The 72,089-nt window shown below is 43.1% G+C and overlaps 1 long non-coding RNA gene across 2 annotated transcripts; it reads left to right on the forward strand.

Annotated features, from left to right (window-relative positions):
- Positions 1-2,792: 2,792 nt before the first annotated feature.
- LOC142029481 (uncharacterized) lies at positions 2,793-51,632 on the forward strand. Of its 2 annotated transcripts, none has more exons than XR_012649939.1 (3): positions 2,793-2,927; positions 18,557-18,653; positions 51,471-51,632. It is a non-coding gene; the product is annotated as an uncharacterized LOC142029481 (long non-coding RNA). The 2 variants fall into 2 exon arrangements; XR_012649938.1 differs by lacking the exon at positions 2,793-2,927 and adding an exon at positions 16,401-16,709.
- Positions 51,633-72,089: the final 20,457 nt, after the last annotated feature.

Below are 72,089 nucleotides of genomic sequence, written 5' to 3' on the forward strand. Positions count from 1 at the left end.
GGGCTGGGACTTTGAGAATTTTCGCCTGGGAGGAAGCGCGCAGTCACTGCGTTTTCCTGTTATTATTCATCTCGGAGGATTTATGCATTTTATGAATCAAAATACTGGGCAGTTTTGCAGCCCGGCCAGCGCCGTCCCCCAGCCCAGTTTCTAGCCTTGTGCTCCACCTACCGGCTACCGGCCCGGCGCGGCTGCCGCGGGGCTGCCGCCTCCCCTCCTGCCGGCTTTGGGGCACGGGGACCGAGGGGGGGGCACACGGACACCCCTTTTTTCTCCCCCCCTCCCCGGCTCCGCGGGGTCGCGCTGCCGCTGGACCCGGGGACGCCGCCACCGCCGCCGCCGCTCCGCGGGCGCTGAGCGCCTGCCCCGGCCGCGGGGCCTCCGCGAAGCACACGGCAGCCAAAAGCAGCCACAGCAGAGTCTGTATACACACATATATATATATATATGTATATGTACACAAATGTATGTGTGTGTGTGTTTATACATCTCGGGCCTGACAGGGATCCAGCCACTTTTGTTGTGTTTCCGCAGCACCCATTCTTCTTTATTAAACCCCAAATGATTTAATCAAAATGATGTTTACCCAACATAGCCGGGAAGCGATACTTTCATTACCAGATGCCAATCTTTCTTGTGTGCATTTCAGTTGTGAGCAAGCCAGTTAGTGTTTAGAGGCAGATGCTGGTGATTTGGAAAGGCCTCTCTGTGATAGCACCCACTAATGCTGCTGTTTATTTTGAGTTTTGTTCCAGAAGAGATAAATATATAGGATTTTGATAGAATAATCTCTATAGTTTGGACAAATCTGGTGAGTGATTGAATCTATAGATTAGTTTAATCTGCATCTGCCATAAACATGTATATGTTTCAGTAAATAAAAAATAACCTCTAATTTACAATGTTTAGTTTCAGATCCCCATTTAACATACAGTGTTACTGTAACTGTGTACTTGATTTTCATGTTTCCTGCCTGCATAGACATTACCTTCTGCAAGATTTGGTAGACTCCATAGATTCTTAGGCCAGAAGGGCCATTATGCTCATCTGGTCTGACCTCCTGCATAGCACCAGGCATACGATTTCACACTGTGATTTCTTCACCTACGCAAGCAATTTGCAGCTGAGCAAAGTCGTGGCTTATAGAAAGATAGTCAAAATGCACACAGCCCTATGTAGCACTCCTAACTACCTATCTGGACTTTAAATTTTCTTGGAACATGGCACTCCGTTAGATGTTTCCATCCATGCTCCCCCTTACCCATACCAGAAGAGTTCCTTATCCCCCCCTTGCCAGAACTAAGCTATTTTAGATGTAACATTTATGCACAAATATGTTTCAGGAGAGCTCTAATTTATCAGCTATCTCCTCTTCTTTCACCCTCTTATGCAAGCATTTCAACAGAGCAACAGATGGTCCTTGCGGGCCATTTGCTGTGATTGGAATTGTAGTGTCCCAAAGAAGGGCCACTTTCTTATAGCTAAAAGTGAGTCTAAGTTTCCTTACCCAGTGAGAATTTCAAATGATGCCTCGATTTGCCTTGCTACAAAAGAAAACCTGTTTCCCAACAGTTGAAGGGTGAAATCTGCAAACTTTAAAAATCATCTCTCACCATATGGACTATCATACCCTTACAATCAGAGAGAATGGAGATTTTGAAGACAGAGCATAGAAAAGTCCTCATTTTTGTCTCTGTATCTTTGGATCTTGAACTTGGGATGACTGAAATAGTAATTTATTTGAAAGTAACCCCTTTCTCATTATTTATTGATGTCATTGGCACATTGAAACATTTGTAGGGACTAGTTCCAATTGTGTACACTATTGATGCACCTTAGGAGCACAGGCATTACACAAGTTGAAAGTTTTGTCTTAATACAAGAAAGAAAGGATTAAAATAAAAACATTCTCTAAAAGATTTTGGTTTAATTATCTCCCTGAATTTTGCAAAAAGCTCCATTTTATAGACTAACACAAAATATTTCTAAAGGTCTAAATAAAGTTTATAATTGTTATATGAAGTTCTTTGGATCAGCTCTTGCAGACGGGATATAGTTCTATGTGGCTACAGAGTATTGTTACAGGTCTGTAAAACTAAAGCTATGTGGTTTACTTTGCTTATCATCTGCTTCCAGGGACCTCCGTGCCCAAAGGTACTTTGAAGCTTAGGACCTAATTCACATCGTGGGCATTCATAAGCCTTAGGGAAATGAGAGTCAGGCACCTTGATCCTTCATGGTACTGGTTTTGTATTTTTCACTAGCTGACCAGCTAAAGTGAATCCTAGGGTATGGGCACCTTCCTAGGGGACACTTTGGCCAGATGAGGTCTGTGACTTGGGCACGCAGCAATGTTTGGAGCTTGATGCGTGGGTGACATTCAGGATTGTTAAGGCTCCTTGTACAGCACGTGAGGTCTTCCACTGAGTTTATTCTATTCCTGTTTTATGAAAAACAGGTTTCAAATTCTTGGTAAAAGAGAATGTAATAGGTATTACATTACTCCCTGCTAATGTCCCTATGGCTAGGTATTCAGGGCACTTTCTGTCGGTATGGAAGATATAAATTTGAACCCTGTGTGGACGTACAGGACTCTGAATCCCATCTGTAGCTTTCAGTCTCAGCTGGTCTGAGAAGAGGTTTTATTCAACACTTTTTTAGGTGTCTCAGGTCTTTCCTTATGTACAGCTTTACAGCCTATAGACTTGAACTGATCCAGCCTCTTGACTCTGGGGGTTGACTTTGTGCCACAGCCTGTTCACGTCTGTCTTGTATGAGACATACAAGTTCACAGACCAAGCAAAGGGATGATTAAAGCCTGTGATCTGAACCCTTAGACCAGGACTTATGTGTAAAGAGTCACATGATGTAACAATGCCAGGTTCTGAGACAGCTACAAAGTTTTCTCTCCCTCTACAAGAAACAAGGTAAGAGAAGGATGTTAGAATATTAACTATAGCTCAGTAGCACTTCTTTCATTCCTCAGCAGATTTTATGCAGAGCTCAACATAGACAGGTCCATGGATAAGGTAAAATAAACTGGGAGATTTCAGATGGAAAAGACATTGTGGCAGGAGGGGAGATTACCGAAGGAAATATGTTGATTTAGCCAGACAGGAAAAGCGTATGTGCTAATTGAGGTAGTCTGGATTATGGAGGTAGACCCTGTAATTTTGAACTACATTCACAAGGTGAACTCATACAGTAAACCTTTACTCTTTTACGTCCTATCATCTTGGGGAATTCATAACCCAGATGATTAGACGACAGACTCCCTTATCTAATGCAGAAGAATTAGATGCCTGAGAATAGGAAATACAGAAAGCAGCATGCTGAACAGGAAGCTGTAGGGGTGAAACGATGCAAAATGACAGTAGATTTTGCCTATCCTTAATCTGGAAGCCTTCTGATTTCCCCATGTGCTCAGAAGTGTTTGTTCTGTGGAGATGATCACCTTTCTACAGCACAAAGCTTCAGCCCGGTCCAGATTTAGGGCACATGGGTCTGTGAACTCCATTTTGGAGCCTTTGGAGAATCATGAAAAGCTAGGTGTGCCTAAGACTATGACTAGCTTTGGTGGTGCCTGTCTTTTACATAATTTCCTACCACAAGGGCATGGCAAGAAAGTTCTCATCAGCTTTATGAGGACTGCACTCAGGCTTAGAAGGGCATAATAAACACCAGACCATGGGGTACCTGGTGTGACAGCACTTTCCAGTTTTCTATTTTTTTTTCTTTCAAAGTTGAGTCACTGCGCAGCTGTGTCTGCAACACTGGTGGGAACACAACACACAAAGTAGTTATAGCACTCAACTGTATTGGATGGTCCGGCTCAGAAGGTAGAGGCTAATGGATTGTACATTACCTGGAGGCTGGTAACGAGTGAAGAACTGCAGGGGACTGTACGGGGACTGGTCTTATCTAACATCTTTATCAATGAGGAGATGACAGAGTGCACTTGTCATATTTGCAAATGACACCAAAATGGTGGGCAAGGGAGGGAACGGGGATGCACTGATATGCTTGAGGGCAGGGTCACCATCCCGAGGGACAAAGACAGGCTGGAGGAATGGGCCAACAGGAGCCTTATGAAATTCCATAAGGGCAAACAGCAAGTCCTGCACCTGGGATCACCTTGCAGTGATACAGGCTGAGGACACTCCAGCTGGGGAACAGCTCTGCTGAGAAGGACTTGAGGGCCATGGCAGACAGCAAGCTGAACGTGTGCCTGCACTGTGCTCCAGCAGCAAAGGTGGCCAGCAGTATCCTGGGCTGTATTAACAGCAGCATGGCCAGTACAGGGAAGGGAGTGATTATCCCCCTTTGCTAAGCACTCCTTAGATGGCACCTAGAATACCACATCCAGTTTCAGGCCCCTCAGTGCAAAAGACACATCAACCAAATAGAGCAAGTTCAGATGAAGGCTACCAAGATGGTTGGGGTTTGGAGCCCTTACTTTGAGGAGACAGACTGAAGGATCTGGGGTTGCTTCAGAGGAACCTGACTGCTGTAGACTATGTCTGGACGTAAGGAGCAAACCACTGTCTTTCCTAGCAGCCTGCCAGTACCTGTGAGGATGTTATTGAGAAGACACAGCCAGGCTCTTCATAGAGGGGCATGTCAGGAGGGTGAGAGATGATGGGTGTATGTTGAGGTAAGAGAGATTCAGGTGGGTATAAGGAAAACCTTTTCCCCCATGAAGACAGTCAAGCAGTGAAACAGGTCACCCAGAGGCTGTAATCTCCACCCTTGGAGGTTTTCAAAACTAGACCCGACAAGGCCCTGGTCAACCTATTCTGATCTCATTTCTGAGCTGAGCTTGAACCAGAGACTTCCCTGAGGTCCCTTCTTGAGGTATCCTCTGATCCTGTGAATACATAACTGGAGTTTCTTTCTGGAAAAATAACTCCTGTCTGGATGCAAGGAGAAAACCTAGCCATTCCTATGCTGTAGGCTTGAGGTAGACTCTTTGTCTTGTAACAGCCTGGTGGTTAGGGCTTGCCCTGGTTTCAGCTGGGATAGAGTTAATTTTCTTCCTAGTAGCTGGTATAGTGCTGTGGTTTGGGATTTAGCATGAGAAGAATGTTGATAACACACTGATGTTTTCAGTTGTTGCTCAGTAGTGTTTAGTCTAAAGTCAAGGATTTTTCAGCTTCTCCTGCCCAGCCAGCGAGAAAGCTGGAGGGGCACCAGAAGTTGGCACAGGACACAACCAGGGCAGCTGACCCAAACTGGCCAACGGGGTATTCCATACCATGGGACGTCCCATCTAGTATAGGAACTGGGGGGTGGGGGCGGGGAATCGCCGCTCGGGGACTGGCTGGGTGCTGGTTGGCGGGTGGTGAGCAATTGCCCCGCGCATCATTTGTACATTCCAATCCTTTTATTATTGCTGTTGTCATTTTATTAGTGTTACCATTATCAATATTAGTTTCTTCTTTTCTGTTCTATTAAACCATTCTTATCTCAACCCACAGGTTTTGCTTCTTTTTCCCGATTTTCTCCCCCATCCCACTGGGTGGGGGTGGGGAGTGAGTGAGTGGCTGCACAGTGCTTAGTTGCTGGCTGGGGTTAAACCATGACAGGCTTTTTCTTGGGATGTGGGTTTAATGCCTCTCAGGCTGAAAAGAGCTAGAACCCAAATTTATTACTCCCTGAGTGGTGTAAGTACTCACCAAAGGGCAGATGGCAGCCGTGTTGCATTGTGGTAATATAGCTACATATAATATAGCTGTAATATGTTCTAAGATAGGCCCACTCTTGTACATCCCTAAGGCAGATCCTAAATAGCTACTGGCTGTGCTTACATGGGGAGAGGCCACCTCTCACTACACAGAACTCATGGCTGCAGGTCCTCTCTGGGCTTAGTGCCTGCCCTTTTCTTGCAAAAACTGAAACTGCTGCCTCACTTGCACCTTGGATGTCATGGATTGGAACAGTCATTTGGCCTAAAGGTATGCCAGAAGGATTATGTAGCCCCTAGTAAGGATGTAGCCCTGGCTTCAGGGCTTACATTCAGGCTTCAGCCCTGAATGTAAGCAAGTGAAATGCAGTCTCTGACAGGACTAGCTGCAGTGAGGGGGATCATAACTTGGGGCTTCATCTGGGGAAATGGGAGGCGAGAATGTAATTCTTCAAAACAGCGTGAAAAAATAGTTATACTTTTCTGAATGATGATTAGGGTACTAAATGTGAAGCCTAGAGATGGCAAGGAACTGTGCCATTTTCTCTTCTACCTTTGCTGCACAAAGCCCTCTTGTGATCACGCTCTGGGCCTTGCAGACCACTTAGGGAGGCGGAACAGGGGCTTTTCCTGTGGCTGTGTAGCCCCCTTGCAAGAAAGGGTGTACCTTAGTTGACTTGTCTCTAAGTGAATCAGGGTGGAAACTTATAAATGCGAAGGCCATGTAGGTGGTGGACTTCAGTGCTGAGCTAGGTCATTGTGTCCTCTGAGTGAATCTGGGCTCATGCTCTTTTTTATTCAAAACAATTTGCCAGTAGATTCAAATTGCTGAAAGTCAATACACTGGAATACATGGATGTAGCTACCTCATTTCCCTTCTTTCAATGTCCTTATATGTGCTGCTTGAGTGATATGGGAGGGATTAAACATTTTTCCAGGCAAGAGATCTATAGAACAAAGAAGGTTGATGGGGAGGGAAGGATAGCAATATAATTTATAAAAAGCTCTTAGAAGCAACAGCCTTAGCTTTCTACTATCGTGGAATACAGCTGAAAATAGCAGGTAATGGGACCAGTGTCCCTTTAAGAATTCTTGAGGTTACTAATGGATATAGGTCATGGTGACAGCCTTAAATAAACCTTCAGTAATAAACAAATCATTTTGAGTTTTCATAAGATTACCATCACTCTAAGGCTGCTCCAGTAGGGCTAAGAATGCGTGAAGGAAATGAGCATGATAGATCATATACATCATACTGTCATACCCCAAGAAAAGGACAAAAAAAATCTTTCAAGGAGGCTCACACTGTATTCCTGATAAAAGCTGTTAAGAATGTGCATTAATATTAATCCTCTATTTTACAATAAGCTATTCACTGTCTCTACACAAAATGCAACACTGCATCAGAGGAAAATGAAAACAAAACTTAGGAAAAAAGATCTCAGCAGGCATAAGTATCCTGTTCCCAGGATTTGGAAACTGAAAGTACCAAGAGGGCTACAAGGAATAATCATGTATCCAAAATCACTGTAAGAATAATATGGAAGTCTGTACATAACAGAAGTTCCATATCTCATTGTTTCCTGCAGTACATTCCTTACATATTGCAGCTTTACTTTGGTTTTAGTTACTTACATTTAATTTAAATAGAGTTCATAGTTCTTACCTATTCTAAAAGTACTTCCATTTTCATAGCTTTAGTGCTTTCTTATGGTGAAGGACAAGGTGCATTGAAACCGAAATATTGCTTGTTCTTATTTGGTCCTTCTGTATATCTTACTGTCATCAATGTTTGCATTTGGTGTTCTTACTACTGCACTGTCACTGAGAAAACTGAACTGTAGTTCAACTGAAGCGAGATGTGATTAAAATAAGATTTCCTTCTTTAGTAATAAAGCCTTCTCTAAAATGAGTGTCACTTCATTATTTACCTAAGTCCCATTCTGAAATACAAATGTCTCATGGATTGTTTTTAAACTTTTGATACTGCCTTATAAATTCCTCCACCCCCAAAAAGGAGCATAAGAGAGTGAAAAGAGATTTTGGTGTACAGTGGTTAAGTAATAGGATTCATTGCTGAAGAAAAAAATGAGTTGAGATATCTTTATGGATAATGACCTGCCAATGATTGTAAATACAAGGTGACATCTTTAAAGATAAGGACATTCACAAATCGATTAGACAAATCAGTAAAGCAAGGCCACACAGATATATAGCTATATTGGGACTAAAATATCCTACTGTATGGAACACATAGATGATTGCAAATATTGTAATGTCTTCTTCCTTGTGTCCATAAATAATAATAATCATAATAAACGTGCTCCTGCCGACAGCCTAAGCATCCCAGTAATGTGAATTGATTGTTAGCATTTTGCTTTAGAGGTAGATTAATTAAGGCTGAATCATATGGCATCCTTACAAAAGTACTGTACATATGACATCTAAATTAATACCAAATGAATTCATCACAAGCAGGGTAATTACAATGAGTATCTAATGAATTAATAATGATAGATCATTTATGATTCATGCATATATATATATATACACACACACACACACACACATTTCCCCCCCCCCCCCCCTTACATGCACAGAGGATAGCAAATTTGCTGCTGCCACATGGAAGAGTGAGACCTGTGATTTTTAGCTCTGTATGAGAATTCCTACTGGTTTTCGGTGAGCTTAGCACTGTATTATGCCTACTGCTGGGCAAAATGGAGGCAGAGAAACTAGCTGAAATAACATCCAGGTATGGGTGGTGAATCACTGTCGTAAAGCTGTGATCCTTCCTTCCTGTGTAACAAAAGATACTGCCATAGAAGCAGAGACATAATTTTCATGCAGTTTCAAAATCCCTCTGAATGGACTTTGGATACTTTTTTGAAGCTATGCAGATAGGATGTGGAAACTGGGCACCTAAATGGTACTTTTGCTCTAGCAGCAGTCTGCTGCTAGACTAGGTCTGCTGTGACTGGCTGGTTGTGCCAGGAGCCTCCTTTCAGTGGTGATAGGCCTGCATTCCCCTGTCATCGAGTTCATCAGTCTCTACAGGTTATCACTACTTAGATTGAGGAGGTTTTCAGTTTTAGAAATGCTAATAGATAGCATACATAGGCATGAACAAAGACCTGAAAGTGTTGGGCTCATCCCTATCCTCCAGATTACAGATACTTTACTTTCCCACCATTTAAATTTCTTTTCCCTCTGTCATCTGACCCACCCCTCATCTCCTCAGTCTTTTAAAATCTAATCTAGACTTTTCCTTTCTCAGCAACTTCTATCTACCTTTGACTTGAAACTTTGTGAAAGCACCTCCTACTGCCACCACTTGACTTCCACTGACTCTCCCATCCATTACTCTACTATGGGGCTGAAATAAGGCACCTTCATCCTCTAACAAGGTGTTTGTCAAGGCTAACATGACCTTTTCTGGCTGCTGCCAAGGCTTCTTGCTATTTTCATCTTCCCAGTCTGTCTGTGACTACTGAGTTACCAATGATAACTCAAATAATCAATTTCTCATTGATTATTTTCTCCTCATACACCTTTAACCATGCTTTTCCCCCTTCTCAGCCTTCTCTTTATGACCAGTCCTTCAGTGATTCTTTGTTATTTTGGCTCTGTCTTTAGCCTGTTCTCGTTTTCATCATCTGGTAATCCCTTGGCAGCCCATTCTCCTGTCCATGCTGATAGTTCACATGGCCATCTCCTTGTTCTTGACCCACTGCCTGGCCTTTTTGTGTCTAGTCTTCTTCCATGGCTCTGACATTGCTATGATGTCCTCATCAACTCAAACTCAGCTTTATATCAAGTGGATTCTATTTTTATCTTTTATTTTCCTTCTTTCTCCATTACCAATATGAGTTCCCCAAGCTCCTTGGCAAAGTGACATGGCTGGACTCTCACCAGATGGTCATGACAGTGTCCAGACTCTGAAGGCTGTAAGTCCTTCTCTTCCTGAGGCTGAGAACAGGCTAAACCCTGTTCCTGGCTTTAAGCCTCTATCCTGCATTTCGGGAGCAAACCTCATGCCTAGTGCCAGGAGGGATTCCTCAGTCTAACAGACTAGAGCTAGAGCTAGAGCTCTGGAACTGGTACCTTCTCTGCCCAGTTCTTCTCAGCAGTTGTTATGTCTCCTTGTATCCCACTGAAGGAATATCAGTCTTTATCTGTTTTACATTTTGTTTCTTCAAAGGCACATGACAGATGCAGGTTAAAAAAAAAATCTCTTTGTATGCACACATGCTTACAGAGTTTGCTTAAGAGTCTAAAACTTGACTCATCTTTTCTAAATAATACAAGAAGCATGTGAATCTAGGTAAGGTTAAAAAGGCATAAAGCCTCCATGCATTTCCACTACCTCAATTTCCTCCTCATTCTGGATACAGTCTTTGGGCTGCATTCAGAGCCATTTAAGAACAGGGAATTGTCTTTTACACCAAAAGTTTCATTCAGCTCACTTTAGTACAGTTGGTCTTGTCAATAAAGAGGGTCTTCCTATTACAAAGGCGTATCTTTTTGTTCCCTTCTCTTACTTTAAACCCTCTCTCACTGCCATCTCAGTGAGTGTCTTCTCTGTGTGTGTGTTCCAATACCCGACTCCTTTGTTTTGCCGCTGGCTCTTCTTTCCTTTCCACTTCACCTGCAGACTACCTGGAGTAAAGTGCTTCTCCTTGCTTCTGCTGACCTCCTTGGCATTGTCTGTTTAGAGTAGAGACATGAAGATCTCTATTATAGTTAGTCTGGGAAAGACATACTTATGGCCTTGTGAGTGAATACACAGTGGCATTCAACGATACAATAGTTTTCATAGGAACAATTCCATCATATTGAACACAACTGTGAATTTACACTTGTTATCTTTGACCCATTTTTCATCTCCTCTTCCTCTTATTCCCCTCCTATCGATATACTTGGCTGAAGCTCAACAGAAAAGACAGTGCAGTAACCTCATTTTTTCTCCTCCTTTCCAGCTTTCATGTGATACCTTTGCATAGTTGTGCAGCCTGGGACCCCCTTGTCCCTCAAATCAGTACTCCTTATTCAGCTTCAATCTGGGCAAAAATGTGTTTACCATCTGGCAAATTATCTTCCGGGCCTACCACACCCACACAGAAAACGGGAAGGGAGCTCAAAAGGTCATCGGGTCTATCGCTTGCCCCGGGGCAGGATCAGCCACATCTACAACATTCCCAACAGATGTTTATCTAACTTGTTCTTAAAACCTTCAAATGTGGAGATTTTCCAAGCTCCTCATGCAGTGCTCAATTCTCCTTGCAAATTCTTAATGATCCTCAGTGTCCTGAGCTCTTCAATTACAACCTCTCACATTCCCCCATTAAATTCAACCTGCTTATCTGCTCCTTCAAAGGCTCTGCACAGCTCTGGCTCCATCTGTCCCTGGTTCTTTATGAGAGTGTCTTCACAGGGTGTCTGGGTGCCTTTGCCCTCTTACTGATTAGCTATTTAAGCCGCATATCTCTCCTCACTTATATTCTGCACCCACCCATCTCCCTATCTCCATCTGTCTGGCGTCCCTTTGCCCAAAAATCACTTCATCAGGCTTTCATTTTCACTTTCAGGAACTTTCCCCTTAAACTCTTTTCTTTTGTGAATAAGCAGACTCTAGTCCACTTAAAAATGTGCTTTTTAAAGGACAGCCCCCCCTCCCAGCCCAGAAGTTACCATTCAGTCTGCCACCCTGTGCACCCAGCCAAGTGGAGGGTTTTGTTTGCCTTCATTAGCCTGTAAACTCATTTTGGGTGGGGCTGTTTTCTGCCCTTTGTTCTCCACTGTGTTGAATGTGCTGACAGCGCTGAACTCTCGATTATTAATAGCACAAACAAAGCTTAAAAAGGGATGGATCAAAGGAAGGAGAAGGGGAAGGCAGAGGGAATATGAGGTTTTGTTCAAAGTAGCAAGGAAGCTTCAGGATAAATGTATCCTGCTGGGATGTGTTCAACACCTGTTAGGAAAAGGTTATGGGTAAGATTGTTGAACAATCTGAATGAAGGCAGTCTCTGCATCTCCCTAAAATGCTCAGAAAAAAAATCCATTCAGTGTAACAGGTCGATGCTTTGCATAAATTAATTTGAAGTGAGGGAGAGAACCAGTAAAAGAATGAAACTTGAAAAGCAGGGACGAAGCAAATAGGAGGCAGGAAAAGCACCAGTAACCCTTTACAACAGGGTTTACCTTGGTCTGGACATTCAAGCTTGCTTGCCTGTGTCCACTCTGCTATACTTCTCTTGAGTTACAACCCGTCTGGTGATGGCCACACTGTCACAGTACTAAGACTCCTGAAAAGCTGAAGCAGACCTTTGGAGTGTTTCATACTGTAGTTCTAATGGTGACTGCCTGCTCCTCTGCGTGGAACTGCTGAGTAAACGCAGGCAGTGCTGACCCGACGGGTGGGAAACCTCAACCCAGTCACTCTGCCTTCAGCACACCCAAGGTGGTATGAGATGGGGGAGACCAAAGCTGGTGCGAGGCTGGGGATGGAAGGATAGCATGGGACATGGTATAGAGCTTTCTGGTGGTGTTCAGAGGGTGATTTCACACACCGGTGAGTGGATCACACAGACCGTCTGGGGACCTCTGCCTGCAGCCATGAGGATTTCAGAGTCCTTAGGCACCAACCACAGACGGCTGAGCTAGAGCACAAGGAAAAAATGGCACAAAAAGGCCTGTCCTGGCTCTGGGAGGGCCAGGACCTCCAAGGAGCTGTGCAAGGAGTTTGCTTCCCTTCTGCAGTGCTAGGACATCTCAGACCTGACACCCTCAGGAAGTCCTGAGGCAGATTTCCATCATCCTCTGTCAGCAATTTATGCCACACCGCTGCAAATCTGTTGCTGGCTGGACTATCACTGGCAAACCAGATGTCAGTGTTGTGGTGATAGAAGAACATGAAATCTATTATTGCTGCTTTTCCCACCAAAATCATGGTTACCACTGAAAAAATAAAACACCCAAATTGTGCTGGGAACATCAGTGGCAGAAATATGTTCATTGTCTGCCTCTGTGTGTGTGAATTGAACCTTAAGAAAATAGTACTTGGCCATTATCCAGTGGTTGGACAACCATCGACATCAATGTGGGATGTGCCAATTGGTTACAGAAAGCAAGGCGGTAAGGTCTTATGGAGTTAACCTGTCTGGTCATGAAGAACAAAGTTCTCTCACAGTAACACAAATATCAGTGCAGTGTCTGCCTTCCTGCTATTCAAGTGACCCAGGCAACTATATTTTGTGCTGGCTCCTGGAGGTGGACCTGGATGAAAGAGCACCTGGGAAAAAGTGGCTGCAGTCACCTCAGTGTCCAGGGAGTATGCACCTGGCTGACTGCAGGCGAGACGTCCTGCCTGCACGCCTAACTCCCACCCTCATGTCTCTAATGTTATTTGTACTATTAGGGTGTGCAAAGCATGGCGTGACACATGGATCAAAAAGGGATGGGGGGGCTCCACCAGGAACAGGAGGATTTAGATGGTTCACAGGACTGGGTCAGGCAATCAGAGAGTGCACCTGTCATCACAGAAGCTGTGTCAGGAAAGCAAGGGGGTTGCATTGTAAGGGAAAAAGCAATTTGGGGAAGTGCTGCAGTACACATATCAATCTGTCTATTTGCTATTATTATTATTATGAGAATTTATTAAAAGTTTTAAACTGCCTACCTCTTTATTTTTTGTGAAGAATCACACAATCAGTAGATTGTGTAACTGGGTGGGTTGTACAAACACAGACTTCGCTGCTGTTGTGATACAAGAAGCGCAAATGTTAATATAAGCAAAAGGTTCGATGGGCAAGGACAAGTGGCAGACAATGCCAGAGAGGCCAGTGCCAGCGGCTGCTGAATCCCCCTGACTCCAGCACCTGTGAGAGTACAAAACAGGGGTGAGCAGGGGCTGCCTGGCCATGCTCACTTTCCTCCCAGTAGTTCACTGACCCACCAGTCCAGGTAAAACCCTCCACTCCTTGCTTCAGCTACATGTGATAAAAGCAACCCAGACCCAAAGGACTGTTTTCCCCCTAGCTCTTGAGTAGAATGTTTAGAAGATGTTTTTCTTATAGGATCTGCCTCTTGGGGTTAACTAAAATTACATTTCAGATACCGATTTTTTAATACTGGTTAGAATTTCCATCTCAGCATTTTCTAGGGAAAAAAACGTGATTTTATTTGCTTGAAAATATTTTGCTTTGAAATTAGCTTCAATTTCATAGCTAAAAATGTATTAAGGAATAATTTTTAATTTCAGATGATTCACATGATTCAAAAAGAGTTGCTTCCAAAAAGTTTTGTTTTGATAGGAAAAAATGACAAATTATTTAAAATAATAACATGTACCCCTCCAGTCAGAACTTAAAGCCTGTTAACAACATTTTGCTTACACCCACACTGCCAAGTGGATATGTTAGTAGTAATGTTAATGTGAAGCCTAGGTTTAATTTATATCACCGTTTGAGTAACCAAGCCCATATTCAGGGCACAGATAGATCCAAGTAAAAGACTTCTGTGCCTAGATAAGAAGAGTTTGAAGACAATCTGGCTCACAGGCTAACTGAAGAGATGATTTGTTCCCAAAAGGCTGGGGAGGGGCAAGTGCACAGCAGCAAGGAATTGGAAGAGAGAGAGAGGGAGTGAGGGAGAGGGACGATGTGTGCATTAGGGAAATTGCCAATAGGGTGGTTGGAAAAAGATTAATTACAGCAGTGTCAGCATAACAAAGACAAAAGGACTGACTATGCCTGATGGCCATGTAAGGTGGATTTGTGAAAAAGAATGAGATCAAATATCAAGTGCTTCTTTAAAACACAGTGGTGGCAATCTGTGGTACCCAGCTGACATCAGTGGTACTACTCCAGGTTTACACCACTTTCAGTGGGAGGAATCTACCTCTGGTTCTCTGACTTGTACCTAATATGTCGCACTCTTTCAGTCAGATACCCAGGTGGGTCTGAGGTGCCTCTTTGGAAAATGGTGGAATTCTCCCCATCAGTACCAGCTGAGGAACAACTTCGGAAAAGGATGAGATATTGTTTTAGTGACATTTGGGTGTGTATTTAATTTCATCCTATTGAAAGATGGATGCCTCCCTGGTGTTAGTGAATTATCTTTGTGGCTTTGTCCATACCTGCTAAACACTCCCCTGTAGTTTCCCAGGCATGTGCTCCTTGAGAACATCCATGGAAATGTTGAGAGCCTGGTGTAATCATAAGAACAGCAAGTACCCCAATCAGTGAGCAACATGCCAGGTGGGTTTCATGAAGTTAAATGAAAAAGGAGCTCAGAGTTCAAAGGATGGCTGCTCTTCTAATTAACGGTATCTGTGATGTTGCACTGCACCTTCAAATTACGTGTATGCCTACAGTTCACCAGAGCATCCACCCTTCCTTCACACAGCTGATTAATGATTCTTTTGCAGATGCATTTGAAGCTTGAGGAATTTCATTTCCTGATGATAATTTTCTTTATCTCTGCTGTAGTGAGGGAGTGCCTCTTTGTCCAGGGCTGAACCTGGCAAGAGAGGAGAGGAGGCAGGTCTGTGGGTGGCTGTTTACACCACCCACGCACATTAGAGAAGTCCTGAGGGACACCCTACCTGGTACTGCAGCAGCCTGTGAAACTGGCTTTCGGCAAGGCCCAGTGCTCCCACCTGGGGACATGCTGGGATGAAGGAGGAGGAAGGATGGAGGCAGGGAGGAAAGGGACTACAAAGATGGTGATGTTGGCTCTGGTTTTCCACACACTGAAGGAGTTCAGGATTGTTGTGCTGCCATTTGGGGTCAATTGCTAAGTGTAGAGCAGTCACAGCATGCTCTGAGCACCCACCACATCTCTGCACTTACAGCTTGAACCTTCCCAAAGGAACCAGATATTTAAGCATGAGGACATTTCCCTGAATGCCACCCCACTTTCAGAGACCAAGTTTTCAGGCTGCATCTTCTGAAGAGTGTATACAATGTTTTCATACCACTCAGTTCCCCCCAGGGCTCAAGATTTCTATAGGTTTCATGCCTCTGTGAAAGTCTGAATTTTACCTGCAAGCACATAACTTCGCTTGAAGTCCACCGGAGGCCAAATCTTGCTCTCAGACGGCCTCAGGCATGTCCATGAGCATCTGCAGGAGTTCAGAGTGAGGATCCAGTTCTGCCCAAAGGGGCTGATGAAAAGCCTGAGACTGAAAGATGAGGTCTTTTCTCTTTTATTCCTTAGGACACAAAGAGTTATTTATTTAAAAGACTGGCTTAGCGTTATTGTAATTAGTTTCATAATGGGTGCCTGGATGTTCCAGCCTGGACCAGGGACCTCTTGTTCTAGGCACTAATCTTGCCACTGTGACCTTTGCTTCATTTAATACCTGGGTGTATTTGTCTGATGCTCCTTTTTTTTTTTATAAGATAAATTTACATTTCAGAGTCCATTCACATGTGCTAACCTAGTTATGAGCCAGTTTCACTCTTCATGAACTTCCTGCCTACAGGCATTTTTTGTAAATTGCTGTAATATGATAACTGGAAATCCTTTTTACTATCTCAAAACAGGAAATAAACATCCTGTTGTGAGAAGAGAATTAGAATTATGCATGATGCTTCTTTTGTAATTTACTCATTCTTGATAACATATATTATGTAGGAGAGACTTCTAGGGCATTAAAGCAAAGATGACCAGCCATAAATCAACCTCGAGGAGAGAGTATGCTGAATCCCTGTTGAATAGCACTTAGATCATTCTTGTTCAGCTTGAGTGTTGGTAATCTTTTGCCTTTGAGACTGATGAGGAATTAGCGAGATTAGAAAATATTTAGAAATTCAACAGATCTTCTGGGTCTGCATTTTGTTGCTTTTCAGATGAAGACCCAAATAATTTGTACTTTCTGTCACCTACTGCTTTATATTTGGAAGATGTTTCCTTAAATGTCAGAAGTGTCTGCCTGCAGAATATACCTAATGTATACAGTCTTTTGTGAGCTGGAGATTGCCTTTTCAGCAGTGGGCAGCAAACTGGTATCTGAGGTCTTGAGGTATGTATTCTGTTTGTCATCCTTATATTCCCTGATCAATATAAATAGAGTTCCTCTTCTCAGTCTTCCTAAATCTGCATTTGTTTTTCTCTGTTAGAATTATTGATATATATTATTTTTTCCTCAGAAGAATCTTTTCTCTTTTCTTTTCACTTAATTTAGTTTGTTTTGTTTTGTTTTGTTTTGTTTTCCTTTCTTTTTAATTGCATATATTAACACAAGATATTGCTGGAGGTCTTATGAAGATGTTCATATTTTAGGTGTCAATAGGAATTTTAAAGAATTACTTCTCATTTACACATCTTACATGTCAAGTCAGCAACGAATTTCATTTAAAAAAGGAAAGAGCCAGTCACATTACTGTAATTTCTGAAAAGTGTCTTGATGGTGATTTGTGACAGAGGAATGTTACAGTATCTCTCAGTTACATAATATCAGAGAAATTACACTAATGTCAATGTTTGGATTTCTACTGTCATTACTGAGAGATCTTTGGACCAAAACATTAGGGCAAATAACCTTTGTATGATATTCCCTTCTGAGTGATGCTACACAATTATTTATGAATTTGGAGTTCTTTGCTATACTAATCATAATATTATGAGAGAAACAATTCCAGTTTGGCATACACTCATAAACACTGTTGAAATGTTTAAGTGCTTACAACAGCTGTAAGACTTTTTTTTTTTGGACCCTTTCTTTCTATGCATGTGTCGTGTTTTTGTTTTGGGTAGTTTAACAGAAGTAGCTTTCAGAAGAATGAGAAATAGGTGCAAGACAGTGCGCTTACACGAGGTAATATTTGAACCTTGAGAAGGGATTATTGGTCTGCCTTTATTCAGATGCTGCTGGTCAAACTGGTTTAGAGCTGTTTAACCCTGGGGTTTTTGAGCCTTGGTAGGGTCCTTCAGCTGAACACTGAGGTTTCTCTTAAAATAGACTCTTCTTCCCCACCCCCCCCGCCCCCTTCTAAGAATACAGTTTAAACTTTTTACCCAGGCGCATTTTCTGAGAAGTGGCTGGTGGTTAAAGGATAGGTCTGTGAGTCAGATATATGGGGCTCTAATCCGATGTCTGCTTTTGAGTCATTCAGCTTTGTCTACCCTGATGGGTACAGGCAATCACACCTCTGCTCCACCCACGCACGGAGCTGGCTACATGTGGGCCAGCACTGGAGCCGTTGCATTATTGTGGTGCTAAACACAAGCAACTATATCCTGCCTCTTAGCATGGCTTATTACCATGGCTTGTAATCAAAGCTCTGATTACACAAGCCACGCATTGAAACGTTCATCTCTCCAAAACCTGCAAGACACATCCCACATAACTCAGGGAGCAGGAGCTCTGGGAATGCTTCATAGGAGGGAGGTAGTGATGACTTATCTCCCCACTCTGTTACCAAAGGGAACGGTCTGGGCATTTGTCTGGTTCCCAAGGCAACCGAGCAATATTGACTTTATCATCCTTTGATGATTTGCTTATTGCCACAGCTGGGAACTCAGATCACACGGAAGTCCCCATGGCTGTAGGGTCTTGCTGCTGATCATGAGTGCAAAATGCGCTTGAACTGATCAAGAACCACAGCTGGGCCACTTTGAGATTATTACGTTGGACTTGTGCCTACAGAGCTCCTGGATTGGAGCTGGTTCCTGTCCATGAGAAGACAAGAAAAGCAGATGTACAACTGTCAGCACCTGTAGGTCCCTCAGCTCTGAAATCAGGCAAGCTACCAACCTCTTCCTTCTGGCACTCGCTTGTAAAAGAGGTTTCTTACAGATTAGGAAGCTGTGATTTCTAGTCTTTATTTGCTTAATCTGTGCTTTAACATATTCTTCATTCATTTTCAGAAATGACTGCAACTGCAACATGCTTTAAAAGCGGTTAAAGAAGAAATGTCTTTGTCTTGAAGAATTTTCTGATAAGGCCTCAGTTCTGCATCTTGATGTGAGTAGGCATGCCCTAACGCCTCTCTGGAACATCAGACTTGTTCTTCCTTGTGTACGTTTGTCATTTTAAACAACAAAGTATTGTCAGCAGAAGTTTGTTTTGCTCTTTGTATGAGTGCATAGTTGAACACTCCCTTTGCGTGCAGTATGAACCACCAAGGAGTTTCTGCAGCTTAGTTAGTATGCATAATGCCACTCTGGAAGTATAAGATAGTTTTGATATTTTATTGACTTATTAAATGGTGCTGCCTTGCTTTGGATTCATTAGTTGCAGCTACTTACACAGCAACCATTTTTGTCTCCACAATCAGCTTTCTCTGGGACTAGTTTTTGCGGGGTGGAGGGTGGTGAGATCAGTCATGGTTTGGAAATGCCTGTAGCTTCTGCATACATCTGGATAGGCCAAGGGTAAAGCTTTCTCTCTTAGTCTAAATTTCTCTGAATTAGTGCTATTTCACTTTTCACTCTTGCACCCTTTTTGCAGTTGTTGGAACCTTGTCGTCTTCAGTTCTCACACCCCTTGCTAGTGGGATGTACTCTCGAATTCCACCTCAGCTTTTGTAGCTTTAATGCTGAGAAAGAAATTACATCCTCCATCATCACTACAGGTACTAGCAGGAGAAAATGCTGGTTGCTTTCCACAGAAGTGTAGAGCAATCCCACTCATTCAGCGAGCTGATTATGCAAAGAATCAGTCTTATTTCTTGAAAGCAGTTAGTGCTACATCTCAGTGAGGTGAATGAGTACAGCAATGTTGACTTGAAGGGAGCAATATGGTTTGATTCTATCTTAGTGTCTGGTCCATATAGACTGTAGGTAAAGCCTATTAGAATACATGATAATGACATTAAGGGATATGCATGAAGTCCAACACAGAACTTGTTGACTTCTCCTAGAAAATCCCCTTTTTCTCTGAACTCACAATGAATTTTAGTACTCATTTTATCTTGAATACTGAATTGAGAAAACAATGTAATTTCTTTTTTTCCTGTGAAGTGCTTAAAAAAAGGCACGTCTATGTAAGCATCGCTGCTCACTGTTGCATGACATCAAAGCTGCTCATCTGCATGGCACATGTCCTGTGTTGTAGGAAGTTGTTGGAGGTTCATTGCTTACTTAGTAGAAAAGTCCCAAGATTTCACGAGCAGAAGATGTGAGTCTCCTTGGTGGAATCAGAAAGAGGTTCTGCTGCTGCCGGTTCCAAACGATTATTACGTATGTCAGCAGTACGTCTCTGGAGTTTTAGGAAGAACCCAGTTTTACTTCATTTCTTCCTGTAATGATAGAAAATTCTTTAACAGCATTCATCAGCTGAAGTTTTGGATCACAAACTAAATACTGATGGATTCACTTAACAAAATGATTATTAATTCCAAGGTCGTGGTTGAACACCAGCCAGCAACTAAGCACCACGCAGCCGCTTGCTCACTCCTCTCCCCTCCCAGTGGAATGGGGAGGAGAATCGAAAAAAAGAAGTAAAACTCATGGGCTGAGATAAGAACAGTTTAATAACTGAAGGAAAATAAAATAAAATAATAACAATAATAATAATAATAAAAAATATAATAATAATAGTAATGAAAAAGAATATAATGAAAAAAAAAGGGAGAAAAATAAAAGCCAAGAAAATACAAGTGATGCACAATGCAATTGCTCACCACCCACTAACTGATGCCCGAGCAGCGATCCGCCCCTTCCGGCCAACTCCCCCCAGTTTATATACTGAGCATGGTGTTCTATTGTATGGAATATCCCTTTGGCTAGTTCGGGTCAGCTGTCCTGGCTGTGCTCCCTCCTGGATTCTTGTGCACCTGCTTGCTGGCAGAGCATGGGAAACCAAAAAATCCTTAACGTAGGATAAGTGCTACTTAGCAACAACTAAAACATCAGTGTGTTATCAACATTATTCTCACACTAAATCCAAAACACACTGTACCAGCTACTAAGAAGAAAATTAACTCTATCCTAGCTGAAACCAGGACATCCAAGAATACAGGGAAATACAGATTTGGATACAATGGACTTGTGTATGAGGTCAAGTTTCAAAGGGCTTTAGATGAAGGAAGGCATAGACAGGTCCCTGATCCTATTTTCAGTTTAATGGACACAAACATGTATATGTTGGCTTCCAAAGGGTCAATTTCATAACAGGAAACTGCTATGAGTCCCTAAACCAGGGGAATAAATGGGTAAACAGGAAAATGAGAAAGGGAGCGTACAGCAAGCACTAGAAGTTCAAGGCAAAAATAGTAGAAAATTCAGTAGGGAAGCAGAATGATATGAGTAGAAATGCATGAACAGAACACAAGGAAATTTTACAGGATTTCAGGTATAAAGCCTATCCTAGATATGGTATTAATCCGTCTATTAGCTGGTAGAATACTCAATAATAACGCAGAAAAGACAGAAGTGTTCAATCAATACTTCTGTTCGGTGTTTGGGGAAAAGCCAGATGATTCAGGACAGAATGATGATGAAATGCTTTCCATTCTAGCAGTAACTAAGGGAATGTGTTGAACAGCAGATACTAAAGTTAGATACATTAAAATTAGTGTGTCTGGATAATTTGCATCCAAGATTTTAAGATCGATAGTCAAGGAGCACTACAGACCATTAATTTTGATTTTTAACAAGCCATGGAGCATTGGGGATGTTCCAGAGGACTACAAGAAAGCTAATGTTGTGCCAATATTTAAAAAAGGTAAATGCAGTGACCCAAGTAATTATAGGCCTGTCAGCTTACCTTCGATCCCAGGCAAAATAATGGAATGGCTGATAGGGTGCTTGAGTAATAAGAAATTAAAAGAAGGCGACAGAATTAATGACAATCAGGATGGTTCTTGTCAAACTGACTTGATATAATTTTAAATCAGATTTCAAATGGGGTGATTTAATTTACAGTTTTGATGCAATAGATTTAGCCTTCTGTAAGATGTTTGTGTGGCTTGACATTTTGATTATTCAAATAGAGGCCAGCTCCGCAAACAGTGGTTAAAGAGAGAAGTTAGGAGGAGTTTAGGCATCTGAATCTAAAATGGCAAACCTAAAAGCTCAGCTCAGTGGCTGCCCAGAACTGCCTTAATATCCTCAGTTTTCAGCTGGAGAAGTTTCCAAGGCAACTGAGGTTCTGCTTTTGTGCACTCCCAGAAGACACCTCAATCCTGACAGGGTTGAGCGGTTCAGTATCAATGTCATAACTATACATTTGTCTGCCTGTTTCCCGTACAGAGCTTGGTCCAAGGAGTGTGCTTGTGGCACACTTGAAGGATCAGCCTGTGCACAAAAATGCAAAAACAGATGCAGCCTTCATTTAACACATGACCACAGGAAAAGGTCTTTTATTCAATTACTCAGTGGTTAGAGCACTTGCTTGCTCAGGTTAGAAAAACTGAAGATTGAATTCTGTCCTCTCTTGAAAATATTTCAAATCCACTTATCTCACTGGATCTCACCAATTATTGGTGTATGGTGATGATGCAGAAAAGAGGGACTGAATACACATTAACAGGAGGACCAACCTGGCCGAAGTCAAGTTACAATCGCAATTGCTCTCATCATGAAGTGCAATGAATCTCCAGTACAAATTCTGTAAAGAAATGCTATGTCAAGAAGAAAAGTGGAGAACATCATGTGACTGCTTCAGAATTATCCTATGGGTGCAAATAAGGATAATAAGTTTATCCAGGGTCCATGCATAGTCAATATAGACCTCTTCAGAGGCCATTTTGTCCTGTCCCAAGACAGATATGCAAGATCTTTGGGATGAATTCTCATATTCAGGTTCCTCCATCATTGGATAGCTAGGTTAGATTACATGCATAGTTAATGTTAGCAAAAAGAAGTCCCACCATAAATACATACACATCGATCAGAGAGGGCTCTTGAGTTCAGCAAGGATAACAGCCAGTAGTTGAAGATTCACTCTAGTAGTGGGAAAAGAGCCTAGACAAAATCAAGCAAGGAATAAAGCACGGGCTTTTATCAGTGAAGGTTACTGATCAGTTGTTTACCAAAAGCTACATTGGATTTGGGGATTTTTTCTTTTTTACATTCTCTCTCTCTCTATTTCTCCTAAAATCTACTCTTTTGTCTATCACGGCTGCTGAAACAGGAATTAATTCTGGGAGCTCCCAGGACTTGTCTTGTATAAGAGGTCATGACCAGATGATCACTGTGGTTCCCTCTGGTCTTAAAAGGTCCAGCAAAAAGCGCTGAGGACAAACAAACTGAAAACCCAAGCCCATGCAGTAAGAAGCTTTCCCTGCCCAGGAAAGCAGATAATCTAAATAGACAAGACACACTGGGGTGAGAAAAAGGATGTGTTATCTCTGTTTCACAGATGGGAAACAGAGGCACAGAGAGATTAAGTGATTTACACACGGTTTGTGTCAGAGCCAGGAATGGGAGCCAGATCTCCCGAATTCTGTGTCACTACCTTAACAACAAGACCATCTTTTCTCTCTCTTACCACAGCCTTGAGAGGGAAAGGCCTGTACTGTCACATACATAAAATTGCACCATTGCTTACAGAGTAATCTGATAAAATACTATACATGTAGCATACATCTGGCATTCTGATTTCTCATCTTCTGTCAGACTGACTCCTCTTTCCTTCCTTCCTTCATCTTTCCTTTTAACCTCCCTTTCTTTTGTTTTCACTGTCTCTTGCAAAGGACATTGGTGTCAATTACACTAGTAGAAAGCACCACTGTCTCAGAAACAGCATATTCAGACCATCAGACCATCTAACCTTTCAGTGCACAATCAGAAATGTACCAGGCATACCTGGGCACATATCTCCTAAGAGTGGGTTTGCAAATATGAAGAGAAGAAAAATTAGAAAAAGGCATTTGAGATTTGCCCATTTTATTATGACCAAATCTGAGTCCATTTTCAAGGGAATCAGGAATGACCTCAGTGGGGTTTGCTTAGCTGAGTTGGCTAGGTTCAATTGTATCTAAATCCTTAAATCTTTCCTTTCTGTATCTTTTCATTTCACACATGGTTCTGGCCCCCCTTTTCTAAGCTGCTTTGGGTAAAAACATTACATTTTTGATACTGATAGCAGAGTCCTGAGAAGGGATAGTATCTTGGACAAAACCTGTAAATACCCAGCCTGTTTCTGTGGCAGTTCTGAGAGTGCCAGTCCCCTCCTGGTCTATGAAATTCTTGGAATAAGGTCTTCTTCCAGTGCTTCAAAAACTTGCAAGTTTGCAAGACGCAGAAAGAAAAAAACATATAATAATGTTGTTCATATGCAGAACAAAATATCTGAGAGGGTGTCAAAACACTTTCAGTGTGGGTATGGATAGAGGAAGGTCAGCCATGGTTGGCTAGGGGTGGACGCTTTGCCCAGGGCCCTCTGTTTTGAGAGGTTAGAGAGGGCCCCGGCTAATTGCCTAATGATACACAAGAGGTCATAACCTCCACCTTTGACCTGGGCCCCCTGGAGATGTTGCTATTGCTTAGCCCTGCACCGCGACCACCTCCACAGCATGGGGGACAATGGCCAGCCAACAATGGTGCTCAGCGTTTTATTTTGGGCAGGCAAGCAGAGGCCGTGCATGGCAGCCGAAATTCCCATCGAGCGGGATGCAGATAGCGGGGCAGAGCCTTGTGTGCCTGTACGGCAAAGGTGACACTGCTGATAGATGTAGCGTTGGGATCTGCTGCATCATAAAAAGTTCTGGTCAAAACTCAGAGAACCTGAACCTCTTTCTAGCTAGATGCGTGCTGGGAATAGGTTCCCAGAATCAGGTTATCCTCCTATTAAGGGAGGCATAAAGGATAGTGCTGTGAGAATTACAATGCCTTTTTATGGAAAGATCAATGGCACGTCCTCAGCTAGAATGCTGTTTTTAGGTAAGGGTAGTTTCACCTCATAAAAGATTATATGGCTGACATATTTTTAAGTCCAGAAAAGAGTAACAAAACCTGTGATGAAGAGGTATGGAAACACTTTGAGATGAAGATATGGACGATTGAGTTGTGGAAGGTGGCAAGTAAGAGATGTCACTGCAGTATATAAAATAATAGATGGTACCGCGGGGTCATGTGGTCACTCCTGTGTTACCCTCTCTTGTAATAAATATCAGAGAGACACTTGGAAATAAAAGCAACAAGTTTAATCTAAAACAGCAAATGCTTTTTTAACACAGTGTCTCTGCCGTGGCCTTGAGAAAATACCGAGGTAAAGAGCTTAGCAGGATTAACAAATGTTAGGCATCGCAATCGATATCACCTACATCTACAGTTAAACTATCCAGGGTAAAAGTTAATCTATTAACTCATATTTTAATGTAATATTATTTTAATGACTCAAATCTCCGCTTCAGGGCTTGTGACAAGGAGTACTTCCCACTCGCAGTGAAACTTGACTGCTGGGCACGTTTTTGGACGGGCATTTGTCCTTTGCGGGGGGGGTTCTTCTGCATGTGTTCCTGGCGGGCGGGAGAGGCAGGATTTCAGGCTAGCTGGGCCTCTGATCTGATCCGCTCTGGCACCTGACGCTGGCTTGGGCTGCGGAGAGGCGGCTGGCCGGGCTCCCCCGCCGGCGGCCGGGGCTGAGCTCCCAGAGCCCTTCCCAGGGCTGGCCCCGCCGGTATCGCTGCCTGCCAGACTTGGACTCGCAAAACGCGGGCTCAGCTTGGCAGCGGTGAGCGCGGCGTGTTCAGGCAGCTTTGAGGTTTCACCCAAATTGCCCGCCCTGCCCTGGAAGACACCACCTGTGCTAAACTCACCCTAGGCAGGAAATGGAAGAACAAATCAGGCCTAATTCAATTAAAAAAAAAAAAAATCCTTAAAACAAACTGCGCATAGTCTTCTCTGCACGCCATCTGCATAGGAGCGGGGGGCTGTGCTCGATTCATACTGTGATTCGAATGGAAGTGAGAGTAAATTGAAGGCTGATATATATCAGTGCTGAGGGCAGGATTTAGACAAGTGAACAGTTGTTCCTACAACAAAAACAGATAATGTTGTCAAGTTTGTTCCCTAACCAAGGATTCAATCAAATGCTCACCAGACTCGAGCTAAATCTCCGCAACCTTTATTGCTTCCTGTACACTCACTTAAATCTTGCCTAACCCCTTCCTGTCCCAGCACTGGTTTCCTTCTTCCTCCCAAGGGTGGTATTAGCATCTGCCCACTAAACCGTGTCAGCAGGTGAAATTTATAGATGGGCTATGGCAAGCTGTTTATCATCATTTTTGTAATTTCCGTCCCCACTCCCCATTAAATGCAATAACCTTCTGAGCACTTGAAACATGAAATCCGCTGCCATACCCAAAAAATTGTTTCTTCTTCTAGCATGTGAATGCAGCAATTCACTGTCCCATGGCACGGCTGCAGGCACTTAAAGGTATTTTGAAATCCTTTTTTTTTTTTTTTGAGAGTGAGAGAAAAAAACACCACACAAAAGAATTAGGACTTTTACAGGCTTTGCAAATAGGTCATTCCCCTTAATGAGTCTCTTTATTAAGCAAAGTGGCCACAGTCGCAAGGAGAAATAGTAATGAGCGTTTCCTCTCGGCATTTGGAGACCACAGTGGGCTTGTGCCATCCATGACCAAGTGTGGATCTCCAGGAAGTGACACCTATGCTACAGGGCTTCCTCGTGCTTGGCCTCTCCATCCACATGTCTTCCACACATATTTTGCTATTTCTCTCTTCTTTCTAGCAAGCAGCAGACACAAATGTTTTAGCAAAGATTTCTTAGGAAGGGAAGTAAATGTATGTTCAGAAAGGAGCTGCCTCACGCTCTCATTAGCAAAGCAAAATCGACCACGCAGAGGGTACATTTTCCCAGCTCCCAGGCTTGCCAGAGCCCTGCGTGGGGAAGGGAGCAGGAGCGCTGCTGCTGGGGGCTGCTCCACCAGGCTGCCGGGACGGCTGCCCTTGAGCTGCTGGGCAAAGTCACACCTGGGAGACTGACGGCTTTGGAAGTCCTCTCCCTCCAGATAGCTCCATTTCCTACTCTGACTCTGCTGCTCTCTTCTGGAGTGGATAACACAAGCTGACACCTGGGGTGTGACAGGAAGATTGATGCATTTTTGTATATAAGATATTACTCATGAATAAATAAATCTGAAAAAAAAAAAGGCCAACCCTTTGAGAATAATAGAAGGAATTTATTGGGGAATTATGTGGGAGGTACATTTAACTCACCAGGTGGCAACAATAATTTTTCTCTATTTTTTTTACTTTTTAGTGTTAGCTTCTCACTGGCAGAGAGAGAGAGAAATGGGAAATATCCCAGGTGTTTCATACAGAAGAAGGGTAGTTTCAGAGAGGGTTTACTCTTGCTTCATTGACAAGGTAGACTTAGAGGAAAGGGCCCCAGGGACTGTGCAGGAGATAAATACGTTGGGTGAGTTTTACTTCAAAGTCACTTTCAGCCAAACCCTATTTCAGCTGAGGAGTCTGAGATTGAAAAGCATAAATGTGTTGATATAAATACATGACAGGGTGCGCCCTTAAATATGAAGCAATGTTGGTGTGTTGGTTCACTACACAGGCATCAGAAAAATCAAACAACAGTGCTCTGCTTCTTCAGCATAGAAAAATTTTTATCCCTGGATACTCTTTTCCTCTGATAAATCCGGGGTGGCTTGAACTTTCAGTGCCGTTTTATGCCCTCTGTCCCAGAGCATGCCCTGTGTTACTGAAGATAGCAGAGCTTTCGGTTTAAGCCAGACTTACTCTGCCTGCCTACCCCGCTGGCACACAGGGTGCTGGAGACAGTGCGGGAGGGCACACACGCTTGCTGACTGTCTTCAAAGCACTGAGGGAGGGCTATTGCAAGGAAGTTGGACAAACTTGTCCAAGGAGCCAGCTGTCTGCTGTCCTCTAAACATGGAAGTGAAAAGATTTCAACAAACAAACTATTCTGGGCTTTAAAACTGACTCAACTTTTGATTCATTTCCTTCTTTCCTTCAGTCACTTCCAAACCCTGAGTTCTCCGGCCTTAAAGTCAAACACTGCTGCAGTGCACAGGCACTGTAAAATTTATCCCCTCAGTAACTGCTTAAATCTCATCTCTAATCCTCTAAACTCCTTGGTTCAGGGTAGTTTAAATTGTTGTAAATATCTTTGAGGTGGATTATACTGCTTAATTGCTACTAAGGGAATAATAATATTATGTGTATGTGCATACATAATATAATGTACATAGAGAGACACAGACAGAAAATCTTCATGGCAAAGAAGATATTAAATAATAGTTTAAACTACTCAGGATTTGGGAAAGCCTGTTAAAGGGATTAGAAACTAAATCCAAAACTGGACAAGAGGTAAAGGCAATAATTTCCACAGATGACAATGGCAGCAACACACTACTCCCTCTCTTTCTATATGTATGTTTTCTTTATACATGGTCTATACCACTTAACGAGACAACATAATCTTTTCTATTAAGTTAACTTCAGTTATGTAAAGGATACTTGCTTTTGAGGAAGCATAGATACTACTCTCACAAGAAGATGGAGGCAGTATGTCCATCAGTAACATTTCTTTCTTTGGGAGGAAATAGTTTCTCATCATTTGAATGTCAGAGTTGCAAGTCCAGCTGTCCTAAGTAAAAGAATTTAAACCTGAAAAAAACTGCATAAATAAATAGCTAAATATAACTTCCTCCATGTGAGTTGTCCCGCTGAGTTGCTTGTGACCAATGCATGTCTGCAGATGCCTGGACAACTGGGGCCAAAGCCTTTTTCCTGGAAATGTGCAGTCAGATATAAACCTTCTAAAGAAAGTATCTGTGACAGTAACTGTTCCTGAGAGTGGGAGAGAAGGAATATATTAAGACGATTTTAATTTTTAAAACATTCATAAGAAGAAATATTATGATAGGTATTCCCAAAAACTTGGTTCCCATGAATGTGTATGTCATTGTAAATGTCTGCACTTCACCTTTGCTCCTCTTCTGCTCTGTCCTGCTCACAAAACACTGCAAATTAATTCTTCTGGAAGCAGCCCTGGTTGCCTATGTTGACCCCAGACATGAGCTGGGATCTACCAGAGTTCAAGGAACCAGTTGAGAAAATAAATCCAAAATATTGTATGGAACTGCTTTTAAAAGAAGTTTACTGAAAAGGTTAATTACTGAATATAATAGCTGAAGCAAAACACATAGTGAATGAAAGAAGTAAATACTATGGTCTTACAGACTTAATAGAAAGAAATTCATCCCAATATTGAGTGTTTCAAAATGGTAAGAAAATGCAATAGTGCTCAGCCTGTGAGGGCTAGTTCTTGCCCAAACTTCATTCACTACATAGAAGCAAGAGGCTCATTCTACCTGTAAGTTGAACCTGAGCATGAGCATGGGTTCAGTCCCAGAGGAACTGTGCCTTGAGGCACTGCCTGCCTTTTATCATCTGAAATAAAGCTACTTTATTACAAATACAGTAATTGGGCATACTTAAATTATTACCCTCTTTCTAGGTACACTGCATCCACTTTTTAGCCTAGTGTTTATACTCTGTGATTAAACCAGTTTGATCTTGTTCTGTGGTAAGAAGAAGAAGAAGAAGAATGTCCTCTCTGGAAGGTAAAATGCACATTCCTCTTACCACCTCTTGCCCATTCTTTGGTTCATCTTCACTTGATACCTCTTTTGATTCAAGACTGGCTAAAAGTCTTAGTTTATAAAACATCATGTGGAAAGGTCTAAGGAACATTACCATTGTTGAATCCTCTTCAGCATTCTTGGCATACGTTTCCTATTTATTCTTTAGACTCAAGGTACTCTTTCTTTCCAGTGTTTGTACAGTACCTTGGAGAATGGCTTTGGTCCGTGATTTCTTCTCCTTGGATCTGGCCAAGGATCCATACCTGTGTGTAGCGAAACCAGCATAGCCACACATGGAGCCACATCTGAGCATAAGTGTGCCAAGGCCAAGGTCAGATGTGGTCTTGTGTGATCTGTGAATGCAGCAGGGTGCCCTGTGGTCCTGCTGCTCCTCATGTACAGGCACAGGGCTGAAAGGAACAATTTTGAATACAGTACACAAGCTTAGTTTTTAAACAGCTGGAGATAGAAACAAGCACCTCTCTGCAGAGCCAAAAGTTCATGTTATACAGTAAAATCTGTTTAGACTGCTAAATATATTTGGGCTTATGTTCTTTTCTATATAGTTACAGTTTTTAATGTCCTATGCCTTAATTCAGCAAAGTATGCTTCAACACAGCTGTGAAGTACTTAAGTAGCTTGCTAAATAGGGATCTACATGTACTTGAGACAAGGTCCAATAAAGGACGTGGCCATCAACAGGAAAGGGGAGGCAGTTGCCCACCCCCCCCAGATGAAGTCCAGGCCAGGCTCTTGCGTTTAGTGTCTAAGCTGTCCCTGTAAACTGTCCCTGTACAAAAGCTTTACACTCTTGTAAGGAAAGGGAGGAGGCAAGGCTTACAGTACAGGAACTGGACCTGTTTCCCTATCATGTCATTGTGTCTTATTGATAAGCTGAAAATGGTTTGAATGCTTTGCACTTTTTATGGGAAGGGGATTTTTTTTCTTTGGTTTCTGCCGACCTCTAGCCTTGGCCGTGCATGAGGCATCTGAAGGCAGAGACATTTAGTTTAGCTCTTTCATCATTACTATCTGTTCTATTGATCCTTTCCCACTGCTGTGTTTGCTAATTTCCTGACATACATAAAGTGTGTTTATTTTTTTGTAACAAAAGTTAGCAGCTCTTCCTATTCCAGAGACAGGGAAACTGAGTCACAGGATGGGGAACTGGCCACGAGTTTGTCAGCAGAACTAGAAGACAAGTCCAGCAGTTGCTATGTGCCATCTTCTGGCCTACTGTTGATTTTGGCAGACATTGAAACAATGTCCCAATCGCTAGCAGCTTTTCAGTTGCTGGCAAGCAGGCTGGGTCCTCAGCAGAGCTGCTGGCAGCTATCCACGGTTCTTCCATTTTCTTTTTTCCAGGTCACTTTTGCTCATTAGGCCTTGTCATCTCCTTTCCATGGAGAGCATGATTTCAGAGGTGATCTGCTTCCTCTACCTGTGTAATCAGAAGGGAAGGCTGTGAGCATGCTTATTTTCAAGGAAAAGGGATAGAACGGAGGAAGAAAGAACAAGAATGGTATCCAAGATTCACATCTTTGGGAAGATGGATATGAAAGGGGATGAATTTATCAACTGGATGCTTTTTGGATCATAGTGGGAAAATAAGATCAAAAGGGAGAGAAACAAAACAGAACAAACCAGTAACAACTACGCTAGTAGCAGTCATGGACATACTGCAGCAGTTTTCAGGCACATGAGGAGGATCTAGAAAAAAATCACAACAGTTTCCAACCTTTCCTCTCTCCTAAATAAAACACTGGTAAAGAATCTCCTTAAAGAGTGTAACTGAACCTAAGGCAAGCATAGATCAGAATATTGCCCCCAGAGAAAATGGCTGACTCCTTTGTTAACAAATTGTATATTAAGAAAAGGGATTTGTGGTATGCTCGAAAGAAACAATAACTTCTGTGAGGCTGCTTGAAGAGCCCATCCTGGTGTTGGGAGAGATCTGGCTATGCAGAAAGCCAGTGCACACCAATTCACAGCCACAGAGTAGATGGGAGTGCTGCTCCAGCTTGCGTTTTTGGGGTGGAAGGAGGGACAAAAAGGAGAAGCACTGATATTTGTGCAAGAAGACAAGTAAAAAGGGAAGAAATAATCTCCAGAGGAAGATACCAGGCAGCAAAAAAACATTACTAGAAAATAACCTGCGCATGAGGCCAGGTGTGATAGCTGTGGTAAGAACCACACAGGCAAAGCAGAAAAGCTGGCCCATGAAGAGTCAGAGCAGACATTGCTCTGTGTTGCTTCTGTTGCTAGGACTGCTGAAAGGTTATCAAGATATTTTCAAAGGACTGGGATGTCTTCCAGGCATATTTCACCTTGAAATAGAGACAGTGATTCAGCCAGGATGGCACCTGTGTAACCACTGCACCGAGGGTGAAGGAGAAGCAGCAGCCAATACAGTGAATGGTGAGAGATGGCGTCAGTGCTGCAGTTGCCGCATCCGTGGTCGGGTCTGTGGCCTGGGAGCCAACCTCCACACGGGTAAACGCTTCATTCAAACAAGCCCAAGCCACCTCATCAAAGTACGACAAACTGCTCATTACCAAGTGCCTGCAACGAAAGACGTTACCTGACTTGGCAGAAGCAAAAATAGCCTCAGCGCTTGGTGCCAAAGATAAATATTGGTGAATGCTATTGGATAAAGAAAGCAACCACCTCGCTACATCTTGGACACCAGCAGGTAGCTGCAGATGGTGGAATATGCTGTTTTGGATCAAACCTGCAGTGGAAGAATACTTCTGCTGCCAACAAGATGCGCTAACAGGACTCACAGGGATCAGAGGTGTGGATGATGGCATTCTGCAGTAGAGCTGCAGAGACACTAAAATGGAAACAGCCATAGATCACAATCTCATTTGTTTGCTATGAAGAGCCAAGAAAATAAAGCCATAGTTAAATACTAATAATCATCCTATCCATAATAATAATAATAATATTGCAGCAGACTGTAGCATCAGATCCAGGACACTTGGAGCATGTCGACATTCAGTGTAAGTGCAGGAGCTGCAAAGTGCAGGCTCAACATGCCAGTTGGGGCTGGTGAGCAGCTGTGGGGCTTCGGGGGAATAGGAAGCGATGCCATGGGGCAGTGAGGATGTGCTGTGTTCCCATGGACCTGGAGCAAGGTTGGAAGGGACTTTCCACAGCAGCACTCCTAAACTGCCACATTCTGGTATGGGTTAGATGGAGGACACACTGAACAACAAAATTAAACAACAGCTCATCTCAGCACCTGTGTAGTTTCAAATCCAAAATCCCCATTTACTTTCAGGGAAGTTTTTTAATTTTACCTGGGAGTGAAAGCGCAGTCATACCAGGCCTTTGGTCACATTGGGTCTTCCCCCATCACAGACAGGCAGCTGGGAAAGCTATTAAAATTCCCAGCTGTGGCTTTAAGAAAGTTCAAGAAGCAAACGAAACATGCAGCAAGGCAGCCTTGAACTCTGAAGGAACTCTGTCTCTAATATCAACCCCTATAACACTCAATGTCAAGATGGATCTCTATAGCATTGCCTATGGCTAACAGTAGTGGATGGAGGAAAGGAGAAGAAAGAAAATATGTGCAGAAGGGATATAACCTATCACACCAAAGACCTCCCCCATTGGTATTTGGAGATGCAGTTACAGGTAAAACTTTCCTTGAGACATGTGAGGCTCGTGAACACAAGCTGCACCGATCAGGCTGCGAACTCCCACTTTGGAGAAGATGGTGGTGAATGGGCTTCTCTATTGCTGACGCCAAAAATTTGTCAAGTTATACAAACAGACAGATTGGATACAGGGCTATGTGCACTCTGCTGAAATTTGATTAGCCAAATGCTGAAAGCACGCAGGCTTTTGAATGATTGACTCAGTACCAAGGCATGAACTGCCCTCTACCCCCACCTTCTCCCTGCAAGTCGTTAGGCACAGTTCTCATGTATGGACTTCAGAGGGATATACTGGTAAGCTAAATTTAAAAGCAAGCCTAGGCAGTGATGTTTAATTTTGCACTGGAACTTGGGAGATCAGTGACTCGCTAGGTGGCCAAAGGAAAGTCTTTTTACCCCCCTAAGCCTTCATTTCGCCATCTGGAGAAGAACTGCTGCAATATTTGCTGATGTAAAACGTGCTACTTGGAACTGGGTATTATCGTCGTCTGAAATGAATGTGACAAACGGAATGCTGTGATAAACAGCTTCCTCGTCCCTGAGTTGGGAGCACAAGGGTGGAATTGTGTGGGAACTGTGAGAACGCAGCACATGACCAGAATTGGGTATAGGCGACAGCAGTACAGGCAGGGGGAAGGAGAAAGCCTGAATGTTGCCCTGTCTCAGAGTTCTCTCTCCTTCTCCTAGAACACCGCATAATAAGGTCAGCTGTGGTTTTAACCAACTCAAAGAGCAATTCCTAATCTCTTTCCATTTGGACTTTCATTTCCGGCCTATCTCACGTAGTACTACATGCTTTTTCGGGATCAAAAGTCACATCAGGATGACTCTGTTTCCATTTCTATCAGACAGTAATAGGGACAGTGCTCAGGTAGCCAGGCTAAATTATCTGCATTTTTCGTTAATCACAGGAAACGTGCCAGCTGCTTACGTGACGGGGCGAGCTCTCCGAGGCCGCGCACGCAGCGAGGCGCTGTGCCAGTTGTCTGGGTGGCTCTGCTTTTCACAAGGGAATGAGTCACTGCAGCGGTTACTGCCGCTCCACCCCTGGTATTGGTTTCTAATATCTTACCCTGGCAGGAGGTCAGGAATCCAGGAGGACCCAGATTCGGGTCCAGGCTCCTGTTCCGTTTCCTTCCCTTTATGGCAGTAATGGATTTCCTGTGCTTCCCTCCCTTTCCTCCCCTGCTTCTTTATGGATGTGGTCATTACGTAGCTCTGAGAAAATGGATTACCAGGCAACGCTCGGCATTGCCACCGCTCTGCTGCCCGTTTGTGTGTTTGCAGAACTGGACTCGTTACGCAGAGGTTTTTAATTGCTGTATTTGTTTTAGCAATGTTATGCAAGGCCACGGCATTTCAAAGCTGCGGCAGATTGGGGAGGTATTGCGCCTGTCACCTATGTTTCCCCATCTGCTGCGAATCATTGAGGGAGACTCCTGGGTGCTTCTTGCAAGCTCTGGATGGGGGCGAGTCAACATTCCCTTGAAGGCTCCATGGCAGCTGTCGTCATTGCCTCCCCCTCAATGCGGTGGGTGGCCGGCAGTGCCCACAGAGCGAGGGAAGCGGAGTTACAAACGGGTGCAGCTCCCTGACATGAAGCAAGCATTTTGGTGAAGGCATCCATGCCAGTGCCACCCACAGTGTGCAGTCAGCAGGGCAGGGAGCGATTGAGGGCTTCATTAAAAAGGCTGGTACCTGCTGCTGGCATACGCCACTGCGAGAGTGTCACTGTGCTCCTCTCAGGCCACACGCATGCTCTGCCCATCGCTCCACAGGAACAGCCTGTGACAGGAGCTACTGTTCAAATGGATGCATTAGAAAAGTGAATGGGAACGTAAGTGCTTCAGGGGTTGCTGTTTCATTATCTCTGCTCATAAAGCTTTCTGAGAAGTGTGAACATTTCCTGCTTTTAGTCAGGCTCTTAATTTGCGCCACACTAGGCTTGACCCTAGCTCCCACCAGCCTCTTCCCCTCTACTGCTCTCCCTCCCCAAACCTGCTTCTGTACTCTGCCGGCCCTTCTTGCTGCGTGACACCAAATGGCTGTGTCCTGCTCCGACCCTCCGAATCAGGCTGTTGATGCCACGTGGTGATGACACATCACCCCTACACACGGTGATAACAGATGTCCCACATCTGTAGGGGAACACAAGTATCTCCATTGCCTGGAGGGGTGGGAGGTTTATGGCTCTTCAGTCTCTCAGTCAAGAGATGCTTCAGTGCATTCATCCTCCTCAGAGGATGAATCATCAACTGTAGGTTGAACCCATCCCTACTGCTCCTGCTTATCCCCATCTCAATGAACCTGGGCTAAGAGGTCTCCTGTCCTATGTGCGAGGCCACAGTTCCTCACACATAAAGTCCACCAAAACATTTTAGTCGTTATTTCTTTATTTTCTGTTTTGCAGTACATTGCCCAAATCATTTATGATATTCAGGAAGGGAGTGATAAATTTGTAAGAGTGATAGCAAATTTTTCAGGAATATCTGTACAAGCGTCACACATCCCTGAAAGGCTGTCATTGCATATATTGCTAATTCAATTTTTAAAAAACCCCAAATTTACATGGGAGGGTACTTTTGGGTTAAATAAATTGTGTTTCTATTTATAATCAAGGAAATAGATGTCTTTAAAAATCTAACAGTGTTATTTGCAACAGCTGGTTTAGCTTACGAAGCTGCTAGGAGTAGAGCAAGCAGTCTCTGAGACAGTGATTTTATACTTCAGAGCACTAGTAATATGTTTGTCCTTGCTTAACTTCTTCTATGCCATGCCCTGGTTCACATTTGAAGCTATATTTTATCTCCAAGTTCCTATTATTTCTTACAGGTTAGCACAACATACGACCTATGACATTGCAGCCGTAAAGAAAGTAGGCGCATGTGATTTTTCTCTTCGGTTTTCATATCTCAGTGCTCTGGCCATTCAATTTAGTTTCCCAGGTGCTGACAGCTGGTAATGCTCTTAACTGCTCTCCCCTGTTGGTAAGTTATGGATATTTCCTAACTGAAGTTTAATTGTATAACTTTACTTCACTCGAAATGCCAAAGGTCCCAGGAACCCATTCCTCCTTCAGGCTGATTACAGCACTGAAGATAATACTGTTTGCGGATGGTGAACCTAAACCCCTGCCGAGTGTCTTCTAAGACAAACTGACATTTACTGCGCTCCTCATTACAACATGACTGTCCAGAGCTGGCCCAGAGGACTCAAGCCCCCAGTTTTTAGGTTACATCTTCTATATATATAAAAGCAAGCATAAAAAACCATCATTTGAGTTTGTCACTGGGGCTCAAAGAGAAGATGGTAGGAATAAAAGATTTAAAGGAAGAGCTGTTCTGCAGGCTCCAAAGGCAGGAGCAGGGGACTGACTGCCTCAGGAGCTCGCAGGTGGGTACTGCACCAGCCCGGTGCCATGAAGCAGGATCCGGTCCCACACGTTGTGCCTTGTACCTGCCACATGCAGTCTGTGTTTCTCCTCTTCTTCTCAGGAATGACAGCTCCTCACTTTCAGCGTTGGGCATGCTGTGCAGTGCCAGGCTGCCTCATCAACTGGGCACTGGCATGCTGCTCTCTGGGTGGCCTTGACACAACAGTTAGGGTGCTAAGGGTGACCTCGGGGCCCTCCTGTGGGCGTCTTGCCCCCCTCCCTTCAGCCTGTGTCCACGTTGGTTGCCCTGGCTGCCTTGCTTCCCGGGTGGGCAGAGTGACCTTGGTGGTACTGCATCCCCCTTGGGCTCCTCCTCTCTGGAAGAAACATGGCCAAGGGACCCCAGGGTGCCAGGACTCCCCTGTGAGAAGGTACCAGGTCTGTGCACACAATCTGTAGGAGTACAAGCAGGTCAGATAGGCTATGCATCACTGTTACTCAGCACCAGCCTTTCCCTCATTGGGAATTAAGGACCAAAATGCCTGTTGAGGCTGCCGTGAAGTTTGTCCATAGCTTTGCTCAATGGGTGAAATATGCCTTCACTTCACCCCCAGGGATAAACTGAGGTTAAACTGTGAGGGCAATAAACTGAGGGTAATGAGCAGTAAAACAATGGTGAAATGTTCCAATACTGTTGCAACAGAGAAGCTAAGGTGGGGAGAGCATGACTGACTGATGTCCGTGTTGCTGAAAGGCGAACTCGCTTTGCCCAATTCCATGACTGTTGAATGCTTCTGCAGCCATGGCAAGCTGGAATGAGACAGAGAGGGAGAGAACCTGAAAAAGAATTAATAGAGCATCCCTTTTGTTCTGCCTCCGCCCTGTATATTCATACCTCTGTCTACCTGGAAATATCTAACCTATGCATGGCGGTGCCAGCTTTGGTGGGTTAGGTTGCTTCTCCCTAGGAGAGAATGGAGGGAAGTTTGTCATGGGAACCACTCTGAATTGGGTCCACCAGTTTCACTGTGAAAGAAAAAAAAAGTTTGTCAAAACTCGATCCTCATTTTACAAATCCTCAACGAGTTGGCTGGGATTCGCCTTCTTTATTGTTTTTACTTTTCTCCCTTCACAAGGCTCCTCAGACACCTACAGCTGCCAAATGGCTGCTGCCTGTTCAGCAGCTGATGGGGAAGGATTGGGCCAGCTTTGCTGCTTGCTAGCAAAGCCCGGAGGGGAAAAGGCCAGCCTTTCCCCTCCCCTCCCCTCCCGAGGGCCTTGCATGAGGCATGGGAAGGGCGTCGAGGAAAAGGGTGCATTGCATTTGAGGGCTTGCAGATGTGCTGCAGCAGAGAAGAGGACCCCTTGCAGAGGGGCATCTGCATCTCTTGTGTGCTCTGAATGCCGGGCCTTTTTCCAGGCAGCTTACGGGACTTCCCAATGATGAATCGTGAACTAGTCTAATGCAGATCCAGTGATGAGGAACTAGGAAGAAGCAGGCAAGTTTTTTTGTCCACTTAGTATAGACAGCTGGCTGCTGGTCACCATTAACATTTCTGTCAGAAGAAAGCAGTTTGAAGAGGTCCTTGTCCTGCCCCGCGCATTCCCTCTCTCCTTTCCCTACTGCAGTTTCCTGTCCCCTCCCACAGTTACGTTAAGGCAGCTATTTCTGGTCTTGCGGTCTAAAACAGATCAGTGGGGTTTTTCTGGTTTTGCTAATACCGGCCAGCCATTTCACTAATTTAGTTTAAAGGGTATCAGCACACTTAGGAGTGATAAACGGGAGGAGGAGAGAGAGTAACAAATAGCTGTGGGTAAGAAAAGGCAGGGTCCTCCTTTGGCAGCACTGCCATTAGATAATTGTGGTGTGGAACAGCGCTTTCAGATGTCCACTGAGAAAAGCCTCTGCACTTGGGCCCTGATTCCAAAAAGCATGTCGGAGCCTGCTTCACTGCTGCTCTGTTGCTTAATTCTCAGTAAATTGTCAAGCAAGTACATGTCCGAGGCACCCACTGACTCGTGATGTGCTGCCAAACTGGGGCTTAGAGACAAGAAAAGTAAATATTGCTAGCTCTGTCCCGATGAAAACTATTGAAAATAGACAATGCAATACTTTCAACAGAACCAAAATATACACCCTGTGTGTCCTTTCTGCAGGTATTGGAGTGGTGCAGCGTTTTGCTGAATTTCCTATGGTTCTTGCTATAGCACACTTCTCTGGTATTTTAGGCTCACACATATATTTAGGCTTCTTCCTTCTACTTAGGTGCCAAACCTTCAGTCTTGCAAGAGCTCCACGGGCCTGTTTTCCAGTGAGTAGTTTCATTTTCTTGAGTGAGATTTCTCTTGATTTCTGCCGGTGAAGTGGAACTGAACTATAGGTCTGGGTACACAGGAAAGGTATACTGGGAATTGCTGCAGTGACTACACAGTGCTGACGTACTTTTGCTGATCATCCTGATTGCCCAAGGATTACCTGATTAAACTTATGATTTAAATGCTGTGTGTCTTGATAGACAAGGTCACAGTTATGCAGCCTGAAGTGCCACCTAGAGTCTTACTTCATATATCTTTTATAACATTGCTCCTAGGACTGTGTTTGAAGGTCAGGAGCTGGATAGTGGGGGCAAGATTAGCAAGCAATCTTCAGTGGTCTAAGAAATGACAACAGTGAAAATTAAGTAAGTGGGATGAGTGGACCACTGTAACTGGAAAAAACCCGTTTTGCGTTCCCCCTCCCTTGCCTGATCTCTCCCTCACACACAGATGTGGGCAGACAATGGGGTCAAATGGGAATGCCTGTGGGGCACAACCACTGCGGGGTCTCCTCCGGGCGCTCAGGTCAGCAGTCGGGAGCCAGAGTGTGTTAGCCAGAGGTGGCTGCAAACAGGCCCTTGGGGCCAGCCGGTGTCCCCAGGCTCTCCCAGTGCACCCACCAGCCCCCTCTGAACGATTTGTGCCTTGGGGGAAAGTGAGCCAGCTGAGGAAGCTGAAGGGACATTTCAATCCTCCTTCTGGGGACACATTGTGCTGCTCAAGCTGTTCCACCCGTGACACCTCCTCCCTGCCGTGTCCCACTGGATGCCAACAGGAGGTCTGTTCCCTCCCCTTCCCCCTGCGAAGACGAGCTTGGTCCCTGTCCCTGCTTGGGGAGGCACACAGCCAGCTGAGATGGGGTTTCTTATCCGGATTCCTTTCCCTCCGGGTGTATGCAATTTCCCCCCTGCATGCTCCTGGAGGGCAGGCTTTTTCTTTCTCCTGTGTCTCCTGAGCTCACACATTAAATTGGAAAGACCTTCTGAGACCCACATACTCTGCCACGGAAAGTGATCCCCCGTGGTTCTTGGAAGGGAAACTGCCCCCTTTTTCAGGGTTTTCTGGGATAACTCTGTGTGGGAATGCCTGAAATCACAGGAGGAATGAAGATATTCAGAGCTGTGTGAAAAAAGACAAGCCTATACCCACAAATCCTAATGTTTCCCATATATAATATCCCGTAGCATTCTAAATCTGATTTCGTTTGTAGCTATATTGAGAATAAAAGCTTTTCCTTCACCTAACAGAATCAATCGGCCCATAGTGGGTCTTTATTCCCATTCAAATTAAGGGCTATTCCATACCGAAAATGCACTAATGTAACTAAATTGATTTCTAACTTGATTTTAGTTAAATGGGTGTAGTTCCCTGCGGGGATACACTTAAATCAGTCGAAGAGCGGGTAAATTATGCATCTTTGTATATTTCTCCACGATTTATCTTAATTAGGTGTAAAGGGATTTCACAGTATCTGAGGCTCCAACCGCAGGTAAAAACCCACACGCAGAAATCCCTGTCTTCCGATTCCTGGGGATGCTTAGCAACTCTCCTAAAGTGCTGAATGCTCTTAACTCCTGCTGTTGAGCGCCGGAGGTGTTCGCTGCCTCACAAGTGTTCAGCACTTCTGGAGATCAGGCCCCGCATTGTTGTTGTGTGTGTGTATGTGTGTTGTGTCCCCCTCCCCATATTTCACAGCGGATAATTGCCCCCCCACCCCTAGCCAGGCGCAGCCTTGGCTCTGAAGCACCCTCATTGCTCTGAGAGCTGAGGGTAGGTGCAGCCCTCAGTGTGCCCAGGATCCCAGCGGATTTGGAGGGAGGCTTTTTTCTTATTGGCCTGTGCCACTCTTGCATGTGAGCTCGTCTTCCCCATGAGGGAGAGAAAAAAAACCCTTAGCAAAGGAAAATAAAAAATGATTTATAAACTGAGGCACAGCCAGCACTGGGAGATGCCTCCTGCCTAAGGCCGGCCTCAGCTGGACATAGCCACGACTCCGAGCAGCTTGGGCACGGCGCTTGGCTTTGGGGTGTTTCTTTGCTCCCAAGCAGAAACCCCTTGTTTGTTGCTGTTCCCGGTGTCATGAAGGTGGGGCATGCCTTCAAAGCGGGGATGCTTGGTGGCCGCGGTCCCCACCCCAGGAGGGTATTACATGCTATGTTATATGGGAAGGATCCATTCACACTCAGCACTCCTGCAAGCCGCAGTGCTTAAAAAAAAATAATGAAATCAATGTTATATTATTTTAATTGTTTTTAAAATGGATGGATTGTAAAGCTGCACAGGCCAAACTAACTGCATGTAACCCCTTGAAAAGAAGCAGAAAGGGGGGAATAACATGCTCCATCACTCAGGTATATGGATTTTGCAATTTCTGTGTCTAATTTATGGGAGTTTATGTGCCGATATCTAAGTTTGGGAGACTTCTGACCTTCTGCCATTGATGAAGGCTGTGAACAGGTCTGACATACAGTGGGGTAATGGAAATATAAGCAATGGCTTCCAGGGTAGAGGCCAGAAGTGTGGAGGCTGTGGTCATTCTTCCAGGAATGACGTGCAGGCTTGATTGACCAGAAACGTCTCTGAGAAAGTGAGACACCCAAAGAGGTCAATTCCCTCTCTTCAGTGGCTCTGGCTATTTTCTTTAAATTAAAAAGAAAAATGGGACACTCTAGTCCTTTGTGTAATTTTATAGCCTAAGGAACATTTCCTAGGCTTACTGTGCTGTGTGCGCTGTAAAGCAGGATGTGGTATTTAGCCTCTGAATTTTCACTTGGGTGTTTTTTTCTCCCATTCACATTCATTTACTGTATGATATCAACTTCTATATGTTCTGTGTGGTTTAGGCTTTTTTTTTAAATTGAGGATTTTATATTAATAAACCATGGAATCTTAATGTCAATGTTTGCTAGCACCATACGCACATGCAATATTACACAGACATATTTTCTCCCTTCCCTCCCGCTTCCTTCCTTCTCTCTCTCTTTCCTTCCCTCCTTCCTTTCCCAGCCAGTTACAATTTTTTTGTATATATTTTTCCACGCTTTCTTTATACCTTTGAACACAAGGAGGTTCCCAGTCAGCTCCATGTAACATCAGAGTAACTGCAGGACACTGCAGGACAAAATGCCAAATGGCAGCATCAGAAGGGTCTGCTGGGCTCTGGGTGAAGAAAGCGCCATCGCATTTGCTCATGCAACAGCTGCAGTCTCCTCTCCTCTCCTCTCCTCTCCTCTCCTCTCCTCTCCTCTCCTCTCCTCTCCTCTCCTCTCCTCTCCTCTCCTCTCCTCTCCTCTCCTCTCCTCTCCTCTCCTCAGATTCATGAGACTGTAGTTTTGGTGGCAAAGAGGACTTTAGTAGCACTGCCTCCCTCAGTCTCTGCTTTTGTTTCCAGCTTTACACCACATGCCAGTACATCTCTTCTCTGAACTCATCTGGGTTAAAAATATCCTTTCTTGTGGGGAAGACCATGAGGTGGGGTGGGCAGGCATACTGTGGGCCAAATTCCCTAAGTTGGTCTTTTTTACCAAAGCCTTAATATCATGAAATACACCCTAAGGAGAACTTCACAGCTTAGAAATACTTACATATCTATGTCTGCAACTATATATCTATATCTATATCTAAATCTGTGATGTATGTATTCTTATACTATCTCAGCTTAAGCTTTTTCAGACTTTTAAACCTAAGATGATTTAATGCAAATCTGCAGTTTACAAGAGTCAGGGCCATCACAACTTTTCTCTCCTGTGAAACTGCACCTGTCAGGCTATGCTCTTGGTGGTGGGAGATTCTCATGGTGGGTGAGTAAGTGCTACGGTGCCTACCTACAGCTAGCAAGTGTGCTTTCTACAAAAAAAACTTCAGGCAAGGAGCTGTGTTAAGTGACATGCACCCAGAGCTGCAGTCTCTGTCCTGGGCAGGGAGGACTGCCTCTGTGCAGCCCTGGCAAAGTTGAGGATGTCCCAGTTGTGAGCGTTTCCATCTCAAGGGCTCATCGCTGCGGTGGTGTTACAGCCGCTGTAGTGTCCCCAACTTTGTGGCGTCCTGTGCTTTCGGCTCGTAGGAGTTTGCAGGATGGAGCTGGACCTCGTTGTCCTCTGAAAGGCAGACCCTCGCAGGGAGCCCACACTGTCACCGTACAGGCAAAGGTATAAAGACAGCTCTGACTCCCATTTGTTATTTTCCTGAATGGTGGTGAAAATGCGCCTCATCATAATCTACTCAGTAATAAAAAAATCATCATTTTTATGTCATTCAGCAGAAATGTATGGTAAATGAGATTCAAAGGATTAATGCACAAAGGAAATGTCAATGTTAATCTATAGACAGTCCCTTTAGTCCTGCCTGTCATAAATTCAGAGCAAGAGAGTTTGCAGACTGGCTTGGGAAGGGTAAAACTGAAGGATTAAACAAACCATAATTCAATCTTTCTGTGCCTTGAATTTTTACTTTTGGGGTATTTTCCTCTGTGCTTTTAATAAAAAGAACATATATCTTCAGCGAGAGAGAGAAATTACAAACATTAGACCATGGAAGTTGGGCTTTCTTGTAGTCATGCTTCCATAGGCAGGCTCTAACTCAAATCAGCTGTGCTGGTTTAAAGCTGTGCTAGTATCCTTTATTGCTAACACTGAGCTACTTGGGTTACACACTGTTGTGTCTTCTGTGGGAATATAGGAAGAGACAGGCTGGCTTTGTCTCCCTTCTGACAGGGAGGCTCTGTATCTACTCGTCCTCAGCAATCAGATCATAAAATTAGAGCTTCATGGTTGTTGTTGTTGGTCTTCCCCCCCTGCCCAGATGAATGTTAAATTTGTTTTGCTTCCCAGTATTCCAGCTCAGTCTGAAAGGAGGGTGTGAATCTTTGGATAATGTGAAGGACATCTTAGGTCTGATTTTTCTCTGGATGAAGGACTCAATCTTTCACTGGGATTCACAAGGGCAGTACTTTCTGCTCATTCATTTAGACTGCAGTCTGCCTGGTGCCAGGCCCTGCCCAACTTCTTAGCATAGAAAATGTGCATTCAATTGCATGTCTAATTTGTTCACAAATTTTCCACGAGTGTTGAACCAAATCACACTGCAAACACTATGCCTAGTTATGTGCCTAACTCAGCATTTGCACACAAAATTGCCTAATGAGCATGTGCAATTATGGCAATTAGAGATGTGAATTAAGCATGCAAATACCCTAACATTTGGGTTAGAGTCATAGCCTGTATCACTAGAAATAGCATAACCTATTTTAGATACGATGAAAAAGCACAACCACCTTTTCCAGTGTGACCACATTTGTGAAAAGAGAGCATTGTAAGACCTTTGGCTCAGGGAGGAAAGACTACAAGCTCTGGGCGGAGACCACAAGGAATCTGCAAATGAGATCAGACTTTAGGTGCTTCTGCTTCTCTGTCCCAGGTTTCTCTTGCTTGTAATGAAATACCAGCGCACTCTCACTGAGCATACCTTGTCTTAATGGGGTTACTTACTCTGCATGCAAGGCAGTCTCCATCAGCAGGAATTGCCATAAAAGAGCGGACAACTTTCTATTATAGTCCTTTCTTCTATAAATAAAGTACAATGCAGAAATCCCTTATGCCCACACAAATGTCGCTTGAAGGCTCTATAAACTGCTGAATTCGTTGGTTTTTAACAGAATTCCACTTCGAGGCGTTCCCATCCTCCCGAGGGAAGGCACTGCTGGCTGGCTGCGGCACAAATCCCAGCGTAAGGTGTGAATTTGGTTGGCAGCTGCCAGGACTGAGAGTTTTGCATCGGTTATTGCTGCTTTAGTGAAATAAGGTTAACAAGCACAGGGGTGTGCAGGTGGTCAGAGATAACCAGGTGAGGGAGCGCATTTCTGTAATAAAGAAAAGTGTTGGGAGGGAAGCCCCCCCCCCCCCCCCCCAAATTTCTGCTTCATTAAGGTGATTTCAAACTCGCTGTGAAATCAAGGACTCGGTAGCTGATCAGCGCAAACAAAAATAATCCAGGTGGCAAGTCTGATGAGATATGACCTTGTTCAAAATCAATAGACTGTTCCCCTTCCGCCGAGCGCAACTAACTCTCGAATGAGTTTACTTCAACGGAGGCATTTCCCTCACAACATTAACATTTTAATTGCTTGTGCAGGATTTTCTGGAAAATTAACCCAGCGATGGTTGAGCAGAGGCAGAGGATGCTCCGCGGCAGGGCTGGGAGCGCCGGCGGTGCTGCGGGGAGCTGTAAACACACACTGCCACCTAAAGGAAAGAAACCTTCAGCGAAATGCGGGAAGCCGCTGCCTCTGCCTCTGCCACAGCTCGTTAAAACAAAGAGTCTTAATTCGCTCTCCGCAGCCGGCCTCCCCGATGCCCTCCGGAGGGCCGTCTCACGGGCAGAGCGGGACGAGCCCCCCCGCCCCGCGTCCTCTCTGCCGCAGGACGAGCAACGCCGCGGTCCAGCGCCCGCGGGCGGGCACCGGGCGGCGGCCGAAGTTTCCCCAACTTCTTTGTGTGCCCACGGGGTCCTCTAGCAGGGCCACGAGTTAGGTGCAGCCGGATCGTGTGCCGGGGGGGAGCTGCAGGGCTCGGGAAAGGCTCTGCCGGGGAGCGGGACTGTGGGAGCGGGGGCGCAGGGCCGCGGCGTGGCTCCCGCCCCCGCCGCCGCCCCGTCCCCCTGGGCGGTGGGGCCGGCTGGGAGCGGGGGGAGAGCTCGGGCCGATGCATCGGTAGTGGAAGGATGGATGTGGAGGGTGGGTGGCAGCTGAGTAGGTGGTCTTCGGATCGCGTCTGGTTTTACTTCATTATCTCATGGAGATTGCATAAATGCCAAGGGGACGGGACTGAGATCGGCTGCAGCCCGGCTGAGTATCTTAACTGCTGGTGCTGAAGAGACAGGCTTCCTTTGAACAGTCTTTTCCTGGCTTCATAAATCCCACACTCCTGGCTGCACAGAGGAGGCAGGCAGAAGAAGAAACTATTTACAGAGAACGTATTCCCACCGAGTATTCCCAATTGGTTCGTGAGGAAAGCCTGTGAAAATAAGGGGATGGTGGGGAGGGGAAGGACACCTTGCCCCTGCCTTCTGTAAGCTTGTGGAGCTTAAAGCAAAGACCCTCTTCCAAACACATGTGCAGGCAACGCCGAGCCACAGAGCTGTGTCCTCGAGGTGTGGCTAACGTGTCAGCCAGCTGCGGCTGAGCAGATGCTGTGCCAAATCACCAGCGATTAAAACAGGCGAGTTTGGGAACTTTCTGTGTTTGGGAGTGCCGTCTGATTTCCCAGCGAGCGGCTGCCAATATCGCATTAACACCACGACTGCTGGTAACGTGGTGTTGCTGAAAGGCTGAGCCAGCGAGCAAAGGCTGAAGAGGTGCAGAGGCACGTGCAGCTGCACGCTGAAAAGCAGCCTACGCAGGAGGGGGCTGAGGTGAAGGGAGCCTGGGCACACAGCAGCCCTTTTTGGTGGTTAGAAGGCAAAGTTTTCATGATTTGGGGCACTTCTGCAGAGCAGGAGTATTTCCTTAGGTGCACGCCCATAGACAGACTTATACACACAGTGCCTCCTGTCTAAGCTCTGGCCACAGTCCATTACCTGACGTCTGACTGCAAATAATCGGTCGCACCCAAATGTTCGGCATTGCACATTGCTGTCCTGGGAGGAACGATGGCCCAGAGAGGCAGGAGGCTATGCAGAGAAAGCAGCACCCAGCTAAAAGCGGTCATAACCAGCTCATTCCTGGGGTTGCTCCAGGGCCAGCCCAAATCTCCAACTCAGAGCTCACCTGGCAAGAGGACTTCTGGTCTGCTGGGACACTGGGCCCCTGTTCTCTGAGGTCAAACTCTTGCCAGCTCACAGCTCCACACTCAGTGTGCCCATGGAGCAGGTTTAGGAAATGTCTTTCACTGTTTGTGCTGTTCTACATCGTAGCTTACAGCCTTGGTTGCAGTAGGGAAAGTGCTTGCCGGGAAGCAAGTTTCTCAGGCTGAAAGGAAAATGAATTAATGTGGCTTTTCTTCTACAGAACTTTAATCTTATTTGTGATAAGTTCTTCAAAATTATGTATCTGTGAGGGATTTTTTTAACACTATCTTGCTTTGGATGCTAGCAGTGAAATACTTTTTTTTCCTTTTGAGGTACAGATGTGTTTGATTTTGTAAGCCAATGAACATCTAAGTTCAGGTAGGGTTTTCAATCCTGTGCAGCACCTGCATTTCCAGTGGAAGGCACTAGCATCTTGTTCTCTTCCATGTGTATGATATTGCTTAATAGGTTGGAGGTAATGGAACAGGGTAGGAATGAAAATATAAGGTGAATTCTCAAATGGGTTAGGATACTGTAAAACTGTTTGAAAATCTGAATACAGCTTCTCATTAATTAACACTACAGTTGTATGGAAGTGGTCATAATAAGGGCTGGAAGGGGCACTGTCCTGCAGGGAGAGCAGTTCATGATTCTGCAAGTAGCTTTCTGTGTTGCCTTGAACAAAAAGCCGTTTACTCCTCTGTGCCTTAATTTTTGCATCTGATTAGAGTCGTTATGATTAAAGCTGATGAAACATTTTCATTTCAATGACTGGAGAAGTTGGTTCTGGCTAAAAGGACTAAAGGAAATATCCCACAGCTGTTCCTCTGATGGGATCAAGCCAAGTTGTCCATTTCTATAGGACAAAAAAGGATTTATTTGAAATTCATCTTTTAATTTCATGTTATACTCTTGTACAGATTACCCTACCGTATTAGTCTATTGAATTATTGAATATAGGCTATATACACTGTATGCATTAAAACGTTTTAGTATTATGCCGTAACATTTTTGCATTAGTTCAGGGAACTACTTTTCTGCTTGCTAATGAAATGTTTCAGTTTTCTCAGAGCTAAATGTGGCTTTTGAAAAAGTACTGGGAAGTTCCTTTCTACCCTTTACCTTCTGATTTTGAAACACCTTTGGAAGTATTGGATCCCTCTCTGCTGATGTTCCTGCTGCTTGCGAGGTGACTAGAGCCAAGAATTAGGTACTCCAGGCTGTGACAGAGTGCTGCCAATGACCGTCCATAAGGCAGAGAGTCAGTACCTCCCTGGCACCATTACCAACAGTAATGGCTCAGGATTGCCCCTTTACATGCTAGCCACCATCCAGTTTTCTGTCATTGCTTCTCCCGCTACAAGTCGTTGGCAAGTTTAGGAACATAATTGTCATAGAAAAGGCTTATGTCACAGAATCATTTAGGTTGGAAGAGACCTTTAAGATCATTGAGCCCAACTGTAAACCTAACAGTGCCGAGTCCAACTAAACCATGTCCCTAAGTGCCACGTCTACACTACTTTTAAATACTGCCAGGGATTTAATAATTTAGAGAAAAAAGTCTCGATATGACTTTTCCTAAGGTCACCAGTCATACCATTATGAGTTTCTTACATCTCTGTGGAGGAGCAGGACTTACAAACTCAGCTGCAGCCCTTCTCCAAGCAGGCGATACCTGCAGGGGCAGAGCCCGTATGTCTGCTGGGTGCCAAATGACATCGCGTGGGTGCTGTGTCCTCCCACGAGTCAGTGTAGGGCTCTTCACCCCATGCACCTTGATGTTGTTAGTCCCACCTGGTGAATTCTGTGGAGTGACTTTGATGGGCCCTGGCAGAGGGGAGAACCTTGTGTTTTTCTTCTCTTTTCTTAGCATAACTAGTTCACAGCCATGACTAGATGGCCTAGAGATGGAAGGCTGTGTAAGTACCACATACATGCCAGAGGAAAACCTGTCTTTGAAGAACAGAAAAGGTGGACTCAAGGGAATATGTATCTGTGATTAATCTGTTCAGCCACTGGGTGCCAATGTTGGCTCATATTTGATAATCGGAGACATTTTTCTATGGGAAGAAGAATTTTTGAAATCTAAAAGAAGATGTAATTTTGGAAGGCTGCAGATCCTGATAAATAACCCCGAGATTGTGTGACTTTTTATTTGAGCAGACCTGGAAACGGAGTGCCAGGAAGGCGACTGCGAGGGGTGGGGAGACAGGGGAGCCCTGGGTTAACAAAAGAAAGAGTGGGACCCGTAATGAAATGGGCTTGCTGAGAATTATGAATCTGTGAGCCTATGTCTTGTAGTGATTAATGATGAACCACTGTTTTAACTTTGGATCAAATAATGGGTTGCCTCTGAAAAGCTTCATTAATCACCGTTAGAAATAGGCCTGCCAATTCATTACTTCAGGGTAGACATGAGCTGAACAGTTCAGCAAATTTCAGGATTGAGTGAACTCCAGGCAGGGGCTGGTTAAAAAGAAAGCAGGGGTCTAATCTGTGTTTCAATGAGTTGGGATTTATGAGTGAAGAATATCCTCTCATTGGCAGTTTCTTCTTCTGTCCCCTCCTCTCCCACAAAATCTTTTTGCTAATTGTGATCTGGGCACAATGGACAGAAAAAACACGGCATTTGGGGCTGTGCCTGGGCCAGATTCTTCTCCCAGGTACCCAGATGTGGCTCCCATCTGAATCACTAGAAATCATATTGTGTGTCTGAGGGCAGAGCCTGGCTGTCCTCAGCTGCTGTTTTTCACTTTGCAGCCTTCATCTGAGGCTAATGTTTTGCCTCTGTGTATTTAAGTGCAGGAGAACATTTGCAAGAAACGCATTTGCCCCCTTTTCAAAAAACTGCTGTCGATAGTAAGAAGCTTCTGTGCTTTTGATGTGATGCAAGATTTTTAAGCCAGCTGGGACATATTTTAATTGCTGTTCCAGGAAGCTAAGGACTGGGTTATTCAAGAAAGTACAGCTGATGCTCCCTCTTTGGGAAGAGATCAACTAATTTTTTTTAAAGTAATGTCCAAATATCAGCTAAAAGGCATACCATGCCTCCATGTTGTCTGCATCTAACCATACTGGACAGGGAAAGAGAAGGACATAGAAATTAGGGCCAGGATAAATTTTTTAGCAATAATTATTTTGCTCCCAAAATATTAGTTTTGATCAAAACAAATACTCTTTGAAGGTGTAGTGGGAGCTACCTGAGTTATTTTGGGTAGAAATCCTCCCTTTACTCCTGCCAAAAAAGAAATGGAAAGCTACTTACCCTGCCCTCATATTCACCCCCAAAGTCTAAAATGCTTTGATTTTTTTTTTTGAGTCACTCCAGCATTTACAAATTTACTTCAACTATTATTTACTAAATTTTCTCAAAGATCAAACTCATCAATTTTCAGTTTGTCCTACTTGAAACATTCACCCAAAATGATCTTTTACACGGTTTCAGTTTCCTGAAAAATATGAGTACTTTTGTTCAGGATTGACCGAACTTCCTTGAAACAAACAAAAAAGTCATTTATTCGCACAGCTGGAGATAGAGAGGGAAAAACATCTGGATGTGAGAAGGGGGAGAAAATGTGCATTGGAAAGGAAAAAAACAGTAAAAGGACAAAAGGTTATAAGCAGAAAAAGAAAAAGGATTGATATGGGGGTTGGAGAGTGTGTCCAGGGATTATGTGAGGAAGGCTATAGAAAGTGGGCCTTGAAAGAGAAATGTAAATACGGTGATAGAAAGGAGGAGGGGAACGCTGAGCGAAACAAGAGAAAAGATAGGGAAAAAATGAAAATGGAATAAAGTACAATAAACAAATGGAAAGCAAAAATAATGAAAAAATCTTACATTTGAGAGAAACAAAAGAGGGAATAAACATAAGAAGGAAACATGTAGTCTAAGAAGAACAAAGTTAAGAAAACATGAGAGTAAGGGATATGCTGAAAACCTAGAAATTGAAAAATCCTGGAGAAATATATTGCAGAAAAGGAAAAAATGCTCCTTTTTTGAGTCTTGACCACTTCTCACCCAGCTCCAGCTGCAGTGAACGTGCCGGCACAGCAGACCCTGGCCCCTGAGACTGCAGGGTCCCCGCTGCTGAAATCCGCATGTGGGACACGCCGCGGCTGAGGGAGAGCTGGAAGTAACATGTCAGCACCTGGGTCCTGTGTTAATTTGGTGCATCAGCACCTCAACTTCTACCAGCTCATTGTTTCCAGATGGTGCCTGAGCTCTGAGCTGGTATTTAAGGCATTTAAGGTTGCCTTCGTTAAGTTTCCTTGGAGGCAGGAATGAACCCACCTTTCATGTACACAGAGCTCAGTGACAGACTCTTTGGCATGTTGCAGCGCTGCCAACTGCTTTGCAAAATTGAGATGGCTACTGAGAAAAATGGCCTGTTTTTTATTGACTCACCACCATCTCGTCCCATGTGGTGTGGGGAAGGAAGGGCACTGGTTTGTGCTGAGCTCCCCTGCCCTTCTGGAAGGGACGTATGTCCATGGTCTGTTTTCCAGTCCCTCATGAGCAAGGTCTGAGCTCTTCACTCTCTGGGGACAACCCCAGCTTGGACCTGCAGGGACAGTCAGGGAGTCAGGCTTCCCTCCTCATTCCCTCTGGGGTGCAGGCAGAGGGCAAGCCACACTCTGGGGCGTACGGACAGTGGTGGGATTTCAGACCTGCCCTCTGAGCTCCTGGCTGAGATGGCAGCCAGGCACTTTCAGATGACTTGACCTCGGGACATTCATGGGTGTCTCCCCAGGACATGGGGACACCCTACATGAATAGTTTAGCACTTTGCACCGAGCCCTTCCTCCCCAAAGTCATGGAGACATCTCAGGGCCAGCTGTGGCCCAGAGCACATCACACCCCACACAGACACCGGTGGCTCTGGAGCGGACTAGCCCTGAGCCCACAGCAGTGCAGGCAGGAGCCGCCCCAAAACCTGGCCTCTGCCACTCGCAGTACTGGCCTTTCGCAGTGAAGACCTGCTCTGAAGCTGCTTTTCTGGCAGCAAGTATTTGAGCAGCTTTTCATATTTCTCCCTCCCCTCATCACACACATTTCTTCTGCTTGGCTGAAATTTTAAACACTTTTTTTTTTTTAAATTTTCTATTTCCAGGTTTGCTTTATGAAGACTTCCAGACATAAGCTTCAAACACTGAAAGCCTGAAGGAAAGGAAAAAAAGGAAAAAAAAGGAAAAAAAGGAAAAAAAAAGGAAAAAAAGAAAAAAAAAAGGAAAATCAGGGTGTGAAGATTTAGGTGATGTGAAAAAGAGGCTGGAAGGAATAAGCACTGCTTCTTAATGGGGTGTCTTGTTCCTGTTGGGTTACTGTAAATAACCCAAGTGACCAGTGTTGTGGTTCAGTGTCAGATCCCAGCTCTACTGAAGTTAATGCCATGATGTTATCAGACATTAGGCAGAGAAATGAAACCAATGGTTTTTTCTCTTCTCTTCTCTTCTCTTCTCTTCTCTTCTCTTCTCTTCTCTTCTCTTCTCTTCTCTTCTCTTCTCTTCTCTTCTCTTCTCTTCTCTTCTCTTCTCTTCTCTTCTCTTCTCTTCTCTTCTCTTCTCTTCTCTTCTCTTCTCTTCTCTTCTCTCATATTGGTTTATCTCCACTATTAGGCATTGATTACAACCCTGCCCTCATCAGTGGCTTTTGTTATTAATTTCAGTGTATCCCAAATTGTTCACAGACTTTAAAGGTAATACTATTTTCTTGTACTAAGTTAAGGGATAATCAGGCAGAGGTCTAAATTCTTAAAGTTATTGAGGGTTAGTCAAACATGAATAATTTTGAATTCCAGACAAAGACGGGATCCCTAACAAATCCCAGCTGCCTGTTTGTTTAGAGAAGAAATGCATTTATAACCAAAGAATTTCTCAGTTCTTTGTTGCAACTTGTCTTATAATTAAAGCTTTTGGTCATAGCATCAACACGTACATGATCAGATCGCTCCAGTTTTAATGGTCACATTGTAAAAAACTGCTGACACATTGTGAGAGGCATGTATTTCTATATAGCATTCAGGGTCTCAAAGTATAGCCCATATCTTCATTGTCTTTACGAACAGCATCTGGGAAATCTTCACCTAGCATATGTAGTCACTCATAGTAACTTGAAAACATGCTGCGACCCTTTCATCTACAGGGTGCGGAGACAGTCATCTTGTGGGAACAGATGTATACCTCCTTGTTTTGAGAGTTAACAAAATTAAATATCGCTAGTAATTCTGAAAGTCTTTGGCAGCTGAGGAAATCTGATTGAAAATAGTTCTGAAGTTGATGTTATGTTATTGGAGGTTGGGACATTAGATTGAAGCTTACATGTAAAATTTTAAAATATTCTTACTACAATTCCATTAATGTAATGAAAACAGACAGACGGACAAGGAGTTATTCTCTTCACAGTTGTAAAGTTATATACATCTATCAGAAACAGACTGAAATCAATGGCCACAGTGCAAAGTAGTCCTTTTAAAACCAAATCTTTCATTGTTTTTTTTTTAACTGAAAGAGAATCTGTAATGTTACTGATAATGCATGAAACTTTTATCCGACCAAGATCATATGATGGAATTTTCAAAATACATAATAAATAATTTTCTGTCATGTTGCTGTATACACATAACTTTGAGCAATATCAGAGCAGAGTGGTTAGTACTTAGAGATCTGGATGCTTTCAGACTAAAGGGCCCTGTGAGCTGCATGCTAGAGAACCTACAGAACTGACTCATAGGATCTCCCAACTGCCACTCCTTGAGAATTTGTGAAGATGGCTATGATGCTGTAACACCAGAGCACAGAGCTTTAAAAAAGTGAGAAAAGGATATTCATTAGCCTCATTTTGATGTCCTTACAAATACTGGAACAAATAGTCAAATGGAATATTTATTAGTGCTTGGAGCATAAGAAGAAGACAAGGAATGATCCACATGGATTTGTCATTAACTAATCATATCAAGCCTATCTCATTTACTTTACTGTAGGACACCAGACCTTCTAAGTAAGTGGGAACAGTGGATATCATATACAGTGACTTTAGCAAAGGTTTTGACATTGATTCTCATGTCATTTTAAGGAAACAAGATTTACATGTATGTAGTGTAGAGTAGTGTCATGGATTAACCCCAGGCAGCAACTAAGCACCACACAGCCCCTCACTCACTCCCCCCCCCGCCTTCTCCCCCAGTGGGATGGGGGAGAATATTGGGAAAGAAGTAAAACTAGTGGGTTGAGATAACAATAGTTTAATACAACAGAAAAGAAGAAACTAATAATTGTAATGATAACACTAATAAAATGACACCAGTAATGATAAAAGGATTGGAAGATACAAATAATGCACAGTGCAATTGCTTACCATCGGCTGATCAATGCCCAATTAGTCCCTGAGCAGCGATCCCCCCACCCCCACTCCCCCCAGTTTATATACTGGACATGATGTGACAGGGTATGGAATACCCCGTTGGCCAATTTGGGTTAGCTGCCCTGGCTGTGTCCCCTCCCAACTTCTTGTCCCCCTCCAGCCTTCTTGCTGGCTGGGCATCAGAAGATGAAAAATCCTTGATTTTAGACTAAACATTACTTAGCAACAACTGAAAACATCAGTGTGTTATCAACATTCTTTGCATACTGAACTCAAAAACATAGCACTGTACCAGGTCCTAGAAAGACAATTAACTCTATCCCAGCTGAAACCAGGACATGTAGATACAACACTGCCCAGAAAACACATGATTTAGAGTTTAGTTAACTGACCAATTCCCTAGCAAAATACAAGGATATGTAGAGTTCAATTCTGCAAGGGTCTGGAATTATTCAATATTTTCATTAATAGTTTGGATGATCCAATAAGGAATAACATGGAGGTTTTCAAGCTTTCAGATAACATCAGGATGGGAAGCACTATGGGAAGAAAGAAACTGACTGGAGAAATTGTCTTAATAGATCGGAGAGAACAGGTTAAAACAGAATAAAAGCAATAGAAAAAAGTGCAAATTACTGCATTTAAACAGAAGTAATCTGAAAGATGCATATAGAGTGCGATTAAGTACCTTAACCTTGTTTGGTTAAGTATCAGTTCTCTAGAAAAGGGTCGGGGGGTCGTGAGCTGACTACGATTCAGCATTGGCATTTTATCACAGAAAAAGCAAGCATACACTGCAAACTAGAGAGAAGTCTGGAAGATGTAGGAACTATGAATTCTTCTGTACTAAGACCTCAGCTGGAGCATTGTGTCTAGATTCAGGTGTCACAGTCCAAGGGAAGTCTGGGCTAATTGGAGAAATTTTGGAGGGGAGCAACAAGAATGGTCAGAAGTCTGTGAAACATGAAAGATAAGGTGAAGTGAGAGTGACAGCCTAGAGAAGAGAAGATGAGGAGAGGTGGGGAAAAAAAGAGGCAGGATATTATAACAGTTTTGAAAATTGTATTGGGTCTGGCTGAGATGGAGTTAATTCTCCCCATAGCAGCCCTCACAGTGCTGTGCTCTGCATTGGTAGCTAGAAAGGTGTTGATAACACACCCGTGTTTTGGCTACTGCTGAGCAGTGCTGGCACAGCATCAAGGCTGGCTCTCCAACATTTTCGTCCCCCTCAACAGCAGGCTGGGGCTGGGCAAGATCTTGGGAGGGGACATAACCAGGATGGCTGACCTAAACTGACCAAAGAGGTATTCCATACCATATGACGTCAGCTCAGATATAAAAGCTAAGTAAGGGGAGACGGAAGGGGGGCATTTTTGTCTTCTGGCACAACTACTATGCGTACTGAAGCCCTGCTTCCCGGGAAGTGGCCAGACATCGCCTGCTGATGGGAAGTGGAGAATAACATCATTTGTTTTTCTTTGCTTTCACGCGTGACCTTTGCTTTCACTTTATTAAACTGTCCTTATCTTGACCCACAAGCCTTTTGTTATATTTTCTCCCCCCTGTCCAGCTGGGGAGGGGGAGTGATAGAGCAGCTTTGGTGGGCACCTGGTGCCCAGCCAGGGTCAACCCACTGCAAAAATATAAAATATTTGTGCAAAGAAAGAAAAGAAAACTGTTTGTCATCTCAGAGGTAGATAGGGAGAAGAAGTAGAGTGCCTGAATACAGCAAGGGAGCTTTAGGTTAGATTTTAGGGAAACCTTTATATTGCTAAAGCCCAAGAATAGGTTTCCTGGTTATGGAGTATGCATCACTGAAAGTCTCTTACAAACAGGTAAGATGCTCATCTGTCAGCAATGACTGAGTACTTGATCCAGTCTTGAGGTAGAACAGTAAACCGCCACTCCTCAAGATATTTTCCAAACTAATTTGATTTTATGGCACTTCTTTGTTCCTTGCACAACAGTCACCTTTCTCTGTTTTCAAATTTCTTAGAAACAACACAAGAATTATTATTCTCATTCAGTTCATTTGCTTGTGGTCCTATATTTGACAATAACCACCAGCAAACACCTTCTCCATGAACTGTTATAAACCTGTCAGTAATTATTACTACTTTTACTGAGCCGTGAAAAATCATTTCCTCTCTAATTCAAGAAAGCAAATGAGCGTAAAGACCATTCTTGCTTTTACTGTGTATCATGACTTGTTGATGAACACTACTGGCTAAATATAAGGTTGGCCTATCTAAAAATACAGAAATAATATTTACACTCAGCTTTAGACTGTGATATTGTCATCAGTCTGTATGTTCTGTCCTCTCTGTGACTTGGGCCAATGGATTCAGGTACATACAGTATTTAGCTCCTGATAACTATACAGAAGAGAATTGAAATTAGGCATCATTAAATTGAGTAGACACAATTTTTTTTTGAAGTAAACTAACACAGCTCTTGAAATGCATTTTAAGAACATAACTTTGCATTTCAGTGGCAGCTGAAGTAATTTTCTATATTCAGACCATAAAGAAATAGAGGATGTTTTAGTTTTAAATATAAACTGCTGTTGCTTGAGATCAAGTGTATAATATAGGAGAGATTTAAGTCCAATGAAGGAAGATATCACAGATTCATCTATTTGGAAGTCTTTCTGGGAAAGAACTGCTCAAGATATTCCTCTCAGTTGTTTTCTGGTCTTCTTATGTATACATTTCTATCCTTAAACATTCAGTTCAGTGCAGTGATCAGTTGTGTCCTGTTTTTTGAAGAAGTTTTCCATCTCATCTCTTGTCCAAAACTTCCTTCCCCTAGCTCTAGGCTCAAGGACGTCCCATCCCATTTCTGTTTCCCATCCTCCCAATTGTCAACACTGTCCTCAGTTGTTCAGCACTCCCTGACAGTAACGTCCTCCTTACTTTACATTACTCTTTCCAGATAAAATTTTGCAGGATCTAGTAAAGTCTCTAACTGGAAATCCAGTTAGATTAGGAGTTAGGAGCTGGCTTGCTACCATTTTCCAGACCTGGACCTTGCTATGGTACATACTAAACCATTGTAACAAAGCATTAGTACACAGCTGTGACAAGTATTTGCTATTTACATAACCATTAATTAACCCATTTAGAAGTTTTCTTCTTTCTTGCCCTTACCTTACCCTTGCATTAGATTACAAGTACAAAACCAGAAGCCTGTGGTAGTTATCATGTTTTAACAGACAAGCCACAAAAGTGAGGTTACAGACATGATTTTTGTTGCAGCTCTTCAGTTTGATGCCAAAAGAGAATGAAAAGAAAAAATTGTTTTTCAGCCTCAAGGTTGTTTTTGTAAAAACAAAACACCTACTTTGGAATTTCTAAGGCTGAATCCTACACTGAAAGCAAAGTTTAACCAACCATTACATTGCTCAGTGTTGCTCTGCAAGCCTTTGATTAATTGATCCAGCCTTCTCCTTACTCCTGTGACAAATGAATGAAGGGATGGCCACTTAAAACAAGGGATGGGGAGAAAGATCATTCTTTCTGGGAAACTGAAATGAAGAGCAATTGTACAGTCAAAAGACAAACAAGGTTATAATTTAGGAACAGAGCAGTATACAAATGCTATTTGATAATTATTAGTGTTTGGATTGTAATTCTACTTTTATCTATCATTAATGACCAAAATGAAAAAAAAATTAAGGTCTTTTCTTTTTTCTGGAGAAACTAACCCATGCTAATGCTCCTTGTTTCCTTGTGAAGAAAGGCCCAAAGAGAATATCCAAAAATAAAAGAGAACACTCAAAGGTAACAGCAAAGGACAATGATGTTAATTAGAGGTCAAATCCTGAAGCACTAAATTCATTAAAAAATGTAGGCGTTACCTAATGAGTAACCACTAGATTACAAGATACTGCTTTGTTTTGCACAGTGAATCCTGAATTCTTCATTGCACCGCTGAACAACCTTGGCAGAAAAGGTGCTGAGACCTGGCACCCAGCTCCTCACCAGGTTGTGCTGAAGGGGGATGAGGATTTCAGTTTCCCAAGCGAAGGAAGGAATTGAGTTTGGTTTCACAGGAGGCACCTACAGAAGCTGTGACCAAATTACTGTCATACCCCCTGAAATGGTCAGGGCACCTTCCTCAGAAGAGAGATGTGAGACAGACAACAGGCACTCACAAACTAGGTCTATATAGAGGCGACAAAGTCCTTCTGGGGTTTAACCCGCAGTCCTTGCTCAGACTTCATCTGAGCCTTACACATGCAGAATTCCCAGTGAAGCATCAGGAGTTGTTTATCAGACATTGAAAGGCAGTTCTTTGTGTACTTGGAGAGAAAATTACATGAATCAGACTGAAAATGGACCCTGGAAAATGCCTGACAGGCTGAATGTATCTGTGCAGAGCTTTGAAACATTTTGCCAGACAGGAACCATTAGCCAGGGGTAAATCTTGTTCTTTTGAACATTTGAACTACCGCGTGAATGAAAAGGCCAGATTAAACAGTAAGCCTGTTCAACTGAATAAAGCTGCTCTATTAAGAATAGGAAGGGTTATACCAGAGTAACTGGAAAAGTCTAGAGACTGGGATAACACAGCAGTTGACACAGATGACCAAATCATTACACAGAAAGTGTAACTCTCAAAATTAAGAATGGAGTAAAATAGCATACTTCAAACAGGAATGGAGGTGAGTGTAAGGAGGGAGGACCCGGCTCCCAGCAGAGCCCAAGCCCTTCTTCCCTGCCTCGAGGTATCACAGAGCACGTGGGATGATGGCTTTTTTGGGAAAGCAGAGCAGGAAGTTTGCTTGCTTTCGGTCCACGACTGAGGAGCAGAGCGCTGAAGAAGAGCTGAAGGGGAGGATGCGCTTCTGCCGCTCAGAGCAAGCCAACTACAGAAACCGCCCAGTTCATCACTTCTTCACATCGTGGACCAAACACTTTCGAAAAAACCTGAACGGATTCGTGACAGAAAAGCATCGCTGCTTTACTGTGATGCGAGATGATGGAAGACCGGCAAGACCGGGGAAAACGTCGTGCCTCGGGGAAGCACCAGCAGAGGTCAGCACAGCCGGGAGAATGGAGCAGCCGCCGCCGGGATGCTGCCGCTGCGGCCGGGATGCTGCTGCCGCTGCGGCCGGCGGAGGGCCGGTGGCGCGGCCCTTCCCGCGGTCACGCCGAGAAGGAGCTGGAATTACGTCCGGCTAAGCGAGTAACAGCACGCATCGTCATACGCTCGGGGACAAAACAGCGGCAGATGCCGGTAGTTTCTTTACTCTGACCTCGTGTGGGCTTTTCAGACTCGAGAAATGTAGCTTGGCATAGCACTTTATGTGAGAAGAAAGCACCTGTGTTCTTGCACAGCGATAAAACTTTCTCTACAATCCATATAATATGGAGAAAATCGCACTTATCGCTGTCTGTTAAGAAGCCCAGCCTGATGCGCCTTTTTCTTTCACAACACAAGCTCTCACAGATCATTACAGATATAAAAGCTAGAACATCATTCATCAGACTCAATCAGTAAAACCCTCCTTCATGGAGCCGTTTGTTCCAGGAAAGCTCTGTTTCATGAATCATTTTCTATCTGGATTCCTTGATTTAAGGCTATTACAGGAAACTGGATTTCCCTAATGTAAGGTGATACATTATGCCTGTTTCTCCTAAGAAGGCTGTAACTTCGGTTCCTTCCAGACCAAATGATGTCCAATGCCAACAAAAAGTGAGATGTAAGGAGGTGAGATACAGAAACATACACAGAGCCTGTTTCATCTCCTGAAGCAGAACAGGGCAGCTAACAGTGCAGCAGAACCTTAGTATGTAGCAGAGTTGTGTGAGCTTGAGGTCTTTGAATTATGACATTAATTAATATCCACAGTGATGCACAACTTAAGGTAACGCAAGTGATATCATGCCAGTGTTTTCCTGGCTGAAGAGAGCTGCAACTAATTGACTGCTTTGCTTAAAATCATGTGGATCCTTTTCTAGATCCAAAGAGGTTGGGTTACTCTAGCATCCTCTATTTGCAGTATAGATGGAAACTTAGATCTATGTTTCTCCAGGATAAAGTGTGAGACACAGTTATTTTCCATAGTATATGTTGTATGAGGCTGAGATTTTCTGAAGAATGGATAAGAACATCCAAGTGAAATTATATTTCCTTCCAGTAGTCATAATTATAGAACTGGGTAACTTTGCAGTGATGAGTATCATCACTGGTGTCTCATGCAAAGACAGCAGGAATTCTGTGCAAAGACACCTGGGGTAAGTTTGTACATGTCACCACACCAGCACGGCATGATGCAGCACTGGAAGGAGATACTAACATGGGCCTGGAAACAGTAGGGCTATTTTAACTGTGTTTTCCACCTTATTTGACGTTAACCAGCCCTCAGCAGTATTATTTAAGCATGTAATATCTACATGACTAAATTACTTGCTGTTCCAGAACTAGCTTGCCCGGTACTAGCTCATATAACTTTGCCAACCACTGTATTGCACAGTATGGCCATCTCCCTCACTTGAGTCCCCGGAGAACAGAAGTTACCAGCATCCAAAGAAATAGAATTTCTTATAAGGCTGAGGTAACTGCAAAATGGATATGGGCATCTACTTTGTGCACCCTTTTTGACCTCAGAGGATTCTTGTGGACTAACATGAAATGGAAGACTGTCTGCTATTATTATTGGTCAACCTGAAACACCAAGTGGAAAGACATCTAGCAGCAGAAATGTACATGTGTAAATTCTGTACTCAGTATTTATTACATGGAGAGGTCTGAATGGAAGTCCTATGGGAGCAGGGCTTCCACAGCTATTTAGCCAAAAGGCTGAGACAGGTATGAAGATGTCACCATCAGGTGGTGGTGAGACCCAGGCCTTGAGGGGCCAAGGGAGGTGTCAGTTGGAGTTGTAACCACAAAAATTTATTCAAAAGCTTTCACTGGAGGCTAAACCCATAATAAACTCTAACAGCAGTAAGATCCTGGATATTACCCAGACACAGAAATGGTTGTAGACCACTTAACTTTTACTCACTTTTCCTCAGATTTTCTATAAAAATTCCATTATTCAAGATAATTGTTGGCAGACCCAGAGAGTAGAGGTCACAACAGCTGAAACTGAGTTACAAGGCCCTTGTGTGTGTAAAATGCGTCACTTGTCCCTTTATGTGAAAAGAAACATGTGGAGCTGGATTTCTCTGATGCCCAGTGATGTTTGAGGCCTCAGTTCCCTGGTAGGAGTTGAACAAAGAAAGCTACATTTTGAAGAAGCCATTTAAGTCTGAGACAGGAAAAAATAATGCAGCTTATTGCCATTAGTTTTCTTTTTGCCTGAAATCAGTAATGCACAATGCTTTTTTTCTCTGATATAAAGAGAATCAGTATTTGTTTGATAATGTAAAACATCCTAAATGACAGAGATTTACCAGTTACAGGTGACGAATAAGACTGAGGACTGCAGAGAATAACTGCTGTATAATGGTAGGTCTCCCTCTTTCTAACCTAAGAAGAAACATATGACACTATTTCTGGATATCTGCTAATGTGCAGTAAAACGATTAATAAAATGACTTTTCCCTCTATTATTTAGGCCTCCATGAGACTGGCCTACTTGACAAAAGATGTTGCCTGCAAGCTGGTGTTACTGATAGAAATGATGGAGCAACCTCATTTTTTTTCTGATAGCTATTTATGCATGTAGCTGGGTTTTACTGTAGTACAAAAAAACCTGCAACTGCTTAATATATAGTGATGCATGAGATGGAGTTTCTCTGAACACAAAGAAATACAGCATCACTTGTAACTGCACAGATAAAAAAGCTGTCTGTGTATTCCCTTTATGTCCAAACAGGAAAAACCCAGTCCCATATATCAAACGAAGTCAAGGATACTCCTTGACATGGATTAGTTTATATTAAAGAAATGTAGCACCATGCATCAGAGAACAATAGTGAAACCTGACCTCATCCATCACTAGCTCTCAGGGAAGTGTAGCCATATCCATTAGTTCCATGAAAATCTAGACCTGAGCATCAGCTTATATTGGGTAATCCTTGCATTGCATCATGTTACCTTAGAGAGAAACTCAGTGTGATAAGTTAGTATAATTTACTCTCGCTAACATCAACACAACTGTCACTTACCACTCAGACAATCCTATTACACAAACTAATGACAACGAAAAAACCCCAAACCTCAAAACCACAAAATAGCTGTCAGTCAGGACATATTTAGGAGTCTCAGCCTTAGATCTCACTAGCGCTTCTCATCAGGGAATATCACATAGGCTGAGTATGTTTCTGATGATGCCAATGCAGCGACATGGCATGACAATGCCAAAGAGCTGAACTTTCCACCCTTCAGCACCACCCCTGGCTCAAACTTACCATTATCGTTATGAGAATTGGACTCACTTGTTTCAGACAGGCATATCTCATGCCATTTTAAATCCACAGAGTTCTGCCAAGGATGGCAGTGGGCCCATGGGTCTGCAGCCTGCTAGGGCTGGAACTGAAGACTGAATAGGATAGCTCTGTGTCTCTAAATGATAATGTATTTAGTCAGTTAAGTCCCACCATTGATGTCTTGCTTGATTTCAGAGAATTTCGACCTGGGCATCAGCCCTTTTCTGAGCAAATGGTGAACAGATAAACAATGCAAACTGGTTGTCTTGTGTAGAAAAATTAGTGATGCTGTATAGAAAATGTTTCACATAAAACCATATGCCAGCCTTGGAATAGTACAGGGTCACATATCAAGGAAAGACTCGGGAAGTTTTATTCCATAGTTTCTCAGCTAGATTATATTTTTGGATCACGGCACTCACTTTCAAATTCCAAACATGCAGCTGTTTCACAAAAATCCATTCTTACCAGGACAGGCAGGGAGGTGGAAGGCCAGGGTGGCAGTCTGCTTTAGGTTCCTGTTGTGAAAGGAGCTTGGATTTTCATAGTATGGTACATCCTGCTATGTAAATCATATGCCTCAAGTTTTGCCTTCAGGCCTTCTGGAATCTCTTTGTGTCCCTGAGTCAAGTAACTCAGCTTCAATCACCAAGGTACCTCAGAGAAAATTATAATAGGGCATCATTTTATAATTAAGAATGGAAATTCAGTATCCCAAATGGTCATGAAATTAATCCCTTTTCATCTAGCATTTTCAGAATGAGAAACCTAGTCTAATGCATCTCTTGACAGTAGCAACAAAATCATCATCCATCACTTTGCACCAGGGAAGTCCCTTCATTTGCTTCATTTTCAGTTTGGGAATACCATCTTCCCACAAATGAATGAACACCAGAAAAACAGCCCTTTAGATAAATTGCCTCCTGGGGATATATATCTTTAGATACTGCATTGCATTCATATATTAGTATTAAATGCATTATCTTTCCCATAAGATGAACAAAGTCTCCATACAGCAGAAATCACCCTGTGTATATTCACTTTATGATCAGGATAAACCTGCTACATTACCTTTAGTGTGGGAATTCTGATTGGAGACCAGGAAACCACTGGAGGACAGGACTTTATTGCACTGCAAAGTAAATGTAATGTAATGTGCAGCTGACAGCCCTACGTAGACAAAAAGCTACTGTAACAACCCTGCACAAACACTAAACACACAGTCCATTTTAAATAACCTTGATGTTGTCTCCATATGTCAAGTACAATGATGCAGTAATAAATGGTATTGAGATTGGGAAGCTTTCTACAGAAACAAAATCAAATATCCTCCAGCAGAGAGATTCTTCGCTTTCATTCAGCAAAGAAATTTTGCCTCATGTTTATGTTTATGGAGGAAAAACATCCAACCTACCACTTATGTAATGTTTGCTTTTGTAATCTAAGGAGAATATCAGTAAGGTCTTTGAAAATAAAGCATATTACTGTTCCCCCAAACAACAGTAAGTAACAGATTACTGTCATTGTAATTGGATGTCAGCTAGTCTTGGAAATATTTTTAAGACAAAAAGGTGTATGAGGCTCAAGACCATTATGTCTTATTAGAGTGTAAGTATTGCCTAATACAATGCTGTCCATGAAGGGAGCTTGGGCTTAGTTGTACCACATAATTTTGGGAAAAATGCACCAGTTTGGATCACTTAATATAGAGGAATTTAGATACAGACATTAGTTCAGATCAAAGAAAATTCCATAGCCCGTCCTCAGTGCACGCCAAGGTATTTCTGCTCCCATCTTGTAAGAGTAAAAATATCCCATACTGCTAGAAAGGGGAGCCTTTTCTTCATATTGTACCTAGAAACAAGATGCTTCACCATGTGCACCACACAACACCACAAGATTCATTTTACTTGGCACAAAACCTCTGAGAAAGAATTTATCTAACTGCATCCTTCCTGTTTTGAACAGAGGCAGGAATACTCATTCTTGCTTAGTACCTGCCATAAAAGAATTTCAGGGTTAAATTTTATCTTGGAGACATTCAACTTCCTCATCTTAGAGAAGAGCAGGAGCATGCAGAAGCTGATGTTCAGACATCTGGCAGACCTTGCTCATGTCGACAATAGGGCTTCAGATCTCAAATGATTGCCTGTAATAGATGGATTAAGATGGTCCTGCAGAAAAACACATGAGGAAATGTATTGTAAATGGGAGGAATATTGTATTAGTGTAAAAAAGGTGTATTTCTCTCATTCTTCATTCTATTTCATTAAGTACATGTTTAGTGAGCACATACACTGAGTTGAATAAAAGAGACTCCAGTGGAGGGATTTCCTACACTTGGAAGAGAAAATCAGCATACAGTCAGATAATGTATCTCTCTAAAATGGGACAAACTTCTTATCACTCTGTGAGAGTTTTGGTGCTGGGTCTCACTTTGTTAGATAGTTGTAATGAGGTCTGTCTGTCTAAGGGGTGTGATAGTCACCTGCTACACCCTCACAGACAACCAGAATGCCAAATGGACATTTGTTTCAGCTGTGGTTTACATAGGTAGATACCAGGCTACATTTCACATTACACTGAGGGAAGCTGATTTCATATATTAGTAGGCAGTTCAGAAGGAACAGATATATCACAGTATGAAGTTGGTGGGCTGGGCCCATGACACCTGCAGGTGAAGTGCAGAAGTGGGATGGACTCTCTACAGTCCAATCCCTCCATCAGCTGGTAATTTTGCACTGGAATTCAGTACAGATCTGGTACATTGCATTCTTTTTAAAATCAGAAATATAGGAATGAACACCTTCACCTCTGTATAGAAAACTGTCCTCTTGTATTGAGAAAAATATTGCCTCTTCAAGGCCTTTAAGCAAGGCATCGCTGGGACTAGCAATAAAACTTATCTTCATCAAACAGTTTGTGTCATGGCAATGATCTTTGGTGTCTCTTGCCTAAAAATATATAATTAAATGGTAGCACCATTGATAATATGATATCAAGGAACTCTGTCTTCAGATTTCTCATTCTGTATGTGAGAAACGAATATTAAGTATCACTAGATCTCTGAAAAACATTAAATCTTAGTTCAATTTACATAAGCAAAATGTAACTCCATGCTTCACTGGGTGCTGGAGAAACTCATGCATCACCGTAGATGGGGAGAAGTCAGCAGTTGCTTTTTATACTCTTTATTCTGGGGAAACATTTCTCCAGGCATCACTTTTCATTAAAGTTACTTGGCCACATGCATCATTCTGTGAAATGTAGAGTGGGTATAATAAATCACATTACCAGAGGGAGATGCCACCACACATTACGCTAAGGAAATGCTACCTCATGATTTTGTTTAATATTGAGGAAAGGTAAATCTTTCACATCTCCTAACATCACGGGAATGCAGCCTGGCAGTGAGCAACCTGGACTGGGGGAAATATGAATATTTCAAATCCTTAGCTGGAATAGCATAGGAATAAAAAGCATGTCATTTTTTAGTTACAAATGTTAGTTAAATAATATATTATTGTTACCCTCTCTCAATCTAAACAGTTAGCTGAGTTACACACTCTTGGTTATTTTTACCAGAGGTGTAGCTGATGATGGCATTTTCTAATTCTACCATGTAACCTTGCCATGCTGATAGGGTACAGGATGAAGTCTTGCTGGCCAGAACACTGGAACAGTTTTTTCAGCTTTCTGTTCCTAGCTTCCTTCCTCCGATTCAATACTTTTAGGTTTCCTTCATTAGAAAGCCCCTATGACCACATGGCCTTTCATGGGCCAGGCTGAATGTGATTGTGATCTTCAGCTCTGGTATGCGGAATGAGGACACTGCTATATATTGGTTCCTTTGAGAGATCCATGTCCCCAGAGCTCACCAAGGCTTGCCTTGTAATAATAGGAAGTCATGGCCTAAGGGACAGATAGAAAGGACTGGGGTTGTTTATTCTAAGGGAATTAAAAAATCATAGGGGCTAATGATAACAATCTTCCAGTACATTAGAAGACTCTAGTGAGGATGAGAATAATCTCATGTCCATGTCTGCTGTGAATAGGGTATGTAATACACTGACCCTCCAGCAAGAGAAAGTCAATGTAGCACTAGGGAAAGCTTTCTAGACATAGAGACAGTTGCGCACAGGAAGAGTCTGTTCATGAGAAAATGTCTCTTTAATAAGTCTTTTAAGAGAAAGCTGGTGCTGCCCGGGGTGTAAGGTTTGGACTACATGACCTCTCAAATTTTATTTTCTAGTTTTATTTTTATCTATCTCTAAAGCAAACATCACATAGTTTTCAAAAAGTTCAAATTCTTCTTGCACTATACTTTTTTTTGGGCCGTGTTAAACTTTTTGAAAACTTTTGAAACTGTAGAATGACCAGCAGATTTAAAATCATCCCATAAATTCAAAACACCTTTTGCCAGTGCACTCAGTACAATTCATGTCTGTACTCATCATCCACCTTCCCTGCCCCCCCCCCATCTTACATGAGATGTTGTTTCAGTTGTGAAGATTTGCCATGATAGATAGCAAGGGGATTCAAAAGTGATTTCAAAAGCTATTTCTAGTCACATGCTATTCTGAAAGGAAGATTTTCTCTCTGCAAAGTTTTTCTTTTTTGAAAGTTTTATTTTCATTTTTGCACGAGGTGAACCAGAATTATTTCTTGACATCTTTTCCAGACTTAATATAGTCATGTGAACAACCAGATCCTAGTTATTTGCAGCTAACCTGTCAGCTGCCCCATGAGAAGGAGGCATCAGTGTTACTGTGCTGTGCTCAGCTGTGAAATTGTGGTACTGCGGGTTTTGTAATTGTTTTTGAGCAAGTTGCCCTTCAGAATTCCTCAAACCACAGAAACTTTCTAGGGAGACAGGATCTGGTGTGACCATGACAATCCTCCCATCCACATAGTGACGTTCAGCTGTTGGGGTCAGCCTAGCCACTATGACCACCAATAGTTCCTCTCAGATAGCCTTCAAGTGGTTTAGACTTCGGTTGTAATTAGCCATCAGCCTCTGGGGTCCACTAAGTTCTTGCGTCAATAAAGTCCTGGGCTGTGCATAGCACCTATCTCCCATGGCATGAGAGTTGTGAAGATACACCAAGACAGGAGCGATCACTTACAAGAACACTTGCCAGCACTGAAGATGCTGAAGCATCTGTAGGCCATGGAAGTGACTGTCCTTTCTGTCCACTAATGCAACAGTTTTGCAGTGTTAGCAAACCCACAAATACAAGTCTCAAGCAGAAGCAGAGTATCTAAAAACATTGTTAGTCCGAGCGTTGACCACATCTGTAAAAAGCAACCCTGAAATATACCATTAGTGATGCAGTTTAACTCCAAAAGTTTGTAGCATCTATATTATGTTTGACTGCATTTAAAATCCCTGCAGGGTTTCACTTTAAATAACTACAGGAAGCCTCTTCCTCATCTGTTATTTTACACAATAAAAGATTTTGTAAGAAATAAAAGCCATAATATTGGTATATTAATGCCTGCACCACAGCAAACTACTTTCAGTAACAGCTGTCAGGTTCAGTGCTGCAACAGATCTTTTGATAGTGTTTATAATTTACTTCCAAGAGATTTCCAATTAATGTGGACAAGAACTTGTAACAACTCGTTTTTTTCTTTCTTTTCCATTGTATATCCAAAATATCATTGACTTTGCCATTTATGGAGTGATTTTTTTATTGGCAGCAGCAAAATAACAGCAGAACTTGAACATTACTAGTTTTGATAAGGATGCATCTGTCTTTCACTGTTGTATTTTAGATCAAGGCTGGATCTTGATGCCTTACCTATACAATAAATATATATATTTTGAAGATATGTATGCTTATGCACAAATATTCTACCACATTGGAGAAATTTTCTGCAAACGTTTTTTTTTCTTTCTCTTTTTCTATCCTGGTGCCACAGATTACTTTGCAACTATTGTTCACACATCTTGTTGAACAGAAATAAGGAATACTGCATGTTACTAAGAGTCCGTGAATGGTTCTTACAAAGGGAATTTAGGATTGTTATCATAAATTTGCTTAGAACATCGACATTACAAGGAAAATCACTTTCACTGCAGAGAGAGAGGTGTCAAGAAAAAGGACAATGGTAAGAGAGAGAGAATATGTGACAGCAAGAGATTAAAGAGCCCTTTTTGGTGACCCTGGTTTATGGTTGTTGGTTAGATTTGCATCATCAGAAGAGGCTTCAACTCTTTCTCACCTCAGTGCTGCCTGTTGGTAGATCTCAGCTAGTCTTTCTGAAACCTGGAGTTATAAAGTATACTGGAAACTGTAGTCCATCACAGTAAGACATGGTGTTAGCCTCTCTCAAGCTTTGGAAGGAGATATAGGTCACTTATCAACAGCATTGTCTCACAGATTAGGAAGAGTCCTAAGAGAAACCAACCTAACTGCTGTTGTTACTAGGAATAGCAAGATACTGAGTACCCTTTTCTTCTGTTTCACTCTGTGATCATTCTCATCGCAATGAAGCTGGTCTTCTCCAAAACCTCTCAGTAACAGTCCCTCTGACAGTGTATTTGCTAATCCAAAGTTACATGAACAAAGGGATATCTTTATAAATATGTTCCAAAATCTTCTTTGCTGTGCTGCATCAACATACCTCCCTGATAGAAAGCAACACAGATGAATAGTCTGCTTTTCAATGATGCAAGGGCCTAGGTTTTCACAAGCTCAAGTGACCTGTGTGGCAGAGTCTCATTTCTGTATTTATGATGCTTGGTTTTTCTGTTGTGCAGGAATGCATTCATCTTGGTGTCACGTAAGTACAAAAAGTAATGGAATTGATTGGGAAATTCAGTGGTGTGCGAAGTTGGATTCCTCTGACACAAAACAGTGAATGGGATCCAGTTTTCCTTCTGTGGTGGTGCATTTCTTTCCCCCTCTCCAGGCTGATTTATGAACTCAGGAAGGCTCACTAGGCCTTAGCATAAGTGTAATGAGTTGAGCAGTCAAGCGACCCTTGACTGTGCTAGGAACTCTTACACAGCTAAGCCAGGGAGATATGCTGTGCATCTCAAGGACTCCTGCTGTCCGGCAAAGGCGGGGGGACGGGATTAGAGATAGCCAGTTCTCATAACAACCTGCAGCCAGTTCTTTTTCATAACAACCTTGAGATGTTACAATCCTTCCCTGACAATCTTGGAGCATCTTGTATCTATGTTTTGAGTTATTCTCTGACAGTCTTGGAATTTTCCAGTGCAGCTGGGATTCTAGAAATTTGTTAATGATGAAAGCCAATCATCTCCCAAACCTATAAACAGCGGTACTAATTGAGGTCCTTTGAGCTCTCCTGGACCACAGTGGGCTGTGACCAGCATCTCCCTCTGAGTGGGACACCTCCCAGAGCTTGCAAACTTCCCTGTTTGCGAAAATTGGAGGTCTGTCGCTGAAAGCTGACATGACCTGGGCTGATTCTCTTCGCTCCTTGAGGCTTGACCCTTTGCCTATTGAGACAAATGCTGAAGCATTTGACATGAATATTTTCACTGACCTCGAAGGGAATTTTTAACAGGTATACCTCTTTTTCTCTCTCTCTTACTCTCTTGTATTCTCTTTTTCTCTTATATATATTTCTTTTAGTGTCTTTATGCATGCATGTGTACTAACCTGAATAGGCTATAGTAAGTAAGTTATAGAAAGTGTATTATAAGTTATTAAGTAAGTTATAGCAAGTATATTATAAGATATAATTTATTACTTTCAAATTTATAGTTAAATTATTGTTGTGATTTTTATGCAACTGTGAATGAATTTTAGGCTGCTATTATAATCCCTTTAGATATAAACCATTGACCAAGTCTGGGACTAGGAGTCGATCCAGCCACACCTAGGATCTGACAGAAGTTTAGAAAGCAAGGGGGGCTTCTCTGAACCTCATGACTCAATGGGAGGGTCTCCCTTACCCTTTCCCACATTTCCTTTTACCCTGTTATGTTTTCAGTCCCTAGATACATAAGTTTAGTGTGATTCTGATTTATTTTTCCTGTGTGCATTTCATCCATGTACTAAGTAATAGAGTGAACCTTGCCAACAAATTCTGTGAAGTTGCACTTTTATACAATTTTCTATGAAATCATTTTTTCTATTGTTAATACAATTGGAATTGATTCTTTAAGCGATCCAAATGCCTCTCTCATTTTTAAATTCCCCCTGTGACACCTTCTCCTGTTAAAATATAAGCTATGGAGTTGGGTTCCAATGAAATAGCTTTATGAGCACAGCTGGTTTGTAATTTTTCTGACCAGGTATATTCTTTAGAATTGTAAGACTTACATTCATTATTTCAAATCAAATTTAACTTTTTCCTAACATCAAAATTATCTGGAATTCTGACTTTTATAAGATTTTTTTCTGATTTTTTAATAGTTTCTATCTATCTATCTATCTTCTTTTTATTTAGGTCTTCTGAACCCTAAGTACACATTATTATCTATGCCTAGGTTCTGTTTCTAGGTACATGACTTCAAAGTCATTCAGGTGGTGACTGCAAATGACTCTTGGAAAGAGTCCCAGGGTTTCCAAGAAAACTGAGGATTTGTCCAAGTCTAGCAGGTTAGCAAGAAAATATGAAGGTCCGATCACAAGACAAAGAAGCTGTATGAAGTTCTAGTTCTTACTCTCATTGAAGCCAGCAGAGTAATTCAGGATTTATATTAAGGTGATAATACTAAAAACTGTCACTTGCTATCTGTGTCCCGATGAGTTGTATTTGAGAGGTTTGTGTTGAACATTTACAGATTTCCCCCACTCCCAGTCAGAGAGTAAAGATGGTCTCCCACTATGTTTCAGAGCTGCTTGGAGATAAGCCATGATGTGATATAGTCACCTGTGGAACAGCTGAAAGACATGGGGTGACAAGGTGCATTCACATAGTGGCTGAAAGTTTGTGACAAATGACAGATGAAATTCCTCCAGTTTTATACAGGTTGTAGCTTGGCTTCAACTTTCCAGCAACATATAAACTCAAAGCTCAATTGATGCCCACAGGCAAGCAAGAGGTCACACAAAACGTACACTGCAGCGATAGCACCTTATGGCTGGTAATAGATGATTTGGCCAACACCTACGCCTTTTCCTAAGAGGGACAGACCACAAGTATTTCTCAAATCTATTCCTTTGCTTACACCTACTCATTTGTATAACTTCGACCTTACTATGAAGCTGCTGAGAAGGAGTATTCAGTGAAGAAATGTTTGTTTTCCCTATGGTACACTTCAGACCTCAACAGTTATTCAGAAATACCTGATGGCCCACATTCATGGCCATGTGGGACATGGTCATAGATGTCTGTTAATGAGTTTATGATTTCAGATTTAGTTTCCATCTCTTACCTCTCTATCTGCTGTTCATAATAATGAGCTCTGGGACATGATTCACTGGGAGGAGGGGGAGCCCTTAAGATTTTTTTGTTCATTCCCACTAACAGAAGTAGTACTGGGACATAATTGTGCATGTAATCTCAGAGGTGCTTCTGCTGCATCCTTTCAAGCTAGCAAAGAGCAGATTTTCAAATATATGAGGAAGTCTGTATTTGCTTCCCTCTCTGAGAGAGGCAGAATGGTCTGAAGTCAAAAAGTTTTTACATCATCCCTTTTGGGGACACTTTAAATCTGAGACCTCTTTGAAGTTATACAAGTGTCTTTCAAAGGAAGAGGTCAAAAACAGCAGAGAGCACAAACACATCACCAAAGTGATAAATTAGACACAACTTTTGCTAAGGCTATACAGGGGGAAACACAGCTTTTTAAAATGGCCTTAATTACTTCTTGCTTCAGCTCAGATCACTTGTATCCCTAGAGGGAAGAATGCCTGATATAAAGAGGAGGGCTTGTCGTATTTGTAAAGATTGTCATTGTTTGAGTGATTCAAAAGATGAAAAGGAGCCCAGTGTGAGAAAAAAAAGAGAGATCACGCAGTCCAACACCACCGAAAAGGCTTAGGGAGGCGAAGATGTGA

Source organism: Buteo buteo, chromosome 3 (assembly GCF_964188355.1).
Source record: "Buteo buteo chromosome 3, bButBut1.hap1.1, whole genome shotgun sequence".
NCBI classification, from domain to species: Eukaryota; Metazoa; Chordata; class Aves; order Accipitriformes; family Accipitridae; genus Buteo; species Buteo buteo.